The 72,089-nt window shown below is 34.5% G+C and overlaps 3 pseudogenes; 1 reads left to right on the forward strand and 2 right to left on the reverse strand.

Annotated features, from left to right (window-relative positions):
- Positions 1 to 13,182: 13,182 nt before the first annotated feature.
- On the reverse strand, positions 13,183 to 13,856 carry LOC111739875 (annotated as a pseudogene).
- A 4,354-nt stretch (positions 13,857 to 18,210) lies between these two features.
- LOC111739895 lies at positions 18,211 to 18,329 on the forward strand (annotated as a pseudogene).
- A 28,469-nt stretch (positions 18,330 to 46,798) lies between these two features.
- Positions 46,799 to 46,917, reverse strand: LOC111739937 (annotated as a pseudogene).
- Between the last annotated feature and the right edge of the window lie 25,172 nt (positions 46,918 to 72,089).

Genomic DNA, 72,089 nt, shown 5'->3' on the forward strand with positions numbered 1-72,089 from the left:
TTTTATATAAATATGATATATATATATATAATTGTTGTAGAGGGAGTAACGATTTCATATTTCGATTAACTAAAGATGCCTTAGGTTGAAGTCATTAAATATTAGCAGTATTGAAAGCCACTAATTGCCATTAAACTTGGTATTTCACTTTATAAATGTGATGTGCTTAAATTAATGTGTTTAAATGAGATTATTATGAGAAAGAATATGACATATGTCCAGAAAAAAACTGGCTGACACTTTCTTTTATTTCTACTGCTGGTCAAATGCCTTCAAAAAAAAAAAAGTGCTTAAAAATACATTTAATAAAGCCTGAAAAAAAATTTAAAGATAAGAAGTCGATAAATACAGTGAAAAAAATATATATTAAATTTAAATATTCTACCAATATAAAATATTTATAAGGTGATATTTGGCTTAGGGCAATGAGATAAAGTGGGCAGGGTAGGGGAAAACTGCATACTTAGGTAGTTTCCAATTTCTTATTATATGCATTAGGCTTTTTTATTCTGTATTTAGGATTTTTTTTTAAGAACAGATAACCAGGTTTGAGTTTATTGAGTAAAAGGCTAAGAACATTTTTTAAAAATTTATTTTTTTGTGGTGACATTGGTTAATGAAATCGAGTAGGTTTTTTGACTCTTAAAAACCTATTGCTATATAGATTTCCCCAAAGATTTTCTAATTTACACTTATATCAGCCACATGTGGAAAGGTCTGTTTCATGGCAACTTCTCCATGGGCTACTAGACCCAGAAGTGAGGCAGTAAAGTTGTCCTCGGTATCTGCGGGGGAATGGTTCCAGGACTCCCGCAGATACCAAAATCTGCGGATGCTCAAGTCCCTCATGTAAAATGTTGTAGTTTGTGTATAATCCATTCACATTCTCCTGTATACTTTAGTCATCTCTAGATTACTTGTAATACCTAATACAATATAAATGCTGTGTAAATAGTTGTTACACTGTATCATTTAGGGTAGTGGTCCCCAACGTTTTTGGCATCAGAGACCAGTACTCCTATGAGTATCTAATGCCTGATGATCTGAGGCGGAGCTGAGGCAGTGATGCTAGCGCTAAGGAATGGCTGTAAATACAGATGAAGCTTTGCTTGCTCGCCGTTCACCTCCTGCTGTGCGGCCCAGTTCCTAATAGGCCACAGACTGGTACAGGTCTATGGCCGAGGAGATGGGGACCCCTGATTTAGGGGATAATGATAAGAAAAAAATGTCTATATGTGTTTAGTACAGACACAACCATCCTAGGCCTAACTGTATACTACACATCAGTAACAATGTAACATTAGTTTTTGTGGCACCTGTGGGTATGGAGGACCAAAGTATAAGGCAGACTTTTTTTTTTTTTTGCAGCCTCCATTTAATGTTTCTGTTCTTTACTTTCTTGACAAGGGCCAGCTCTGCTTGTTGATGACATTGGAGGAGCTGACGAGGCTTTCTCTTATTCATCTTCCAGTTGTATAGTTTTATTTTAGAATGCAGACTTTGGTTAGGTGTTATTGCTTTCTTTAAATCTTTTTCGATGAGTGTGAAAGTTTGTGGAAAGTTGTACATGAATGTGGTCCATATTAAATTTTTATTATTAATTTTGAGAACTGTGTATGCGTGAGGGTACATTCTTGTACAAGTATACATACACATATATGTTGAATATGTTTTTCTAAAATATTTTTTAAAAATTTGGAGAAAGAGTTTTGACTAGTCACTCTACTTTATTTTTATTGAAGTACTTATACTTAGGTTCTTAAGTGCTATCATTTTGAAAGAAAAATATATCTATTTTATTGCCATAGTCATGGGACTGAAAAACTAATAGTGTTTGCTGGTGTTTTAGACAAGTTGATAAATAACTTTTCATCGACTTTAAGTCAATTTTTTTTAATAGAGTCTAAGAGCATATCAGGCAGCTTATTTTACTTTTGGTTAATTCTGTTCTGCTTTATAAGGAGAAGAAACATGAACCTTTCTTGCTGATAGCCATTCACTGTCTGTCATTCAAAAATTTTCCTTGCTAGCTGAGAACTCTGATAATAACAACAGCAGCAGCGACAAATACTGAAATAGTGCTTTCTATGTGTTAGACACACTAATAGTCTTTACAACAATGCTATTACTATTAATAACACTAGGTACTATTACCCCCAGTTTATAGCTAATGAAACTAACTGAGGCATAGAGAGATTAAATCACTTGACTGAGGAGACGCAGCTAGTAAGTTGCTATGTCTCATACTGCCATTGCTACTCCAATATTCAAAGCACATTTTGAGACTCTTATCTGTATACTCCTTCTTAAACTTGGTCTATATAAATACTTGAAAGAGAAGAGCTTTTTACTCATTTAATAATTTGTTAAATATTTATCGGGCACGTGTCCTTTGCCAGAACTTGAGCTAAGTGGTAGGGGAAAAGAATGAATATGTAGTGCCTATTATTAAGTAAAAGACAGACTATAAATGATTATATGAGAACATATGTGTTACCATAGAAGTATTCATTTATTCAAATATTTGAGAGCTTGTGGTGCATCAGGCACTGTGCACTAGATATTTTTGGAAAATCAATGATTAAGAGGCAGTGTCTGCTCTCAAGGAGATTTTAGCTAATAGAGTCACTGGCATATGACCAGTTAAACTGTAATATAATACATGTTATAATGGTGGTATGCATAAAATTCATTGGGAATATTAAGATGGTGTCCCCAAGTCTTCTGAGAACATTTGAAGCCAATTTATTTGTGGGGATGGTGTTGAATTCTGTCCTGAAGAAGAGTTAAAATTTCTGAGTGGATAAATTAAGAAAGAGAGTTCAAAGCAGAGGCACAGAACTGTGACAACATGAGTATTACTGAGGTATGAGGGTGGAAAGGAAAATGAGGGTCAGGTTATGAAAAATCTTACATACCATGTGAAGGATTTCTGCTTGGGTCACTATTTTCTGCCATCTGATATCCTATCCTGGGATCCTGATCATATCCTCCAAATCTTTGGCCTTCGGATTTCTTCTTACCTTGTCTACACTATTTGCTTACTTCTCTTGGCCTTGCTTGAGTTTCTTGGTCCTTGTCTTTGATCTGTTTACAGCTTAGTACATTGTGTCCCTTTTCTGCTTGGAGCTCCTGAATTTGGGTTAGACATCTTGGAATTCTCCAGGAAGTAATAGAGTCACATGCATGGCAACTAGGGGAATTCTTTCCTTATGGAAAGAGTTTATTACCTGGGAATCGTCGTTTTACTGCACAATGCATTGGCTAGATCATGGGATCTTCTTGAGTGTGCACCAATTCAGTTCATTTCTTGCCCCAATTTCTGCTCTTTTGAGTAATTTCCTTGTCTCAAACTAGGCAGTAGAATTTTTTTTAAATAATTTTACAGGGTAGTAATACATACACAATTACGTCTGATAATAATTGAACAAAAACGGCCAAATATCTTTATGACAACAAAATCATGATGTCCAATTTCCCCCTAATGTTTGATAATTAGTTTTTATAATATAATCGCCTATTTCTTCTTTTCTGGATTCCTTGTCACTTACTTTTGTTAATTTTCCACTTTCATCTCCTAGAATTTTCCTTGTAAGTTCTGTATAATGTTATACTTATGTTTTTAAAGTATCATATGAGATTTTTTTGAAATGTATGCTTCTCAAATTATCCTTCTGTGTTTCTTTGCATAAAAATTAGGGCAGCATTTGCAACAATGTGAATGGACATTGAGGGTATTATGCTAAGTGAAATAAGTCAAAGAAACACAAATACTGTATGATTTTATCTATATGAGGAATTAGAAACAAACAAACAAACACAAAAAAACAAAACACGAAACTCATAGATATAGATTGATGGTTGTCAGAGACTGAGGGTAGGGGTTGGGTGAAATGGGTCAAAGTGGTCAAAGGTAAACTTTCAGTTACAAAAATAAGCCCGGAGATGTAGTGCACAGCATAGTGATTATAGTTAATAATACCGTATTGCATAGTTGAAAGTTGCTAAGAGAGTAGAGTAGATCTTAAAAGTTTCCAACACAAGAAAATAATTGTAACTGTGTGGTGATGGATGGTAACCAGGTTTATTGAGGTGATTATTTCACAATATATACATATGTCAAATTATTATTTTCTACACCTGAAACTAGTATAATATTTATGCCAATTGTATTGCATTTAATCTTTTCAGCTCTAAACACTGTTAGGCACACTATTAAATACATTTTTGTGAAATTCTGTTTTGGCATTTAAAAAGGAAGAGTTTTTGGTGAGAACTCAGAGTACAGTTTAAAAGAGATAAGTTAGCAAATTTAATAAAATGTAGCTGAGATACTGATATTTATGAGCTTAGAATTAGGGGTTTGTGGCCTAAGGATCATAGATTCTTCTTCCTTACATAATCAAAATTGTACAATCACTTAGCTTTCTGATAAAGTAAAGGTTGCTTAGATTTCTAGGTTCCGGATGGAGTTAAGGAGTAGAATATATTTGAAAAATAATACAAATAGGAATAGAATTATAAAAAAATTCTATTCCTTTTTGGTGGAAACCAAGAAAGAAAACCAAGTATCTCAGTCCATGTTCAGATACAACATTCAGTGATTAGTTCACACATAATTATTGTAGAATTCTTTTTGCCAGATCTACATAACAATGGTTAGCCTTGTTTAAAAGAGCTGGAAATTCAAATTCTATACTGAGCAGTACAGTTTGGTGTGAAGAACATTTTATTTGTAGTCAGATGTGTTAGGCTCTATTTTTGCCTGTGTAACCTATGAAAAGTCCTTTGGTATGTCTGGGCCTTTTCTTCACATCTGTGAAATAAAAAGTTACACTAGATGACTCTTACGGAACTTCCACAGAAAGATTCCGCAAGTGTATCCCAGAAGGAAAGGGGGGTGTTAGTGGTGGAAGACAGCATTCCTATGCCTCTGGCCCCCTACAGGAAACACAAAAAAGGTGAGGGCAATATTCTCCCTCACTTAAGTTTGGCATCCAAACGACATAACATTAAAACAAAGAGCTAGCCTATTGTCCTTGAGATTCAGGTGATGAAATATTTTCCTGAGGCGTAAATTCCCATTTTCTTCAAAAAGTTCCTCAAGCTTCTTAGATTTTATATTAAAAACTTAAAGTGTCTTGCACTAATTTTTATATTTATACTTTTGCTAAAAAGAAGATGCATGTTATTTACTTGCTCTTAGTACCTAACTTTTGTCAAAATGCAAATTATTAGTGTTGAGCCGCGATCATTAAAATAAACCCGTCTGCAACAAAACACCCCACTATATACCTAGATTAAATTATTATGTAATGAGAAGAATGACCATGGGATGATTCCCACAGTGATATCATCAAAATAATTTAAGCCTATAAATACCTGGCTATCAAGGGGGCAAGTAGTTAAATAAATATAAATATATTTATGCATTTGCTGGGATGATATCATGCTGGTACATCATTTTTTTTTTTTACTGGCTTAACGTTTTCTAATTTAAGATGAAGGCCAAGTAAGAATATTGCTGCAATGTCACAGTGTATAATTATTGGACAGCCAGAAGCAATTTTTAAAGCAAATTTCACACTATCTCTGAGACTAGCGTCATACATTGCTAGTTTGAATTAGTTTGTGAAAGTTATTTATATATCAGACACTTTAAATTAATGAGAGATAGCATTCCATTAATAAATTAGGCCTGGAAATTTATGTTTGCAAAGGTGATATAGCTACAAATAGATATGTTGAACAAAGATAACAATTTAGATTTTTATTTTCTTTTGTGACAATTTACTTATAAATTATTTTCGCCTTTTGTGTGTTGGTTTCTTTCTTTCTTTTTTTTTCATTAAGACCTGAAGATTAGCTTTAAATATCCACTGGAAGACAATTAACATGATTGGACTTAACTTCCCACAGGATCTTCTCTATTATCTCTTGCTTCCCACACCAATTCAAGTCAATTCCATTTGTGCCCCCTATGCCAGTTCTTCTCTTATCATCCTTGACTCCATTTCCTATAACAACTTTTAAGTAACTCTTGGCTGGGGGCTTGGTAATTATAAGAGGGGAACCTCCATATTCCTAAGCAATGTAAGGAGCAATAAATGAAAAGGACAATCCTAACATCACTACTCTTTACTGTGTAATCTTATTTATATATTTTTTCTTATAGAGTACCTTAGACAAGACACTGGTATGCTGATTTTTCAAGAATCCAAGCAGAAAATGAAGCTATGGTGGTGGGATCATGGCAACACAGGCAGGGCTTAAACAATATGCGTGGTCAGCTGGCAGAGATCTGGAAAGAGCAAGATTGTCATAGGACTGAAGATAAATAAAGGATTGTTTAGAAGCAGGATCTACAGACAAGGAAGTCTGCGGTTTGGTTAGCAGGCAAAAACTGAGTGGAAATATAGAAAAGCAAACTCAAGCCAGGAGTTTTCAGGGAGCAACATGGACAGCTCCCAGAGCCACCTCTGAATGTAGCTGTTTGCACTAATAGCTGCCTCTGGCAGCCCAGGTATGGACAGTGGTAGTTCTTGGCTCAATAACTACAGACTTGAAGTGGATTTGAAGTTGATAATAATTAGTGAATGCTTCTTTGCATGAACTGTAGAAGTACAATAGTCAGTATATTATAACATGCATAACTTGTAGTTTTGAGGTTGAATGATTAAGCTTGGCCTCAAGGATTGGAAAGGTGTGATAGTATCTTGTAGACCTCTATGGAATTTGGGAAGCAGTAAGTCAAGATGGTTAAGAGTGCAGGCATTCCTGGCTTTGAATATCAGCTCTACTTTCTAGTTATCTGAGTTACTTATTCTTTCCAAGGCACAATGTCTACATCATGAACACATTCCATTTATAACACATGAATGATAATAACAGTAGTGATACTAGAGGGTTCTTGAGAGAATTAAGTGTTAGTATTTATTATTACAACAACAACAACAATAATAACTAATAATAATTGTAGTAGCATATGGCATTTACTATATAATGTAATCTTACTTATTCTACCAAACTGAATGGCTACACCATCACATGAGCCTGAGGATCCTGGTGAATGTCTTAAGTATGCCAGGCTTGTTTGTATAAAAGGCTTTATAAAAGTTAATGGATACTAATTCTTACATCAGAGAAATGTGGTAAAGCCTCTATACTTTGGCTTGTATGAAAACCACTATTAAAATGCTTAATACAAATTAACAATCAGAACTTCAAATCTAAAGGTATAAATGTGTCTGGTTCCTTGAGTGACCAAAGCTAAGACTGGCAGCTTCAATTTAGGGATGTGTATGGTGATCTCAGATTCACTTCTTTTAGGCTTGGTTGCTTCTTAATCTTGTAATGAAATACTTTAAACAACCTATTTAAGTCTACTGTACAGTAATACAGTCAGCATTTGAATGAACTGAGTGGGAATAGTAACAAGTTTGCTACAAAAACTCGTGATTCTAATAACTAGTTGTGTGTGACTGTGGGATGTGTGTATGTGTATGAAGGAGGGAGGGAGAGAGGGGGGAGAGAGAGAGAGAGAGAGAGAAAGAGAGAGAGAGACACACACACATACACACACACACACACACACACACACACACACACACACAGAGAATTATATAATGAAGAGTTGTCAGGATATTTTTTGAACCAGAATAGCTTAAATTTGAATTTCTGAACAGAAACTTACTTCACCTGGGCAAGTCACTGAACTTTCTCCAACCTCTGATCCTGCCTCAGCAAAATGTAGATAATATTTATTTTGAGAGTTGTTATGAAATTAGAGATGACATATAGTAAGCATTCAATAAATGGCAGCTATAATTATTTTCATTAAATTAATGTACAAATTCAACCAGTCATTTGTACCAAATTTGTTTATATTAAAAATTCTCTTCTTTTGTGGTTTTGCCAGAGGTTAAAATTATTCCTTTAAAGAGCCTTCTTTAATAATGGCCTTGATTTTTAAAGTTAAAATGTTTTTAGAGTTTAGTTTATCTGATTTAAATATGTAAGTGCACATTCCCCTACTTTTTGATGATATTTTTAACTGAAATCTTAATAGTTGCTTTTAGACATTTCCATAAACAATGTTTACACTTTATTGCTTTTTCAGGTCACATGACAGTACATATTTGTATGTCGTAATTGAAAAGTCTACATGGCTATTGAATTTAAACAGGCTGTTCTTTTCATTAACTTTTACATTTTCTGTATTATTACATTTAAATGAACTTCTCCTTTAAAAAAAGTCTTAAAAAAAAAAAAAACTTCTTTGTCCCAGGGAAAACACATTTTCCTTGGTGGGATGAATCACTGTAGACTGATTCATCTTCCTCTCAGGGCGGAAGCTTGGTCTAGTGGTTCAAGCTGTGATGTGTGAGTCAGTTGTTCTGGTTCCATTCCCCTTTGGCTCTTCAGTAGTTGGTTAATTCCCTTGTCCAATGGAGATGCCACCTCCCCTGTATACTTCACAGGGGGACTGTCAGAAGTGATTAATTTTTACCAGGGAGAGTGGGGAATGGGATGATGGGGAAAAGTGAAAAAAACATTAGTCCTCATTTAAAGCAACACATTCAGTCGTTACTTTTCCCCCTGGATCAATGTTGACTTCGGGGATTCAGTGGTAAATGAGAAGTGGTTGGATACTGGGACTTCAATTGCAGACCAGAGGAGATAATTACCTATATATATCCCTTCTCCAGTAGTGACACTGAAATGACTTAATAGGCAGTGAGGATTGATTACTAATCTGAAGCTTGGAGGCCTGCTAAAGCTTTTATTACAATGATATTTTTCTTTTAAACACCATTTAACTGAAGCTTTTCTCAGTATAGCTTTATTCTCTGACAGAAGGGGTATGCAGGGCTAATAGCAAACATATTGTTAGTACTTTATATTACTCAGTAAGCTTTCAGTTCAAAACAGGCTATAGATTTTACATTTAGCATATAGAGTAAGGTGAGTTTTAAAGAAAACTACATGTCATTACACAGGTATTTGCAAAAGAATCCATAAAAAGAAGAAATTTTCTTTAAAGGTACATCAGTAGAATTATAAACTCAGCATTAGAATAAGCTAGTTATCTATTTATTAAATAAAGATATGCCAAAGTACTCTTCATAGTTTCATGACTTGGTATGTTGTTTATTTAAACGTAGAGGCAAAGTATTAGGAGTCAGTTTATGTACATGCACAAATTATTGTTTAATTTTTCTCCAACTCTGGGCTCTTTGGATGTTAAAATGAATATATATATTTTTTCTCATAGTGTTTTCCCTATCTGTACCATTTGCAGGGGCGCTTTCATTGGAGCCTTAATTTTTATTGTGTCTTAGTTTGGATTCTTCTAGGCGACCCTAAGACAAGGACTTGAGTATAATCAGTTTATTTGGGAGATGATTCCAGACACTAGAGGAATGAGAAAGGGAGACAGAGAAGAGAAGGAAGTCAAGAGTGTTATCAATTAAGTTACTGCAGTGTGTGGCTGCAGCCCAATCTGACTGGGAATCTCTGAGATACATGCCTCAGAGTTATCCTCACAGAGGGACAAGGAAGCTGAAGTATAATCCCCATCCGGAAGTGGCTGAGGGCTATTTCCTGAGGCCTTAACTCTCTTACAGCTTGCCCATGCATAGGTAGAACATGCTCCCATGTCTGGAAAAAACTTGCAGGCAAGGAGATGCAGGTGTTCCTAAGCAGTCTTCAAAGTAGGAGGTGGTGCCAGGGGAATATGAGCAGGCATTGACACAGTCTGCCACATATTCTTTCCTTCCTAGTTACTTTTTTCTGGCAGAAATTTCTCCCAGGTCTCTGACAATACATCTGTCTCGCTTCTTCCTTTGGAAGTATTGCCAAATTAGCTTCTTATTCTATTTTTTTTTTTTTAACAAATTGTGACTAATATACATAACATAAAATTTACCATATTAATCATTTTTAAGTGTACAGTTTAGTGGCATTAAGTACATTTACAATGTTGTACAACCATCACTGCTATCAATTTCCAGAACTTTTTCATCATTTCAAACTAAAACTGTACCCATTAAACAATAACCCCCATTCCCCTCTCCTGAGCCCCTGGTAAACACTATTCTATTTTCTGTCTCTATGAATTTGACTATTCTAGGTATCTGATATAAGTGGAATTGCACAATATTTGTCCTTTTGTGTCTGGCTTATTTCATTTAGCATAATGTTTTTAAGGGTCATCCATGTTGTGGCATGAATCAGAATTTTATTCCTTTTTAATATTCCATTGTATGTACACACCACATTTTATCTGTTCATTTGTTGATGGACACTGGATTGTTTTCATCTTTGGCTATTGTGAATAATGTTGCTATGAACTCTGGTGTACAAATATATATTCAGGTCCCTACTCTCAATTCTTTTGGTTATATACGTAGGAGTAGAGCTTATGTTTAATTTTTGAGGAACTGCCATACTGTTTTCCACAGCAGCTGAACCATTTTACATTCTCATCAGTCAACAAGGATTCCAACTTCCCCACATCTTCATTAACACTTGTTATTTTATGTATTTTTTTATAAGAGCCATTTTAATAGGTGTGAAGTGTTATTCTATCTCATAAGTTATGTTAACCTTACTTTATCTCTATTCTTTGAACATCTTTGGTACAGAGAAAAGCACACTTTAAAATCTTTATATAAAATTTAGTTGACCTAAAATGTTCTTTTAGCTAAACTTTTACTTTTTCTGTCATAAATTGATAAAGTACCATTACTGACAATTTGGAAAATAAAAAAATATATAGAACAGATAACAAAATTCACCTCTAGGCTTATGAAGTAAATATAATTGATGAAAAAGATAATTTATTTAATAAATTACTAAAAAATTTATTTTTAAATAATTTTTAATAATTTGGTGATTTTTAAAGCTTGGACCTCAAAGCAGACAGTCTTAGAGTTAATCCTGACCCAATATCTGTTTGATTTTGGGAAAGTTACATGAACTCTCAAAACCTCAATTTACCTACCTATAAATATGGAATTAATAATAATAACTTAGGGTTGTTGTGGGATTAAGTGTAATGGTATGTTATCAAATAAGTTATTAGAAAAATAGACCTAGGGCCTGCCACTATATAATAGTCTAGTGGGCAAAGAAATCACTAATGAATATATACAATTGCCAACCAAGAAAAGTTCTGGGAAGAAATAAAAACACAGTTCTAAGACAGTTTATAAAAAAAGGTCTGACCTAGTCAAGGGTCTCAGATCTTTCTTAGGAAGTGATGTTTGAAGGCATCTGAAGATTTGAAGAGGAGTTAACTAGCCAAATATTGGATAAGGGTAGTTGTGAGGGGACAGTTGTTTTATGATGGATGTTGATACAAAGGGAATATACAGGAAATAACACTAAATTCAAGATTGGAAACTCAGAAATGATTTATGGAAGCGGAGATATTAAGCTTTTTTTGAAGGAGGAGATTTTGCTGGGTAGAAATTGGAAGAAGGCAGACAGTACACTCCAGGTAGAAGGAGCATTTTAGGAACTTTATCCAGATTCTTTAGAAGTTGAATTATCATCTGGTGTACTGGGATACTAAAGTGTAAAGAAGGAGCAGTGGTAGGTTAAAATGGAGAAGTGAGCAGAGGCCAAATGATGAAGGGTGTTAAAGCTGTGTGGAATCTAGATTTTTATCTGTGAGCAGTGGGGAGCTATCAAAGGAGTTATGGAGGAATATGACCAGATTTGCATTTTTAAAATAATACTCTGCAGGAAATATGAGAAATGAATTGAAAGTTGGGTGAAATTGGAAGCAGGGAAACCAATTAAGGGCATAAGGCAATTATTTTGATAGTTCTTTCAGGAGATGATGAGGACCTGGATTAAAGCTGTAATTGTGGGGGTGATAAGGATGGAGAATTTCAAGAGATTAAGTGTTAGAATAGCACTTAGTGACTCTTGGGATACTGAAAATGAGGGAGAGACATATAGAATAATGTGAGATTTCTGGCTTGCGTGATTGGAAGGAATGGAAATATAGAGTAAGTGTGCCCTGTCCCTTTTTGAATGTAGAGGAAGAAATGGAGACAAAGGATTTCAGTTTGGACATGTTGACTGTAAAGTGGTTGAAGGCCATATATTAGCTTGAAAGTAATGAAAATTTTCTGAACTAGAAATGCAAATCTTAGAGACATTAGTTCATAAATGGGAATTGAAGCCAATGAAATGTCCTCCCAGCCCCCACTAATTTCTACCTCATCTATTCTTCTCAAGGGTAACTCCTTATACTTTGTGTTTCAGCTTAAAGTTACTTCTGACAAGGGGCTTTCCCTCTTACTCAAGTAGGAGGCACCATGTCCTGAGTCTCTTGACCCTCAGCAATCATCTCCTTAAATGCTTGTCCTCCCAGCAAGATCACTGAGGGCAGGTACTATGCTCTTATCATTCCCTTCAGTGTACCCAGTGTCTAGCAGGATGCTTGGCACATGGGAGATACTTAAGCAATACACGTTGATTGAGTGATTGAATAAATGAATAAAGAAAATTGTTTAGGAAAAATGAGTACCATGAGAAGAAAACCTCAGGGTCAAATTGAGAGAGGGAGAGAGAGAGATCAAATAAGATGAACATTTAAAGTGTCCTTTAAGAGCCAATTATTGATCTTGGCCATTGTATGTTGTATTTCCTTCTGTTTCTTTCTTTCTTTTTGGTATGTAGTTAAAAAATTTAACATAGTTATTATTCCATATACACAAAATTGGTTTTTTCCCACTTAATAGTTCAACACAACTATTTTCTTATATTTGAAATGTCTTTATTTTTTACTTAGACTTTATTTAATTTTTTAGGTTAGACACTAAGTTCATAGGCACTCCTTTGCTATATAGCAGTGCATTTTATTTATACAGGGATGGTTTCAGAATTTCTATCAGTTCATCTTTAAGCAATTGGTCATTCACATGTGCATACAGTCATTTAAAAATGTGAGGTTATATATAGGATTTGAATGTCGACCTCACAGAACTCATTGTAGGATGGAGGAGACAGTCATGAACACAATTAACTATCAAAAGATGAGTACTCTAATAGAGGTCTATGCTAAGTACCATACACCTACAATGAGTGAGGGAGCACCCTACAAATGTTCACTTAAGTAAATGCCTGCTTCAGGGTGATATTTTATTTTTTATTTTTATTTTTTATTGTGTCTTTAAAATATCACAGGTAAGTCTGAGGAATCATCTGACATCTTGGCATTTTTGTAGCTGGACAACTTTGACCTTATTAATCAGCCTGCTGAACTGTTCTTTTTTCAGAAACATAAATACCATCCAAATTTTTTCTGATATCCTTGTTTTTAGCTGTTGCAACATGTTGAATCAAAAGGAGCTGATTTTGATACATGTTCAATGTCATTTCTTTCAAGAATTAACTCATCTTTCTGGGTTTGAGATACTGAACAGGCAACACCTGACCTCATCCAAACCCTGCAGATGTATTTCTCACCCAAGAACTTTCGAATTTCAACAAGAGAACCATTCTCTTGAAAAATGATGTTGATCGGGAAGTGAGCATACACAGACCTCATCTTGTAATGGAAGCCCAGTGTAATATCCTCGATCATGTTCCCTTGATCATGTTCTGTACACAACTATGGATAGTGCGAACAGTAGCCACTTCCTTTCTGTTTCTCCACTATTTGTCAATCTGGAGCCTCTCCTTTTTCTTTTCAATGAGACTGAATTCTACACTGATGTGACTGAAGTCTCTCCACAGGGTGCTTCTGGGGCCCTTCACAGTAACTGAGCCTCCCTTCAGAGAGATGTCCACATTTTCTGGAATGTCGACAGTCTGATTGCTAAGATTGGTCTTCATCCTTGCAGTAGATGCAGCAAAAGTTGTGTTCTCTTCTTAATTTTGTATAATTAAATACAAATACAGTTGTGTTCTCTTCTTAATTTTGTATAATGTACAATTCTAGTTTTGAATATTTCTCTTTTTAAACTTTAGAACATATGTTTGCTTACTTCTCTACTTAGAGGGAAGGAAAAATGGCATTTATCAATTACTTGCTATGTACTTGGCACTGTATAAGGTGAAATTATTCATATCATTTATTTAAATCTTCATTATTTCCTTTAAAACAGCTGTAGTTATCCTTGTTTGACAGAAGAGGAAATTAAGGCTCAGAAAAGTTAAATTATCTGCCCTTGATTATGTGAATCATAAGTAAGGAATTCAGGGAAAGAGTATTCAAATCAAGGTCTGCCTAATACAAAGGACCTTGTGCTTTTATTATATTCTAAATATGTAACTCAGTCTGATTCTTAAAGAACATTAAGATCTTGAAAAGAGACTTTTGTATATGTAGAACATCTATATAGCTATACCACATTTCACATACAATGTTTTAATATGTTATCGTGCCCAATAAAGCTATTATTTGGTTTTCCATGCTAATATGGAAATGTTATGACACAGAAAATGACATTTGTAGGTAACCTCATACTTTCTTTCTGTCAATAGTTTTACCCTCTTCCCTTCCTCCCCTATGAAGACTCTTCCCAGATCTATTAAATAGAAGAAAAACGACAAGCTCATTTGAGTCTCAATTGTCTTAAATGCCTTGTGGTAGCAGTAATGATAGACAATAAATCTCCCTAACAAATTATTGGTCAAAGGAAGAACACAGCAATACTTGAGTAGTGATCTTCAGTTGTTTTCTGTATGTACATTGCATTTTCCCGACCAGAACAGCATTCCTCAGGCAATGCCCTTTCCATTTCCTTCTCCTCCTCCACCTCCCCCTCCCCTTACATTTCTCTTCTTGTCCCTCTCCCTTTCTTTTTCTCCTTTTCTCCCTTTTTCTCTTCTGCAGCTTCTCACCAGAGTACAGGATATAGAGTAAGTCCTTTATAAATATATGTTCAGTTGACAGGAGCGGGAGCCAGCTGAGCTGATCTCATACTATGTCAGCTGCTGAATAATAGAGAGTGGTCTGTGTGATTAATGTATTTATGTATTCAACTTATATTAGCAATATCCTCCTTGCCATCTTTCTACCCCGTGTCCTCATCCCTCAGCCATGCATTTGTAGAAAGGCACTCTATAAAGTGTGCTTATTAATAAAACAAGCAAGAGGAGGCATGCACTGTAATAAAGGTGTTAGGGAGTTATTTATCTGAAAATATATAAACAATTCATGTAAATGTTCTGCTTCACACGTATACACAGATTGTAGATGTAGCCAATCAACAGTTCCTCAGCAAAAGCTGAGATTGAAAAGGACATATTAATAAGAAGTTGATGTTACTACCCCAGCTAAGTGTAGTTTTATTTTCTTTAATGTTTCTTAGGAATGTTACACACAATGTAGTTAAAAATGTCTCTATTCAAAGTCATATCTGATATTTGATTTCATAGAAATGCATTGTGTAAAGCAATAAGCAATGATTCCTTTTAATTAAAATAACCCAAGCTGAAAAACAACCTTAGAAAAAATTATAAGTAACTGTTCTTTAGTTACCAGGAAGAGAGACAAAACATTTTCTGGATGATGCTCCTATCTTTTCTTTTTAAAAACTACTTTATTGAGATATGATTGACATGTAAAAAGTTGTACGTATTTAATATATACAACTTGATGAGTTTGGGATAAATATACGAAACCATCACCACCATTAAGGCCATAGACATATCCAAAGTCTTTCAGTTTCTTCCGGCTTCCTATGTTATTATCATTTTTTGGTGTGTGTAGTAAGAACACTTACATAAGATCTGCTTTCTAAGCAAATTTTAATCTTCTATCTTTTCAAGCAGAGATAGAACCAGTTAGGATTATTCAGTTTTTACATGCACACCAATACAGAAAGGATATTGTAGGTCAGGTCTACTTAGATTTAGTTGTATTAGGTACAACAATGCTTAAATTACTTAAGGTAGTACCTTTTAGCAAAAGGGATTTTATGAGACTCACTTGATTCATACAATTTATGAAGGGTTATAACTAATATTTACAAAGTAGACATAGCTATCTACATGTTTTTTTGGTTACGCTATAAATTTTTTAGACCATCAAAATCTTTTTTTTTTTTTCATATGGAAAATTGGCATCTCTCCACTGGCCAGGAGTAGCTAGTCATCCTTAATGAAGCACACGCTGTTTTGTTGGCTCAATTCTCTGGGGTCTGCCTGTGTCTTGATTTCTGGATCTATCCCACAATGTCTTGATCTATTTCTTCAGAAACTCTGGCTGTTGGCCTATAGAAAATTGTTGCTTGGCAAATTGTAGGGACTTTAGTGTTCTCATTGTAGACCCTTTTGGGTTAAAGCCAAGGTTTTGACAGTGTGAAACGCTTCTGGGTTTACTGTGGGGGCCGTCCTTGTCCTTGCTGGTGGCTTTCTATATTCTATCTTTAGCTATCTGGTGTGTCCTCTGTTTCTTCACCTCGTGGAATGGGAGATGTTGGATTTAATTCTTATGGAAAACCAGCAATTTTTGTCAGGGAAAGTTTTACTGGAAGTATTATATGGAAGACTAACTCCTTTAGGAAATACTTCCTACATAGCCTGGTACCTGGGAACAGAGATTCATAGGTTTCTTTACTTTCAAGCAATCCATAGCCATAGCTGTGCTATGCTCCTAGGATCAAAGGGCCTTTGATCATCCTTTTATTTTAAGTAATATCAGTCGATTGCTAACTAAAATATGCTAGTTATACTTTCTATTCAGATATGTTTTATTTAATCTTGGTTATTCATTCAATTTTGGGATGACAGTTCTAAAGCATTCTTTTTTTTTTGTGACTCCTAGCTCTTTTTGCAACTTTACTGTTCAGCTCAATAATGGATGGAGATGAACACCTGACCCAAAGCCACTCTGTGTTGACCTGCTAATGGATAGTCAGATTCTCTTTCTGGGAATTTGAATAATGAGGGATCCAGACCAGTCATTTGGCAGTGACCTATGGCTCTATATATGGCCATGAAGACATCAGGCTAATGGCCATGTTGGAACTTTGGCTGGACTTTGGTCAAATTCCAACTCTAATCAACCATATGAGCAAAAGGGTCTGGTACTACGATTGATACATTAAAGGAGTTGTTTCTCTACCAGAAAATAAATGGGGCATAGAAAACAATAATAAATGTCTCCTCACATTTTTTAATATTTGAGAATTTGGCATATTATTTACCTGTCTCACTATCTCATTGACTTTTCTTTTCCCTGCTAAGAGTCATGGATCTAAGAGACTAATATTATTTGGGTAAGTAATGCATGTGCTCATTGTTAGGAAAATTATAAAGAAGTCTCAAGGTAGGCTAGTTTTGCAATATACTTAAAATAATACTGGACTTGGGATGGCTACACATGACATTATAAGGTACTTTCCTAAGCTTGTCTGTTGCTCAAGAGAAATGAACTGCAAGACAATGAATAAATAGCTGGAGTCCTGGAAAGAGCAGGGAGTATTCCCATGGGAAATGTTCACCAGGCCAGTTTGGAAAAATGTCATGGGTAAATCACCATTTTTATTCCATATTTAAATAGTTGCTGGTATTGGCATCTTGTTGCTCAGAACAGAAGTTAAACTCTAGAGGAGTGGGAGGGCTCTAATCTCCTAAAAGCACAAAGACTTTATTCCTGGAGGCTCCGAACTTATCTATGATTAAGTAGAGGCAATATAACTGAAGCCAATTTGGACAGCCTCAGAGAGTAGAATTATCTGTTGTACAGGGGAAAATAATGACTGCCACTTGTTGTGTGACAACATGTGCTGAAAATGATATTAGGTAATTTATTATTTCTATACTTATAGTAAGCATGCAGCATAGGTATTATTATTTTTATTTTACATACCAGGAAATTAATGTTTAGAGAGATTGTCTCGTTATTTGCTAGTGAATGAAATGAAAACCCAGGCCTTTTGATTTCAAAGACAGTCCTAAAAGAACCCTGCTTTGTCACACTTTGGAGGATTTCTTATATTTTTCAATAAAACCCAGCACACAGAATAGATCATCTACACTTTACTTTTGGACAAATGGAAAAGTGACTGAGTCCTTAGATGTATCCTAAAACAAACAATAAAAACATCCAAAATACCACATTGTGACCAACTTTCATAACAACCAATTTCATAATGTCATCCTTCAATCAAAAACATCCAATGAATCCCCTAGAGGAGAAAGTCTATGCTATTTAGATTGACATTCAAAGCTCTTGGCCAGGTCTATAGCCATGCTACCCTGAACAAGCCCAATCCCGTCTGATCTCGGAAGCTAAGCAGGGTCGGGCCTGGTTAGTACTCGGATGGGAGACCACCTAGGAAGACCAGGTGCTGTAGGCATAAAAAATAAAAAATAAGGGATTGTAAGCTGACCAGGTCCTTGCAATCTGTGAGGTCAACCAAGGGTTGCCTTGCCTAAAAAAATTTAAAAAACAAAACAAAACAAAAACAAAAACAAAGCTCTTGGCCAGAATAGTCTCTGAAATGCTCACTATGAACTAATCTTATCTTTCTAGACTCCTCCCAGTAGAATATTAATCTTGGGCTGCATCCAAACCTGACGTTCTGCTTTTCTCTTTGCTTTTGCTTGCCACCACCAGCCACCACCACAACCTCTTCCTCTGTGTGAAACAGTCCTCATTTGCTTTATTCTTTGAATTTTTATGTTTTTAGTCTGTATTTTGTATATGGCTAAATATATTATAGCCCACTATAATTATTTAAGAATCTCTACTAGAGTCTCTTTATCTGGAAGAAGGGAGCATGTCTTAAATGTCTTTCCTTACACATGGCCAAATATTTTATTCCATGATTATTATAATCAAGTTAACAGATTCTCACTTGATACGATAATGATAATAGCTATTACTTATTGAGTATATATTATGTGCAAGATAGTGTGAGGCATTTTATATAAATTATTTATTTCTCAGTCCATGATAATGCTTTTGGGGAGGAAGGCATTGAAGTGGCTGGCCTGTGACTCTATCTTCCCTGATTACTAGGGGAACACTCCTGGGAAGAAAAAAAGTGATGGCAGGTGGCTCAATATAGTCTCCTTGGAAACATAAAAAATGGACTTCCAGTGAAAAAGATTAGTAATTTTTTCTAGTAGGATATTCCTAGTCTATGGATGCCTTCAGGAGGATGTTCCTATTTTAGGATTACTTATCGTAAGCAAACCAATTGATGGACTTATGAAGCATGGCTCCCTGGTGACTATCATGTATGAACTATCTGGGGATATAAAATGGAAGTGTCTTATAACTTGAATGCTCCTCACTATGTGGAGTTTCCTTAGAGATCTCATCTATTATTTTGGGCCAGGGAGCACATGTCTAAAGCACAAAGAAAGAACCTAGGATACCAGAGACTGTTTCAGACTTCTCTCTGCTTTGCCTCTACCTCTTAATTGTTTATATCTCCTGGAATTTGTGAATGAATATGCTGTATTACATGGGAAAGTAGACTTAAAGTTGAAGACAGAATAAAGATTGCTAATCTACTGACCTTAAAATAGGGAGATTATCCTGGATTGTCTAGGTGAGCTCAGTGTAATCACAAGGATTCTTAAATGTGGAGGACAGAGACAGCAGAATCAGTGATGCGATGTGAGAAAGACAGCCAGTCATTGCCGGCTTTGAAGACAGAAGTGGTCACAACCCAAGCAATGCAACCAATTTCTAGAAGCTGGGATAACCAAGGAAGTGGATTCTTCTTAGAACTTTCAGAAGGAATGCAACAGCCCTGACATCTTGATTTTATTCAATGAGATCTGCTGCAGACTTCTGACCTCCAGAACTGCAAGATAAATTTGTGTTATTTTAAGGCACTAATTCCATGGTAATTTGTTACAGCAGCAATAAAAACTAATACTATAGGATATATCCTACATATCTCCATTTGTAAGATTACTTGCCCAAGCTGACTGACTGTTAAGTACGTTTAAAGCCTACATTTCAAGCCAGGTCAGCTGACCTTAAGGTCTGTATTCTTCTGCTCTGTTTCACAAACTCTGCCCTTATTAAAGAATGCCCCTGTAGAATTTTCTCTTGGATGGTAGTTAGAGTTCCTGGTTTTCTGTTTTTATTTATAACACTTTCTTCTGTTGCATTCAAGTTTGCTTGCTTCCTAGTAGGGGAAATCATTTCCACTCACTGTCATACCTAGCAGAGACTTTCTTCCAGGTTTTTAAATGGGACTTAAAAAGTAGAATTAAAATTACTCTGAATATTAATTTGAGCTGTTGCAGTAAGAGTGATTCTGATTCAGAAGTCATATAAATTAAAAATATTTGCAAATCTTTGAGAAAGAAAAATTTCTTACCTGCCTAAATTAAATAAAGTTAAATTTAATTCATACGAATATACCAAGTTAGTGTGGCATGGCTTTAAATAGTATCTTATGTCAAGAACAATTTTTACTGTTTACAAGATTAGATAAGAAGTGTTTGGAGCCAGAATAACTTTTGTTTAAATTCAAGTTTCTACTTATTTGTGTGATCCTGCAATGATTATCTCTGAGCTTAATTTCTTGACTTTTAAAATGGTGATAACTAAGGTTCAACTGAGAATTCATGTGGAAAACATTGTAATCCATAAAACACTATATAAACATAAGGTGTAATAATTGATATTGTTATGAGATTTGAGAGGGAATATATGCTCATTTGCTCTAGGAAAAGTTTGGCTGATTATCATTTCCCTAAGGAATTACTACTGTCAATTTTGTTTGAACAATTACTGGCTGATCAAGGAAAAATTATGAATCGGTTTCAACAATACACATTATTATTACCTTTCCCAAACTAATTTAGCACACAGAGGTCCCTCAGTGTTCAGAACTCATAACATTTATTGTTTATAACAGTGGTTCACAAACTTGACTACATATGAAAGTCATAGGAGGAAATTTAGAAAAAATCCTGGGCCCCATGCTGAAATACTCTGATTCTATGTTTTATTTTTATTATTTTTTAAAATTTCTGATGATTCTGGTTGCTATGTAGGTTTGGATACCACTCATCTATGCCAGTCTTTTGATAATCAGTAGTCTTATTTAACTTGTTCTGGTAGGTAATTTTTCATGTTTAAAAATTTTTTCTCAGTTACCTTGTGAGCTTTGCATTTTGACAAAGGTGGTTTGCACCAAATATTATTGCTGATTATGTTTACATAAGGAAAATTACTAAATTTCTCATAGGCCACAAGTAGTGGTTTATACTGAAATTATTTGGAAAGATAATAGTGAGTTTTAATTATTCATAACATGCATAGGAAACTTAGAACTTGACAAAACCATGGAAATTATCTTCAATCTCTTTTTTCCCCTCTTCCCCAGATAAAGAAACTTAGGCCAAGAAAAGTTAAAAGGCTCATCTAAGATGTTTATACTAGCCACCAGGACTAGAATTCCCAGATCTTGCCTTTTCTTTTTATTCAAGGTATGTGTAGAAGGCATAATTGAAATTCACAAATAGTCAAATTCCTAATCGTAGCAGAAAGTCAATCTTCTTTCTTTTACTAGAATTCTTAATAAGTGGCAAAATTCATAGACTATAATTTAAAAATTTCCTCCTCGAGTAGTATATGGTGGATGTGCTCGGCAAGCATTTACAAAATTTGGGAAGTGAAGGAGAACCATCTGAATCTGCAAGAGTGTTTATACCTTCAATTGTTTTTATTTTGCTTTTCCTGTTCTCCTATACATTACCCAGCATGGAAATTACTGCAATATTAACATCATTCATGGAACTGATCCAAACTGAAGTGAATAAATTGAACATTAATGGAACTGCTCTTCCAACATCATTCATGGAACTGATCCAAACTGAAGTGAATAAATTGAACATTAAAATGCATAATAAAGATCATATACAGAAACAAAAGAAAATTTCAACCTTGCTAAATAATGAAGCATTTTTCTACCCATGGTTTCATGCAACCAGATACAGGAAGAAATTCCTCTTCTATGAGTTTTTGAAAAGTAGATTGGGAATGTTTCAAGAATTACACATTTCAGGAAGAAGGTTCCATTTATTCTAAATTTCTCTTTTGTCTGCTCCTGAAGTAGCATAAATGATCTTTTTTTGTTGTTTTTTTTTGTTTGTTTGTTTTTGTAATTCTTATTAGACTCTACATTTTTTTAAGGCATAGATTGAGTCTTATTCATCTTCGACCTTCTAGCACTTACCTCATGATTGACTGTCAAGAAATATCTGTTCAACTGAACTGATAAAGAAATAAAACAAAAAACTTGAGAGCCATAGTTAAACAAAAATTTTCCAACTTCAAAGCTATTTTCATTTCCAACAATATTCCAATGAAAACTTTTCTTGTACTAAAATTTAAATAGAAGTTGGTTTCTTTGCCCTTTTTATTAGATTAATTTTCATTTGGCTTTTGACAATGAAATTTGTAAAAATCAAGAGATGTTTATGTTTTGAGTTTTAAAGATTAGAGATTAGACCATTATTTGAAGGAGGTGTATTTAAAACCAGACTTCTAAAATAAAAGTAATAATTAGGGAAGGAAAAATTCACTCTTTTAACCAATACCAGGCACTGTCCCAGTGAACAAAAAGAGTTCTAAATCTGTATTTTCTTTAAAGAGAAGATAGAATATGGACACACATACCAGCAGGTGGTTAGTGTTAGAAAGAAAAACAGTGGAGTAAAGGGATAAAGCAGTAGTCCCCAGCCTTCTTGGCACCAAGGACCGGTGCTCCTATGAGAACTAATGCTTGATGATCTGAGGTGGAGCTGAGGTGGTGATGCTAGCACTGGGGAGCAGTTGCAAATACAGATGAAGCTTCTCTTGCTTGCCTGCCACTCACCTCCTGCTGTGTGGCCTGGTTCCTACAGGCAATCAGTCAACCAGAGGCTCAGCTGGTTCATATTATCTCAACTACACCTGTTTTGACCTTCAGGTTAGAATGTATGTGGCACACAAGAATCCATGAAAACTGACAGGATAAATCAGACATTTTCTTTTTTACCACTTTACTTTAAATTTCTTTGAATGTCATCATCAATAATAAAAATCATTAAAAGAAAAAAAATAATGTATTCTGTTTTAAATCTGTTCAGGCTGCTATAATAAAAATGCCATAGATTGGGTGGTTTATATAACAGACATTTATTTCTCACAGTTCTAGGGACTGGGAATTCCAAGATAAATATGCTGGCAGATTTGATGTCTAGTGAGGACCTTCTTTCTCGTTTATAGTCAGTTGTCTTCTCTTGTATCTTCACATAGCAGAAAGGGCAAGAGAGCTCTCTGGGTTCTCTTTTATACAGGCACTAATCCCATTTATGAGGGCCCCAACCTCGTGATTAGTTACCGCCTCAAAGGCCCCAACTTCTAATACTATCACACTGGAGATTAGGTTTCGGCATATGAATGGGGGGTGGGGGAGAGGGCACAAACATTCAGTCTACAGCACACATGAACAATTTTAGAATCTTATTTGGAAGGTTTGTTAAGTCCGTACTAATAAGATCTTGATGTTGTAGTTCTTGTCTTCTGAAGTATCTACATATATGAAAAGATGCTCAACTTCACTAGCTATTAGGGAAATGCAAATCAAGACCACAATGAGATACCATCTCACACCTGTAAGATTGGCTATTATCAATAAGATAAGCAATACGAGTGTTGAAGAGGTTGGAGGGCAAAAGAAACCCTCATACACTGCTGGTGGGAATGTAAATTGGTACAGCCACTATGGAAAACAGTATGGAGGTTCCTCAAAAATTAAGAATAGAAGTACCATATGACAAGCAATCCTCTTCTGGGTATCTACCCTGTAAATTTGAAAACATTTATCCATAGACATATGTTCCCCAGTGTTTGTTGTTGCACTATTCATGGTGGCCGGGACATGGTAACAACTGAAGTGTTCTTTGACAGATGACTAGAGAAAGAAGATGTACATATATACAATGGAATATTACTCAGCCATAAGAAAAGATGAAATACTGCCATTTGCGACAACATGGATGGATCTTGAGATTATCATGCTAAACAAAGTAAGTCAGACAGAAAAAGTTGAGAACCATATGATTTCACTCATATGTGGTATATAAAACTGAAAGCAACAAACGAACAAGACAAACAAAAACTCATAGACACAGACAACAATTTAATGGTTACCAGAAGGAAAGAGGGGAAGGGAGAGGTAGATAAGAATAAAGGGGGTCAAATATATGGTGGCAGAAGATTTGACTGTGGGTGATGAACATACAGATGATGTACTATAGAATTACACACTTGAAACCTGTATAATTTATTAACCATTGTCATCCCAATAAATTTAATAAAAAAGTAAAAAATAAAAAAATAAAATTTCCGTTGCCAAAAATAAATATATTGATTAAAAAAATAAAGTGTCTATAAAAGCATATTCTAATAACTTCACCTATTAGCTATTTTGTATCTGAGAACAATGTACTAGGAAAAAGAAGATAAGAAATTGTCTTGATGTTGCTTTTGTGCAGCAAATACATTGTTTTATTTTGCCCTGTACATTTATGTGGCTTCACACTGTGTTTGCAAAACAAGCATTTTACTTTTTAAAAAACCTAATAGTCAATAATTATTGAAAATATGGTTTCTGGTTCCAGATTATGCCTGGATTTAAATTCCAGTTCTGTACATCCTAGCGTTTCACCTTGGGTAAGTTTCTCAAGCTCTCTGTGTCTCAATTTTATCATCCATTTTTATCATCCATAAAATGGAAGGAATATTAGTACTTATTTTGTACAAGTGTTATAAAGATAAGAGGAGTTAATATATGTGAAGCATTTAGAACAGGACGAATAGAAATATGCTCAGTGAATATTGGCTATTTTTCTTATGTTTATTTGGGGTTGTTAGTGAGCTTGTGAGAGGAGAGGACTGGACTAAAGTTGCCAATTAAGTCATTTTTTTTTTTCTGGTCACTGTGTCAAAATGAAGAACAAAATCTATAGGGTGGCCTATGAGGGAAAATTTGAGACTACATATGAAAAATCAAACTATTTTGATCTAGGTAAAAGGAGGAATGGAGAATGAGGAGAAGAGAAGGTGGGAGCAAGATAAGTATAGTCTAATCTGAATTAAAGACATTACTTGAATCTTCTAGATATTCTTTAATGGTAATTGATATCAAATTACTCTGTGAATATAATTTTAAACTTTCTCGTTATTGGGAGAGCATTGCCCTCTGATGTGTGATGCATTGCATATGCCATAGTAAGAAAATCAATACTTTTTTTTGCAGAAAAAAATTGAGATTTTGCACGCTGCCAAGCCATAGGGATTTTTATGTTTAATTGAGATACGGTTATATTAAAGAGAAGTGCTATGATGGGCTTTTGGTAATGTGGTTTCAATTATTGTAAAATGTTCTTCTAATAAGACAGTTGCTTTTAAAGAAGTTTAGCTGAGTATGGAATATAAAAAGATTAATGGATATAATAGTTTTCAGAAGTGCTACAAGTTGTTGGGAAAACATTTGTGAAGTAGAATGTGTCCTTTTTTTATTTTTTATTTTTATTTTTATTTATTTTATATATTTTTTAACCTTGAAGCATAATTTAGCCAAGGTTTCCTTTATCTGACTCTCAGGGTTCTTTTCCAGTGAGGCAAATTAAAAATGTGTATTTCCTAAAAAATTATGTACTTGGCTATTTTGATCATGTATCTTTAGAAAGGTATTTAACATTCTGTGTAGGCCACTGAAACTCAGCATTTCTCTGTTCCTGACCTATCACACTTTTCCTGAATATGTCTGTCTGGTATATGGTCATAACTGTTTTTTTAACAACTCACTTTTTTTTTTTTTTTACTCTAAAACCAAATTTAAAAAAGAACCCATAAGGTATAAATATAAAAGTGAAATGTATTTTTTGAATAGCCTATTTTTGTTAATTGCACTAATGGAAAGGAGGTAAGGGCTATGTTTTCTCAATTATTTAGATTTGGGTATTAAATAGGAATGATACTTGCAAGGAAACCAATTAATACAACTATAAGAGTAATTCCATCCTATCTTCCACTTTTAATATAAATGAGACTGAGTGAACTGGGGTCAAATGAGAGACGGAAATATTTAAACTACTGTAGATAAAGGAATACAAAAGATCATTTATCTGCATATGTATTAAAAACAGGGCGTATTACCTTGATGTCACCAAGGTCTTCAGTCTTCAAGAACTAAATATAGTCCGTGATTTTCTTTTCTCCTGAGGATAGTTTCATGGAGTTGTAGATTAGAAAGGCACTTGTAAGGTATTTCATCCATCACTCATCTCAGAAGACAAGGTCTCTCTTATGGTAACGGTAGAACTTACCAAATGGGGCTTAGTAGCTTTTTCTTTTATGTTGTGATTCAAAATGTAGACAACTTTCTTTTTGTCCAGCCTTCTGTTATTGAACTATGTCTCTTTTTTCAAACTTCAGGGAAAATAGACAATAGTTTGATATCCTTTTTTAAATTCTCAAAGTTACCACTGACCTTCTGTCTTCTTAAACTCTCCAAAGATTCTGTAGTTCACTGACCCTTATGAATACTCATGCCCCTAAGGACTTTGGGATTTGGAGAAAGGCAGCTGTGTCTGGTTGTTTGATTAGAAGTAAATGCATGCACATAATATTCGGATACTCAGAGGAGTTCAGAGATGTTTATAAAAGCTCTGTTGCCACAGATTGTGGATTTTACATGCCGAATACAGACTTGAAGATATATTTCCTGAAAATATAGGCCACATATATTGCATCTAAGGAATTTCAAAATCTATGCCTTACGGCATGTGGAGAAAGAAATCAGTGTCATATCTTCAGGAACTAGAATTGTTAAAGTTAATACAACTAAGGAGTGTACAATTTGTCTGCACAGTAGCTAAGAGGTGATGTTATTTGTAGTAAATTTTTCAACATGTAGGCCATGAGGCATCACTGAATTGAGTGTTATCTCCAAGAATAACTTGGCCTAGATGGAGCAGAGATTGCGTATTATACTGATTATTGATGAAAAAAAAAAAGACTCTAAACATTCTCAGACTTTCTGTTTGCTTCTTTAGAACTCTTTTATTATAACAGAATGCACCGAAAAGAAAATTGACCAGGGTCATTGAACTCCCTTTGCTGGAGTAATAAAATAGCCCATTTTCTTTTCCTTACTCCATAAATTAGAAATCCTTTCATGTAGCATTTAAGTGAATAAATACATACAGCTTGGTAAATAAATTAATTAATTTTTAAATTGAAAGATTAATTAAATTAAAAAAATAATGGAATATTACAATGTGGGATTAATAGAATCAAAAAAAACCTGGACTAAAAATCAAGAAACACAGAATCATGTCTTGTTCTTAATACTTGCTAACTTTGACCTTGGGCAAAATAATTCAGCCACCAGGGAGCATTTTTGTTTGTCCCAATGACTTGGGATTTATTGGCATTCACTGTCCCAATGACTTGGGATTTATTGGCATTCACTAGTTGCTGATCTGGATTGGAAAACATCCTGTGATGCATAGGACCATCTTACACAGGGAAGAATTGTGCTTCCTGAAATGCCAGTAATCAAGACACTACTTTGAGGAAACTGTAGACGATTATGTAGGATCTCTTTCAGTTCCATATCGAAATTACACAATTGGTAAAAACAATAGTAGATTAAATTTAAAAAGCAAGTTTCATGAATTCAAAACCAGAAGTATAAAGAAACACTTCAAATTTTTATAAAAACTTGAGGCATAGATAGTCAATATGCTAATTTACTAGGAAGAAAATCTGCCATTTACTGATGTTTCTGTACCAGCCATTTTCCCACATGCAATTGCATACATTTTAATGTGAACAGTTCAGTTTAGGTGAGCCTGAAGCTAAGGAAAGGTGAGCAACTTGTCTAAGATCAAACTATAAATTGCAGAACCAAAGTGTTAATTTGACTCCAATCTGGCTCCAATCTGGCTCCAAACCCTTTCCCTGCATTATGCTCCCTTGAAAATAAAAATGATAAAGATTAGGGTAGAAAAGTACATGCATGTCAGGGACCAGCTATTATAGACACTGGACACTTCTCCTATTTCTTGAGTGTACGATACTCTTGCCACAAAGCCTTTGCAAAGACTGAAATCTTTTGTCTGAACTTCTCCTCCGCATGTGGCCAGCTCAACTTTTTCTCAGGTCTTGCTTGTGCTTTGCTTCCTTTGGGAAGCTTACTTGACCACAGTGAACCTAATTCAGGTGCTCTGCTTTGTACTCTAGTGGCCTCTTACACCTCCTCAATTACAGACACTGCTTGATTAACTTGCATGCTGGAGGTAATCTTCGTGAGGACAGGGGTCCCTATTTCCCTAATTCTTAGCACTGTATTTTGCAACTTACTAAATATTTGTTAAATAAGGGAATAAAAAAAGTGAACATGGCAATTTATTTCAAGAAAAGCAGTGGTGGAGAGGGGAAAAAATGATGCAAATGATAGAGGCTCTGTTCATCCCTCTGGCAACCAAATCAAAGTTGTGATAAAAGCAAAGAGCAAACAGCAAGGAAAAATTGTCTGGAAGCCATACGACTAGGGAGAAATCTGAGGAATCATCCTGCAATGGCAGAAAATAGGACAGGGTGAGGACATGAGGCTGCTCAGGCACAGCGGCTGAGTGGGACAGAGGCTGCGGCAACTGCAGATGCCTCTTAAAGGACACTGCTCATTGTGTCCACAGGAAGACTTCTACGATGATAGACCTGCTCGTTCTGAGCACCAGTGCCAGTTTGGCTGTGCAGGGACTTACAGGGTGACATTGGGTTGTCAGAGTGAGGGCCTCAGTGAGGCTCTCTCTCTCACAGACAGGTCGGCAGTATCCATTGTGTGGACTCAGTGCCTCCATAGCAGAGACATGACCAAACTGGATAACAGAGGTTACTCTGCCCAGAGGATTCCCTGAAACCCCGCCTCCTCCAACTCATGGCCCCACCAAGCCACATCCAGATGTATCCTCCTTGTGGTGCTCCTTGTTGAGCAGCGCCAAGACTCACACTGGTGGCAGCTGGCCTTGAGATCTGGTGTGATCTTTTGAGGCAACTATAAGCACAGCATCTGTGGATTGCTTGCTGAATCTTAACAGGTGGCCCCAGAGGGGTGCAGGCTTGGGCTAATCTTGGCCTGCAGCTGAATCCCTCTCAAGACTGTACCACTGGACATCTACTACACAAATCCACACTAAGACTGGGAGATTTAGGCGCTTTGCATAGTACATAGAAACAGACACAGAAAGGCAGCCAAAATGGGAAGACAAAGAAGCAGAATCATATGAGAGAATAGAACAGAGATCCAGGAATAATGGAATCACGCAATCTAACAGATACAGAGTTCAAAACACTGGTTATAAAGATGCTCAGTGAACTTATGGGAAGGGTAGAGGAATTCAGTGATGTCAGTGCCCAGCTGATCGAGAAGGGAAGGTTTTGGTGGTGAGACACCCAGATGGAAGAATGTACAAGAGGCCAACATGAGAATGAAATGGCAGGCACCAACTTTATTGTGGGGAACGCATTTCTGTTGGGGGAAGTGCAGTCTATTGCGGGGAGTGGGCTTCTGCTTCTGCTTTTCTTCTGATCCCCTTTCTTGTGCTCCCCTTCTGCTCCCCAGGGGACCACATGGCTCCACATGTATTAGAGTATGCATGTGTGATACAATAAGCTGAATTATATTTACATATTTTAGGCACAGGCACTCTACTACACTAATGTAACATTCTAAATCTGGGGTCCTATTCCTAGCCTCGACCCCGGATCACAGCCAGACTTGGGACCAGCCAGGCCTGAGATCTACAAGTGAGAACTTCAACAGAGATAAAAAAAACATAAAAATAGAAATGAGAATTATAAAAGGGAACTAGTTAGAAATGAAGACCACATTATTTGAGATGAGAAGTATATTAAATGGAATAAACAAACTGAATAAAGAAGAGGATCAAATGACCTATATAAAGGATGGGAAAGCCAAGGACACTCAATCAGAGTGGCAAGAAGAAAGAAGCCAAGATTATAATAATAATTTAAGGAGCCTATGGGACACTATTAAAGGTAAAAATATCCATGTCATTGGGATACCTGAGGGAAAACAAGATGTTGAACAGCTATTTGAAGAAATAATGATGGAAAACTTCCCCAACCAGGTGAAGGAAATGGATATAAAACCTCAGGATGCTCAGAAAGTCCCCCAAACCAGGAACCTAAAGAGGCCCACACCAAGACACATTATAATTAAAATGCCAAAGGTTAAATACAAAGAGAGAATCTTAAAAGCAGCAAGAGATAAGCAGATAGTTGCCTACAAGGGAGCACCCATAAGCCTGGCAGCCAATTTCTCAAAAGAAACTATGCAGGACAGAAGGGCTTGGCACAAAATATTCAACATGATGAAAACCCAGAATCTACAGCCAAGAATACTTTCTCTAGCAAAGCTATCATTTAGAGTTGAAGGACATATAAAGAGCTTCCCAGACAAAAATAGGTTAAAGGAATTTATAACCACCAAGCCAATATTACAGGAAATGTTGGAGGGACTTCATTAAGAAGAAAAAACCATGTATTAAAAACAGGAATAAAGAATGATAATAACTACATTTCTATCAACAAGTACCTCAAATGGAAAAGAACTAAGTGCTCTAACCAAAAGATAGAGTGGCTGAATGGATAAAAAACAAGATTCCTACATATGCTGCCTACAAGAGATTTACTTCGGATTAAAAGACACACACAGTCTAAAAGGAAGGAGATAGAAAAAGATATTGCCTTGATAGACCTAGAGGGTATTGCATTGAATGAAATGAATTAGATAGAGAAAGATAAATATTGCATAATTTCATGTACATGTGGAATCTAAAGAACAAAATCAACAACAACAAAAGCGGAAATAAACTCATAGATACAGAGAATATTTTAAGGGATACTAGATGGGAGGTGGATTGCAGGGGAAGAGGGCAAAGAGATTGAGAGGGGTGCAGGTGGATGGTTGCAGAGCAGACATAGGGATGTAGAGTATAGCATGGGGAAGATGGTTAATAATGTTGGAATGAATATGTGAAGGGGAGGAAGAGTGCTAGATTTGGTGGAGTGAGTGCTTCGCAAGCTGTGTGGATCTCTGATCAATATGCTGTATAGCTGAGGCTTGTGTGTTGTATGCTAAATATAATTGAAAGAAAGCTCATTGAATTGTACAATGTAAATGCAGGCAACTAGTTGTCTATTATATTTCAATAGAGACAAAAAAACCTCAGGGCATTAGTCAAATTAAAAAAAAAAGAAAAGCAGTGCTATTAATGACAAACATTTTCAATATTTGTTTTTTGATCATTTGTTAACATTAGGATAAAATTTATTTTATATAATTATATATTTTTATATTACATGTATTTTTGTGATTCTTTATAGTGTACAGTTCTAAAATCCATTCCTCCTACTTATGTTTTCTTTCTCTTGTGCTTTAACTATTTGATATCTTTATTTTATTTTTATATTTGTTTTGATTCTTCAGACATGTTTTATTTAAAAGTTAAATGTATGGCACTAATATCTCCTGGGGGCCAGAATCACAGAAAAGTAAGAGTACAGACTACAGAGCCAGGTAGCCTTAGCTGAGAAATTTGGTTCCACTACTTACTAGCTGCATGGCTTTTGGTAAGTCACTTGGCCTTTCTTAATATGTAAAAAATAAGGAAATAGGGCCACTTATCTTTTATGATTGTTTTGGATTATTAAGTGAGGTAGTATATGTAATATATAGCATATAAGTAAAACACTTAAGGGGCTTGAGAAAAAGTGCTATTTAGTATAAGTTCAGTTATTACTATTATCTTTTTCTTTAATTAACACTTTCTGGTATGTTTTTTGAAAATGTATGTTATGCCAAGGGGGAGATGTTTAAACTTGATTATTTCCATTCAAGAAAAGGTTAAACAGAGCAAATTTTGATTCACAAAATCCAAGGCAGTTTATGCCAATAAGTGCAAAGAAGTAAGAAATATTCTAGAATGTTTTTAGGTCATCCTAGGATGAATTTAGGAGGGGAACATTCGAGAAGAGGACACCAGCTATCTTGTGCCATTTCCTTACTCCAATACAGATTTGTTCTTACCCATTATCTTTGTGCTGTTACTGTCAAATGAAGGCTTTTTCTTTTCTTCTCATTTATTTATTTATCTATCTATCTATCTATCTATCTATCTATCTATCTATCTATCTATCTATTTATTTATTTATTTATTCATTCATTCATTTTATTAAATTTATTGGGGTGACAATGGTTAATAAAATTGTGTAGGTTTCAAGTGTACGATTTGATAATATGTCATCTGTATATTGCATTGCGTGTTCATTACCCAAAGTGAAATTTCCTTCTAACACTATATATTTGACCCCTTTTACCCTTTTCTATCTCCTCTAGCCCCTCTTCTCTTCCGATAACCACTAAACAATTGTCTGTGTCTATGAATTTTTGTTTGTCTTGTTTGGTTGTTGCTTTCAGTTTTATATTCCACATATGAGTGAAATCATATGGTTCTCAACTTTTTCTGTCTGGCTTTTTTGTTTTCCTTAATGAAATGGTGAGAATGAAGGCTAGTAAGTCTAACAATGAACAGATCCTTGGGTGATGGATTTTTGCAATATAGTTACATGTAATTTTAGTACTCTGAAGATGTTCCAAAACATTCCTAACAGTAATTTAACAAATGGCTCATACGTACCTGAAGGATTTAATACATCACCAAAGCCATTTTCTCTTCTTGGTACTGGACCTAGAATAGGTCCCGCAAAGACTACTTTGATACACAACCAGAACCAAGACTTTAATGTTTCTCACTATTGTTTTAATGCATGGATCGCTGTGCACCTCTAGATTGCAATAATTAATAAATGACAATTATACTGCTTTCCTCAAAACTATTTCCTATTAACCTTGGCTTGCCATGCAACTTTTAATCATGTTATTTTAAATCATAAATAATTCCTAGTAAGTCAAATGTGTATAAAGATTTCCTGATGCATGAAATGCTAGATTAACAATCATATATATATTTTGTATAATTCCCATCAAGTTATAGAAGGTCTGAGAGGCAAGGAATTTTAGATTGAGCGGTATCATTTTTTTTCTCACTTTTGAAAGTCTAGAGAGTTTATATTTTAGTTGTTTACTAAACCATGAATAGCCCAACTGTCAAATTATTATGCTGTAATGTTAAGAGAAAGCTAAGAAAGCCAAAATTATTCATTACACTATAGGGAACAAGTAGCGTACTGTGACAAAAAACAGAGCTTAGAAGAAAACCTACATGGTGGGACTAATGACATTCTTCACTTTAAATTGATGACATTTAATTAATGGCATTCTCCATTTTTATTTGCTTCATGGGAGAGCATCCTATATCCTTAAATGGTATGCATATGTGGAAAGAAATCAGAAGAAAATGTTATGAAAAATGAGTCATGTTGGTAACAAACACTGGTTGCAGTTTGTTTTAATGCTTACCAAATAAATGTCATTCTATGTCTATTCATTCATAATTATCTGGTAGTTATAGCTGAGTACTCTTGCTAATTAGGAATTGGGTAAATATATAATGTCTATGTTTTACATACACCTATGAATATATTTTATGTGACATATAAATACTAACATCTCTCAGATATAGTGACTGCTATGGCTGTCCCATTTGGTCATTAAATTCCAGGAATGTGTTAGAACAGCTCTTTGCTCCTCAGTGGTTTAGGAGAACCACAACTAAATTAAGGAAGCCGAAAGAAGAAAGGAGGGAAAGTATATATTTGTAAAGTTTGTTATATTAACCTTCTTATTTACCATTTATGGGTCTTTCCATTTCTTAACGCTTTGAATGACCATCTGATGTCATTTTCTTATTTTAATACAGCTTTGTTTTTGCGTACCTCTTTTGTGGTGTTATCGTCAAACGCATTTCATTTATACATGTTATAGGCCCTACAATTATATACAGTTAAATGAAGAAAGATACAATTAAACTGTCCTTTATAATTACCTGCAGAATTGTCTTTACTGGCACTTTTTTTTCATGTAGATTCAAATTGCTGTCTGATAATCTTGCTTTTAGTCCAAAAAATTTCCTCTAGTATTTCTTATAAGGCGGGTCTGCTAGCAACAGATTCTCTCAGTTTGTGTTTATCTGGGAATGTTTTTACCCCTTTTCTTCTGGTATTTTCATTATGTATATGTTGGTGCGCTTAATGGTGTCCCACTTTTCTCTGAGAGTCTGTTCATTTTACCTTATTCTTTTTTCCTTTGTTTTACAGGCTGTATAATTTTTATCAATATATCTTCAAGTTTACTGATTCTTTCTCCTGCTATCTCAAATTTACTGCTGTGTCCCTCTAGTGAATTATTCATCTTTGGTTATTACACTTTCAATTCAGAATTTTCATTTTTTTGTCATTATAATTTCTCTCTCTGTTGATAGTCTCAAGAACTAATGCCATTGCATGGCTGTGAACACTATTTGATATGGATCTTTTGCATCTCAGTGCTGGGAAGGAAGGAAACTGCTAATATTCACCAGTTGCCACATGGTCTCTGTACTAGGAAGCTGGGGGAAATGGGTGTTCCCACTTGGCTGCCAAGCCCACTGGGACAGCTCAGAGCTGTACTCTCCACCAGCTCTTCTGCTTGGTTCCATCTTAAATAGTGAGAGTTGATGTGGCAGAACAGGTAGCACAGAACTGTGGAGAATGAGATCTGTTGATGTTCACTGGCTGCTGAAACCACCAGAATAGTTCTTCCATTCCAGGGAGCTGGGGAGATGGGAACTGCCATTTGGCTGCTGATCTCACTGGGCCTGCTGAAACAGTTCTCAAGGCAGAGTTGTTAGATGACTAGAGTCCCTGGCATAAATGCCACAGCTTCACATTGTTCTTATTGTGTTTCTAAAGATTTTGTTGAATAAATGCTTCTAAATTTGTTGCAAGCCCTTTGATCAATCTCCAGAAACTTTTAAATAATTATTTTTCTGACTATTAGGTCCTTCCTTACGTTTTTAACAACATAGTTTATATAACACACATCATCAAGAAAAAGCCGAACAAGTTTTTAATTGAATCATTTTCTCCCATGGTTGGTGTGGAGCCCAAATAGTGACTTTGGGTTTTAAACATGTGCTCTTTGAAAACATAACTTTACACTCACTACGAATATGAAGATAATTTCTCTTTCCTGGAAATCTTAGGTTCTCTGGGATACAAACAAAAGGGCTTCTAGGTTGCTCAAAGCATATGCAGAAGTATGCCAAGGCAGGCTCCTGATTGGCCTAGCCTCCTGGGTCTCTGAGGTCCTCATTAATTTGATGTGCTTTGCTTCTATGACAATAGAACATTTTCCTAGTCAATTACTTGCACCTGCATTTCTGAGCTTGTCACACCCCACCCTCTCCTTTAGGGTCTGGAAATAACTGGGAAAGAAAAGCCTTGTTGGAAAAAGACACTTCCAGATTTGTTTTCCTGTTGTACCCAGGAAAAGGTGAACTTATTAATTTAAAATATAAAAATTGTTTTTTTTGCAATATATGGGAACATTCAAGTCTTTTTCTTTGGTATAATTTTCACTTATCTCTTTCTTGTTTTTTTAATGGAGGACTTTTGTTTGTTTCCACACACAAGATAAGCAATGTAGTTTGTCTATGCTAAAAGCCTTAGACCAGTAAATACCGTCAATTCCAATATTTTAAAATAGCTGTTTTTTGTAATAGTTTTATTTCAGACTGACATTATCATTCATACATTTCTTTCTTTTTAGAATCCATATTGTAACCCTTTCATTTCCCGTATAAGAAAATGGTTATAGTGAAAGTAAAGATTAATGAAAACTAGAGTTTCTATTTTTATATAATGTTACCGTAAAGTCAGAATCTCAATTTTGTCTTCTGTCTTCAAGGGTTTGAGGATCCTTTATGTGAGCATTGAAATAGGCTCTATTTTGGTAAAAGACAATTTTACTATGAAAATGTAAAGAATCTGCCGTTTACTTAGTTTTTCTACTCACATGCTATTTAAAGCTGTTTTTTTAGCCCATTATTTTTTCCTGATATTTCATAAATTCGATTCCTCTGTGTTTTTAGTTCTATTCTACCTAATCTCCTTGAATTAGTATAATAGATATTTATTGAACTCAAAGTAAACACACTCTCTCAGCAACACTATAAAAAGTTAAAATTATTTCCTTCCATTTTATGGATGAGGAATTGATCTTGAACAGGTTAAGCAGCACGAGCAAAGTCTTATAAGGAGTAAGTGACTGAGCTGAAACTTGAACCCAAGACTAACATAAAAGGCTAACTTTCTATATGTGGTGATAAACTATCAAGTCTAGTTCTTCCATCATCTCTCCATTACATTCTTTCTTCTAACTTCTGAGCATGTGCCACTGTCTCATTCCCTGAACCAATAAAAGAAATTTCTTCTCTAGGTTTTATCCCTCAGGTTCATCTTTTCTTCTCTTTCATTGTTCGATATCTTGAAAGATTAGTTTTCACACACACTTTACTTCTATGTTTGTTCCTCAGTCCACTACCACTTGGCATTTGACTCTAACATGGTATAAACCTCTTTTGATGAGAGTAATAAGATATTTAAGTGTTAAATCATATAACTTTTTTCTTTAAAACATTTTAAACTTGAAGTATAAGTGCTTAAGAGTACAGTTTAATTTTTATATGTTTATACAGCACTGTGGGTACAGGGCTCTGCCCTCCCGCAGTGATCACTTGGCAAACCTGCGTAGGTGTAAGGGAGGAGCCCTGTAGGAGTGGAGTGTGAGGAGAAAGAAAGACTGCTGTAGTGAGGATCCCTCCCGATAGACTTAGCAGCTAACTTCCCAGAGGAAGTGACTCAGCACATCTCCCATTATGTAACCATATGTCCAGTACGCATGCGCAGGCTTCCATTACCTGGTAGTGTGCCACTGTTGTTTAACCTGTGTATAAAAGGCACTGCTGCCTTGCGAGGCTGTCTGTTCCCTTGGTGGAACAGAGCTGTGTCGCAGTGGCCTAGGGCTCCCTGCATTTTCTTCCAACTGCCTTAGTGCCCTTACTTGGGAACCTTGAACCTGCAGCAACACAGCACGTAGTTCGAACTTTAAAATATCTGCAGCGTTCCAAAAGGCTCCTTTATGCTCCTTGATAGTCATAAGCTTAGCTTCACTCACAGGTGCCCCCAATTCTGACTTCTATCACCACAGATTGGATTTAGCCTAATCTTGAATTTCCTATAAATAGAATCATACAGTTGTACCCATGCTTATCTGATTTTGTTTACTCGACATTGTCTGGCAGGTTTTACAATGTGTTACATCTAGTAGTTCATTCTTTTAAATTGCTAAGTAGTGTTCAAAGTATGAATAAGTCGCAAATTACTTATTCATTTTACTCTTGATGGACATATGGGTTATTTCCACTTCTTGCTATTATAAGTAAAGCCGCTATGAGCAATCTTGTACCTGACTTTTGGTGGACATGAGCACTCTTCTCCCTTGGTTATACACATAGAAATGAAATTGTTGGTATTTATTACATTTTAATAGATACTGCCAAATCGTTTCCAAAAGTGATTTTACCAATGTACATCCCTACAAGCAATGTGTGAGGATTTTAGCTGCTTTATATCTTCACCATCGCTTGGTATTGTCAGTCTTCTATTAAATGGTATTGTTTTTTAAAATTCCATTTTCCAAATGTTCCTTGCTAGTATATAGAAATATAATTGACTTTTTAGAAAAAGCTTCATTGAAATATAATTCACACACTATACAATTCAATGGCTTCAGTATATTTACAGAACTGAGCAACCACTACCATAATCAATTTTAGAACATTTTTATTACCTGAAAAGTAACTCCACACTTCTTAGCTATAATCCCCCAGCCCTCCATTCTCCCTCTCCACCTCCTCCAGCCCTAGGAAACCACTAATATGCTTTCCATTTCTGTACATTTACCTGTTCTGACTATTTAATATAAAGGGAATCATACACTATATGATCCTTTATAACTAGCTTCTTTAACCTAGCATACTATTTTCAAGGTTCATGCATGTTGTACCATGTACCAGCACTTTGTTTTTATTGCCAAATAATATTCCATTCTATGGATATATCACATTTTATCCATTCATTCATTTAGATGATAAACATTGGATTGTTACTTACTTTTTGGTTTCATTTGTGTTTATTTAGTTCCTTAGTTCTCTGATGAGTTTTTAATAAGCCATGATTTTGTAGTTAAAATGGTTGTTCATGTTCAGGTAAAAGTGACAGTATCTTGTGATGTTTGCATTTAAACAAGAAGTGAAATACTATCTAGATTTTGAGATACTTAAATTTTTTCCCATCATAGCAGTCCTGTGAAATGTATGGTGATTTTATACTTATTTCATAGGTGAGCGAATGTATACTGTGTGGAGTTCAATGATTTGTCCAGAGCTAAATAACCAAAGAGTACGGTTTTCATTTAAAACCAGGTCTTTTTATTCAAAATCCAGTGCTCTTTCCACTCACTATATCTTTTGGAACCAAGAAGGAGGTAAGAATAATTCATACTTCAGAAATGAGTCTAGAGAACCAATGCTTGGAGTTGGGATTGTCAGGTATGCTATTACCAGGAAGGTGAAGGTTAACTGGTCTATCTTAACTTATATTGTGAAGCAGTCCATGAATTTTTTGTTTAGAATCTTGATTTTGATCCTGATTTTGCTGTTCTTTTCAGCATCTGGATAAGTAGACTTCAGAGTTTACTCCAGTCAGGTAAAGCACAGGTGTTCTGGCATACTTTCACTCCAGGACCTGCTCTCTGATGTAACTCATTAGCCTATTGGCAGATGGCTTAGCAGAATTTTTGAAGAACCTGTACTTCTCAGCCAGGGTAACTGAGACCCAGAGAGAGAATGCTTAGCTACTGATACCTGAAGCACAAGTTAACTGCAATTTTGAGGAAAAATTTCTCAGCTAGAAAAATTCAGTATAAATGTCATGATCTTCCTGAAGAATATATTCTCAAAATCCTCCAAATTTTATACTTTAAGACATCTAACATAAAATCCTTCACTAAAGTTAATAACATGAATATGTGCCTGGTTCCATTTTTGAATTTTTAAAGTGAGGTCTGATTTCCCAATTTGATGTTAATTTAAAAGAAACAAGCCGATGTGTAGAGTTAAAGGCATCATGTCACATAAAGTCAGCATTCAGTGTTCTCTTCTCCCCATCCCCTTACATAATTTCTTCCTTGTGGCTGCAACTGTACCCCCTGCTTTGGTTTTAAGTATTTCTATATTAAATACTTGAAGGGAAATATGATTTTGTCCTGCTTGACTCTTTGATAATCCTATCGTCTGTATGTTAGGAAGAAACATACTCATGGGTAAGTTCTACCTTCTCTTTCTTCTCTCCCTGTCAACTACTTTTCCCTCAGCTCTCATCTAATGAGTGTAAATGATAAAGAGGAAGGCAAAAACATATTTGTTATAATAAACATATTATAAAAAGCGTAGTAGATATAATAAATAAAAAAGTGAGATCTTTCATCTGTGGAGTTAGAATGATATTTCTAAACCACAGATAGTGCAGATTTGAATAGACAATTCATCTGCTGGCAAATGCCTCAATGGCTCTTCGTTGATGTAAGGACTCAAACTCTCTCTCTTTACTCGATATATATGGTTCTTCATGGTCTGGTGTAGCTATAGTGAGTGAGAAAAGCACTGGATTTGATATAAAAAGACCTGGTTTAAAATGAAAACTGTAGTCACTGAAACCTACACTTCAAGTCACACTCTAGTCTCCAGACTCTTTGTGCTCCTCACCTATTATGGTTTTGCTAATCATACTTGTGAAAGCACAGTTATGTATTCAATTCCTTATCCTTTAAAATTTCACTCAGCATGTAACATGAATGACCACTTTTTCCTTTTAGAAACAACTTTGTTTTCTTTGCTTCTATGGCAACTTTCTCTTATGCTGTTCTTCCTAAAACACTTGCCATTCTGCATCAATTGAAGTTTTGGACATGTTAATTTTTAAATGCATATGAGACAGCTACTGGGGAATCATAACTAGGCATTTGGATATAGCCCCCTTTTCTCGGGCTCCTCCTTCAACTGAGCTCCTGTTTCCAAGTCCTCCTCTCCCCTCTCCTCTCTCTTTTCCTTTCACATTCTCCTATCTTCCTCCCTATCCTCTCTTTCTTCTCTTTGGTGATGACTTTTGCAACTTAGGACAATTCCCACATTTTCATCTCTAGCTAGTGCTTCTCCTCTGAGCTACAGACCTTCATACTCAAGGCTGTTTAAAAATGAATTTGTTTCTTGACGAAAAAGTGAGCTCTACAGGAACAGGACCTTCTCTTGCTTATTCAGTATTGTATCTATATTACCTAGAAAGAGAGCTTGGGACTCAATAGATGCTAAAAATATTCAACCAGATAAATGTCAGACTTTACTGATCTATGATATTTTGTGCATGCAAAATCCTGTGAAACTCCTTTAACTAAAGATTAGCAAAAATTTCTCCCTTGATAGACCTGTGGCTGGGTGTGTGGATAGTGCAGTGAGAAAAGGTATATACAAGCCAAGCACTGAAGCCAATAGTAAAAGGAGAGTCATTTTGTGGAAGCTTACAAGAATAAAGTTCTAAATATATTATTAAATTTAATTCGGCTTACTAAATTGTTGTATGAATACACCACAATTTTATCTGTCCATTCTTCGTCAATGGATATTTGGGACATTTCTACCTATCTGTGATTAAGAACTTTGTTCCTATTCAAATTACTATAAAGTCAAATTAAATGAAAATTTTATAGAGAGCTATGGTCATGGAATTTGGGGAAGGGTCTGCTTTAGCAGACAAAATGTACTGATGTTCTGGAAATGTTTTCTGAACAAGTGAATGAGGTTAGAAGTAGGATAATAATTTTCTTTTACATTTTTCCTTTTATTATCTTTTAAAATCTATATAATTTATAAAAGTATACTATATTACATATGTTAATTATAAATCATAATTGCATAAAAACATTTGTGAATCTACTTCTCAATCCAAGAACTGGAATAAGAAAAACTTTGAGCTACTTATTAATTTTCTTCTCTGTACCATATGTCTCCTTATCACCTGTATCACTGTTTCGCAAAGGCAACCGCTATTCTTAAATTTAATATTTTTATTACATTTCAAAAAATATAGTTTTATCATAAGTGTGTATATGTCCAATTATACCAGTTAGCTTTATTTATTATTGAACTACATAAAATATATTATACTCTATGTAATTTGTTAGAACATGCTTTTCTTTTTCTTTTTTTTGCTAAACATTATTTTCAAGTTATACGTTGTTGCAAATTGTTGTAATTCATACCTTTCATTGTTGTATGAATATGCCATAATTTTATTTGTCTGTTCTCTGTCAATAGACATTTGCAATGTTTCTGCTTTTATGACATTAAAGAAATTTTCTCTTATAGAAATCTTTAATGACATTATCTGTTTTTTAATTTTTAATTCATTGTTTTTAAACAGATATTTAATGACATTATATTATTTTTCTTTAATAAGATTTTGCCAATGAAAACTTTACCAATGTCTACACTTTTTAGACATGAAAGGGATTAGTATTCTTGTTATTTCCTCAAAAGAACCTTATTTTCTCTTGTCCTTGGGCCTTTGCATATGCTATTCTCTCTATTTTGGATGCCTTTTGCCTCCCTCTTCACTCTAATTTTTCTGAGTACTTCCTATTCATCCTTCACTATTTGTCTTCGATGTCACCAGGAAGCCTTCCTAACCACCCCAGGTTGTGGTAGGTGCCTGTGATCCCCTTCAGACACCCCCTAACCACTTCATATTTCCCTTTCAAGACACTCATTATTCTCATATGAATTATACATTCTGTTTTACTTCCTTGTCTCTACCACTAGCATGTATGCTTGAATTGGTAGACATTTTGCCTCATTTTGTGATCCTTAGAAGCCAACCTAGAGCCTGGCAAGAGACGGATGTTCAATAAACATTTGTTAAATAAATAAATGAAAAAATTGCTAATCTCTCACCTTCTGCTCACCAAAATTACCAATAAGGACACCTTATTTTGTTGATGTCAAAGGACAACTATTTACTGGTAAATGAAATATTTAATAATGTTTTCCCATTGGACCAGGTGTTATCAATTTTAATGCTGTCAGCTGTCAAAGATGGAGATTAGCAAAGGACTAAAACTAGACCACCATTCACTTCTTGTCTCCTTTATTCCATGGAGATATATTCCATAAAGACAGCTATTGATTTCTACCATTAGACTGCCAGGAAAGCCAGCAATAATTGCTTTAGGAATTTTGTTCATGAATATTTTCTGTTAATTTCCCAGGAGCAAGACCAGCTGCTCCCCTTCTCTCAACAAAAATTAGAGAGCTGGTAGAAATTAACATACTCATAAATGCTTTTTAAGAAAAATATTATTTACTTGGCTTTGTGGTAGTGAAGAATAAAAAGCAAACTACAAAAGTAAAGTTTCTAAAGGGTTTATATATAACATAATCTGTAATATATATAAATCAAACCAAAGACAGAGGTAGAAAAATGTATCTGCTTTATGTAAACACTACTGTTCCTATTTTTAAAAAAATTGATATTTTTCAGGGTTTCGTAAACCTGGAAGCATGTTTGTCATTCTTCTTAATTAACAGCTATGGGAAGAATACTAATCATTTCCAAAAATCTTCTGTATCTTTCATCTTTAGTTTTCTCTCTCTTTCCCATTAGTATTTGAAAATTTTCTCCTTTCCCACAAATCTTTGAAAATTGAACGAGAGACATTGGAAATGGAATGAAATGGACATTTGGAAAACTGCAACCAAGGATCTACTTTGCCTAGGATAATATAGAAGTAGCCATTGCCATCTCTCCAGAATCCTCCTCCTTAATTATATTTTAAACAGATTATTCATTCAGTAAGAATTTTTTTTTGCACGCAGAGTTAAGGACATTGTTTTCTTAAATTGGACACAGGTTGATAAAAGCTGTTGATAATATGCATATATTAAAGTTCTCATGCTGCCTTTCCTTGGAGATTCATGCCCTTATAATTTTTCTTTTTCCAGAAACTTTCTGTTATGTTTACTATAGCCCTACATAAACTTGATAATTTTGTATGTATCTGAACTTATTAGGAATAATAATTAGGAATACTAATTCCTATTTTAAACACCTCCAGTTACTTAGTGCAAAATTTTTTCATGTTAGAGCAATTTTAAATGTCTTTCCCCAAGCTATATATCTTTGTTAAAGTTACATTGGTCATATCACAAAATAATTCTTGGTACCTAGAAATAATGTAAGCAGAAATTATATATTTTATTTTGAAAACAATACAGTAAAAGTGTGATGATTTCATCTCTCATTTTTAGGGCGATTTTAGGTTGCTGTGGCATCTCCTTAGGTGTTGTTTAAGGAAAATGCATTATTTGTTGAATCTTATGACAGAATCTTATGACAGGATTTTTTTAAAAAATTTGGAAAATATTTACTTTTCAGAGAGTTTTCTGTTTACTTATGTGCTTTTGAGTTTTAGTCTAAAATTTATGTACATAAAAATATAGTGTTTATCTTAAAAAAATCCCTTTATTTTTTATCATCTCCCATTCAAAAGACAAATAAATCTATAATCTCAGGTTTATACAGAAACAAGATATCACTGAAGTTTTTGGTTAGTTGAAACTTATTAAGTCTTGAAAGGTAAATCAACTCTTTGTCTTTATGCATTCATGTTCTAGTAATCCACATCAAGGCAACAGAGAATAACAATTTTATAGACCAAACTACTTCCAATGATTTTTTTTTTAACAAAAATGTGATTCATTAGTTGTTTGACTTTTCATCAGATATTAAAAATGTTACATTGTGATCCTTTGCTCACATATTTCACTGACCTCCTTTCTTACTCCATATATTAACAATAATTATCTTTTTAAAATCAATTTTTTGAATGTAGTTATATACAATAAATTCGCTGACTTTAAATGTTTAGTTTGAAACATTTTGACAAAACTCTATACCTGCATAACCACTACCAATTAAAGATTGTGTGTTTGTCTATTTTTATGTTAATATCATATTGTCTTGATTACTGGTCATTGGAATTTCTATATTATTTCTATATCAGTGGTTCGATCCTCTTCTTAATTCACTCTGTTTATTCCCTCTAATATACTCTTCATCTCAGATAATGTGTTCTTCATTTCTGACTGGTTCCCTTTTATAATTTCCACTTTCATTTATATATATATATTTTTTTATCTCTTTGTTAAAGTTCTCACTGAGTTCATCTACTCTTCCCCTAAGTTCATTGAACATCTTAATAACCAGTGTTTTGAACTCTGCATCTGTTAGATTGCCTGACTCCATTATTCTTGGATCTCTGTTCTGTTCTCTCATATAATTTCTGCTTCTTTGTCTTCCCATTTTGGCTGTCTTTCTGTGTCTGTTTCTATGTACTAAGCAAAGTGCCTAAGTCTCACGGTCTTACTAGCACAGCTTTGTGTAGTAGGTGTCCAGTGGTCCAGGCTTGAGAGGGGTTCAGTTGCAGGCCAAGTTTAATCCCAGCCTGTGACCCTTCAGGACCACTTGTTAAGATTCAGCAAGCAATCCACAGATGCTGTGTTTATAGTTGCCTCAAGAGGCCACACCAGAAACCAAGGCTAGCTGCCGCCAGTGTGAGTCTTGGAGTTGGCTCAACAAGGAACACTGAACTTGGAGGACATAATTGGATGTGGCTTGAATGGGGCCCCAAGTTTAGGGAAGCAGAGTTTCAGGGAATCTTCTGGGTGGAGTGACCTCTGTTATCTAGTTCAATTACATTTCAGCTATGGCGGCACTGAGTCCGCACACTGGGAGTGGGGAGGCTTAATAGAGGGAACAATGGATACCGCCAATACTTCTGTCTGGGAGAGAGCCATACCTCTGACTTTTCTCTGACAACTCAGTGTCTGCCCGTAAGTCCCTGGTGCCCTCTGAGTGGCCTACCTAGCACTGGTGCTCAGAGTGAGCAGGCCTGTCACTGCAAAAGTCCAGTAGCAAACATGGCCCCTTTAAGAGGAGTCTGCAGCTGCCACCTGCAGCTGCAGCAGCCTCTGTCCCACTCGGCAGTTGGGGACAGGGCAGCCTTATGTTTTTGCCCCCTCCTACCTTCTACCATTGCAGGTTTATTTTTTATTTCTCTCCCTAGTTATGCTTCTGTTCATCTAGATCCCAGGTGACTTTGCTTGCTCTTTGTTCCTTGTTTCTGTCACAACTTTGATTTGATCACAAGAAGAATGAACAAAGCCTCTATCATCTATGCCATTTTTTTTTGCTCACATTCATTCTCAGTTCATGTGTTTCGATGATACTGTAAATGATATTTTAAAAACTTTTATTTCCCAATTATTCATTACTAGTAAATAAAAATATAATAGTTGTATGTTGATCCTGAATCTTGTGACTTTTGTATTTAATTAACTGATTATCATAAATTTTTGGTATACTTTTTAGGATTCATATGTACACAATCATATTATCTGTGAATAATGACCATTTTATTTCTAATTTACATATCTTTAATTTCTAATTTACATATCTTCCTAATTTACATATCTTTAATTTCTCTTATTTTATTCTCTTTCTTTCCCTCTCTCTCCCTTATTAAACATTCCTGGAATCTCTAGTACAATGTTAAATGGTAATGGGAAGAGTTAATATGTTTTTCTTGATTTGAAATTTGGAAGATAGTGGTCAGTCTTTCATTATTAAGGATGACCTTACCTGAAGGCTTTTCATAGGTATCCTTTACCAGGCTGAGATAGGTTTCTTCTATTTCTAATTTGCTTCGATTAAAAAAAATTATGCATGAGTGTGGATTTAGTCAAATGTTTTTTCTGCATCTATTAAAAGGATTATATGATTTTTATCTTTTATTCTGTGAATGTGGTAAATTACAGTATTTGATATTGCAAATATTAAATTAAGCTTGTATTACTGGTACTATGTCAGAGCCTTTCAACAGTTGACTTCCATTTCCTGCTTCAAATCTTTGTTACTATTGTCATATATTTTACTTACAAATGTTATAAACCTATAAAACATATTTTTATTTTATAATGCCAAGTAAGTGTCTTTTAAAAGAAAGTTTAAGTCCTTTATATTTACTCCTTTATTATTTGTCATTTCTGGCATTCTTGTGTAGATCCTATCTTCCATCTGGTGTCATTTTCCTCTAGCCTGAAGAACATCCTTTAAGATTTCTTGTAATGAAAGTCTGCTGGTAATGAACTCTTTTATCTTTTATTTTATGAAAATGTGTTTATTGTACCTTTATTTTTGAAAAATATTTTTAGTGGATATAGAATTCTAGGTTGATAGATTCCTCCTCAGCCCCAGCTCTGTAAACATGTGGTTCCAATATTTATTGGCTCATATCGTTTCTGATGAAAGTGAATTATGATTCATATATTTGTTCCCCTGCTACGTAATGAATATTTTTTCTGCTTTGGCTGATTTCAAGTTGTTCTCTTTATTACTAGTTTTTAAAATATTTTTTTAATTTTATGGTTGGCATACAATATTATATTAGCTTCAAGTGTGCGACATAGTGATTAGACATTTAACTTACAAAGTGATCACCCCAGTAAGTCTAGTACCCATCTGACACCATCCACAGTTAATACAATATTATTAACTATATTCCTTAGGCTATACTTTATAAGCCCCTGATTATTTTTTTTAAGCCTACAGCCCATGGTATTCTTAGGTGGTTTCTCATCCAAGTACTAACCAGACCCGACCCTGCTTAGCTTTCGAGATCAGACGAGATCGGGCGTGTTCAGAGTGGCATGGCTGTAGACCCCCTGACTATTTTGTAGCTACCAGTTTGTTCTTCTTAATCCCTTACCCTTTATCACCCACTCCTAAAACTCCCTCCCATCTGCTAAACCTCAAAATACTCTCTGTAACTTGAGTTTATTTCTTTTATGTTTATTTTGTTTTTTAGATTTGTTTATTTTGTTTTTTAGATTCCACATGTAAGTGATATTATATGGTGTTTGTCTTTCTCTGTCTGACTTACTCTACTCAACACAACACCTTCCATGTCCATCCTTGTTGTTGCAGGTTGCAAGATTTCATTCTTTTTTACGGCCTAGTAATATTCCATTGTATGCATGTACCACCTCTTTTTTATCCATTCATCCATTGAGGACATTCAGGTGTTGGCTGTTGTAAATAATAATAAATGATACATGAGCACATGGATTCACATGTCCTTTGGAAGTAGTATTTTGGATTTCTGTGGATAAATACCCAGAAGTGGGATTACTGGGTCCTTTTTTGTCTCTTTATAGCTTTTATTTTAAAGTCTATTTTATCTGGTACAAGTATTGCTACCCCAGTTCTTGTTTGTTTCCATTTTCATGAAATATCTTATTCCATTGCTTTACTTTTAGTCTGTGTGTGTCTTTTGATCTGAAGTAAGTCTTTTGTAGGCAGCATATGTAAGAGTCTTATTTTCTTATCCATTTAGCCACCCTATCTTTTGATTGGAACATTTACTCCATTTATATTTAAAGTAATTGTTCATAGATATGTAGTTATATTGCCATTTTATTTTTCATATTTTTGATCTTTTTTTCTTTTTTCTTCTTCTTCTTAAAGAAGTCCTTCCAACATTTTCTATAATACTGGCTTGGTGGTAATGCACTCCTTTAGCTTTTTCTTGTCTGAAAAGCTCTTTATATGTCCTTCAATTCGAAATGATAGCTTTGCTGGGTAGAGTAATCTTGGTTGGAGGTCCTTGCTTTTTATCACTTTGAATATTTCATGCCAATCCCTTCTGGCCTGCAAAGTTTCTGTTGAAAAATCAGCTGGCAGTCTTATGGGAGCTCCCTTGTAGGTAAACCAGACATTTTTCTTTTGCTGCTTTTAAGATTCTCTCTGTTTTTAAGCTTTGGCATTTTAATTATGATGTGTTTTGGGTGGGCCTCTTGGGGTTCATCTTATTTGAGATTCTCTGTGCTTCCTGAGCTTGTCTGTCTGTTTCCTTCACTGGGTTGGGGAATTTTTACTTCATTATTTCTTCAAATAGGTTTTCAATTTCTTGCTCTCTCTCTTCTCCTTCTGGTATTCCTATGATATGAATTTTCGTATGTTTGGTGAAGGCCCCTTAAACTATTCTCATTTTTTTGGATTCTTTTTTTCTTGTTGCTGTTTTGATTAGGTGTTTTCTGCTACCTTATCTTCTAAATTACTGATTCAGTCCTCTGCTTGATCTAATCTACTGTTGATTTTTCCTATGGTAGTCTTCATTTATTGTATTTTCCAATTCTGACTGGTTCTTTTTTATGTTTTTTTTTTTTTAATCTCCATTTTTATATTTTCTATCTTTTGGTTAACATTCTCACTGAGCTCCTCTACTCTTCACCTAAGTTCATTGAGCACCCTTATAACCAGTGTTTTGAACTCTGCATTTTGAACTCTCCATTTTGTTTGGTTCTTTTTCTGGAGCTTTTTTCTGTTCTTTCATTTGGGACACGTTTATTTGTCTCCACATTTTGGCAGCCTCCCTGTGTTTGTTTCCCTGCATTAGGTAAGGCTGTTATGTCTCCTGGTCTTAGTAGAGTGAATTTATGTAGTAACTGTCCTGTGGAGCCCAATGGTGCAGTCTTCCCTGGTCACCTGAGCTGAGTGCTCCAAGTGTGTCTCTTGTATGGATTGTGCATGCCCTCCTGTTGTAGTTGTTCCTTAGATGCCATTTGCATGTCAGCGGGAAGGACTGATCCTCAGGCTAGTTGCTTGTGAGAACTGGCTGGTGAGGGGCTGACCCTATAGAGGAGGGTTCACTTTAGCAGGGCTCTGGTGCCTACCCAGTCTGCCTTTTGGGTGTGCTGTTCTCAGATGCAGCCCCGGCTTGTACTCTAGCTTGGTCACAGCTGACCACTGAGAATGCCATCCCCAGAGCCTCCTGGGAGGGGCCGTGCTGCAGGCCAAGTTCGGCTGCAGTGTATACCCTTCCCAGCCTATGCCGCCTGACAAGAATTACCAAGCAATTAGCAGGTGGCTGCCACCTGTGCTGGGCTTAGAGTTTTTCTTGAGAGGCTAAGCCGGGAAATGAGTCTGGCTGCTGCTATTTCTGGGCTTGGGGCTGCCCAGCAAGAGGTATGAGACACATTGAGGCCAGATGCTGCTTGTTTGGGGTTTTTGAATCTTTGAGAGATTTTAGGAAATTCTGCAGCATAAGCCAAGGTAGGCCATTTGTATGGAAAAGCCACTGGAGGTGGCATGGGTGAGCCTACAAGTTGCTAGGGGCAGGGTCTCAGGGAATCACCTGGGTGAGGTGACTTGAGTCAGCCAGGTTGATGGAGACTCAAATACATTAGCCATCTGGGTCTTTGCACTGGGAGTGGGGGAAGACTCAGCGAAGAAACAATGGATTCTGCCAGCACTTAAGTCTAGGAGAAAGCTGCCCCTTCAGTCCTTGCTCTAAAGCTTGAGAACTCAGTTCTTCCCTGTATGTTCCTGATGCCTTTCAAACTGCTGCGTCAGTGATGGAGCTCGGAGCAAGTGAGTCTGACAGTGAGTAAGTCCACGCGAGGGCCACTTAAGAAGAATATCTTTGCAGCCCTTTGTCTCACTCAGCCACAATCTTTGTTAGTTTTCACAGCCAGAGTTGTGTGGACTTTTCTTCCTGGCACTAAAATCCTAGGCTAGGGAGCCCACTGTGGGGCTGTGACCCCTCACTCCTCCAGGGGGAGCTCTGCAGCTAAGATATCCCTTCTGATTCTCAGCCACCACATGCAGTTGTGGGTACAGCCAGGTTTGTGTCATCGCTTCTCCCACCAGTCTTGAGGTAACCTCTTATGTAGGTTCCTAGTTGTAGGACTTGTGTTCAGACAGCCTTCAAGTGACTCCCAATAATGGCTGTTCTGTAGTTTAGATGTAAGTATGATGTGGTCATGAGAGGAGGTGAACACAGCATCTACTTATTACACCATCTTGACCAGGAACCTATCACTAGTTTTAAATAATTTGATTATGATGGGATTTGGTGGTTTTTTTTTTTTTTTTCCCCGTATGTGTGTATCCTGCTTGAAGTTCATTGAGATCCCTGGATCTGTAGGTTTACATTTTTCATTATATCTGGAAAAAATTTGTTAATTATGTCATCAAATATTTTTCTGCCTCTTTCCTCTTTCTGGGACTACTCATATTTATAATAGAGTTCTCATTTTTGTCCCAGTGATTATCGTGATTGTCATTTTGTTAAGCTAGTTTATTTCTGTACTTTTATTTGGAAACTTTCATTTCCCCTTTCTGTAAGGGCAAATTACCAAAAAATTGCTAATTTTTTCCTCTGTAGTTCTTGTCTGGTAATTTTAGAATATCAGTATTTTGGGGTCTGTTTCTATTGAAAAAAGCTCAGCTTCCATTTATTCCTTTGGGTTAACAGTTTGGAAAGAGCCTCCAGATAGAAAGCTGAGGTGATTGTGTGGTTTTCCTAATTTTTCCTCTTTAATTTCATGAATTATAATTCTTTACTGCCTATTTCTCAATTCTGAAAACAGTTGTTTCATATATTTTGTCCACTTATCTAGGTATTTATGGTGGGATAGTTTAGTCCATCATAACTTGTAGGGCAAATTCTGGCAATTATCTTTTAATTTTGGTTTCTTCAGAATATTTCTTTCTTTTTTGTGTGTTATATGGAAAAGTAATGGCAGTAAAGTCTAAAGTTTAATTGAGTTGGAGTTAAGCATTCATTTAAAATGGACAACCAGTTATATATGATACTCTAAAGATCTCCCTCTTCATTTGCTACCTGTATGAACTTTGCTAAAGTTCCCATTATTTTCTTTAGCTCTTATTTTAGATTGTCAGGTTATGATACCTATTTCCCATTTATCAAAGACCTCATTTGTCCTTCTCTATATTGCTTTTCTCTCTTGATTTCAACAAGACCGGGTTTCACGTTTATTTCCAAAATTACCTCAGGTTGTCTATAATTGTTTTAACTCTTCATAATTTCTTCTTCTTACCCTGGTCATTGCTGAAATTGATACCTAAGAACACTGGACTTAGATTCACAAGACCGAAGTATGTATCCCAACATCACTACAGCTGTATGACTGTGTGGGAAACTTGTATAACTTCTCCGAATTAACTCACCTATGGAATCAGAGTGAGAATACCCCTCTTATCTCACAGATTTGATAATGGTAATGTACAAATATAAGGTTCGAAGCATGTTACTATCTTTGTACTTACTTATATAACAGGATACCAAGTAATTTTGTTTTTACCATCTATGCTTTTTTATTAGAAAATTATTCTCTAATGTTTCATACATAACTTACACATTGTCTTCTGCTCCATAAAATCAATTTAAAAAAATTGAGCTAGAAGACAATTCTGAGAGGCATGTCAACCTTCTGTGACTCATTTGTAATTGAGGTGCATTTTGCTCTCTCTCTTCAGCAGATTCCCACAGATATCCCAGGCTTGCACAGTTGGTGGACTTTCAAGATCATGAAGGTTCTTAAGTTCAGAACCATTAGTTTATAGTGAATTTGTGATTCAAAGATTTTCTTTAAAATTATTTTTTTTGGGGACTTAGAACCTGTTTCCCAAGGACATGTTATTCTAGATCATAGCTAAAGACCAGATCACAGACTTTCTGCAGACATAATGTAGCTGCACTGTAGAGGTTAAGTGAAACAAATAAACTAATATTCGTGTCAGAGATATTTGAGCTATGAAGATTTAATTAGTTTTAGCCTAAACATCTGAACCAGGGGTATCTCTGATAGGTGTAATTCCCCAGATCTGTTTTATTCATAGGCAATTCACTTTCAGTAGCTTGTGTTAGCTAATGAGTATTTTTCACATCTTAGTTCCTACACTCAGAACAAGGAAAATCTTTTTTTTTTTTTTGCTTTATTCAGGATATATGCTGAGGGCTGAGGATCTTTATTGGATAGTCAGTGAAGCCAGGGGCTTGCCATTGATGGCATATCTTGATTTCTTCCTTAAGTGTCCTAATATGTCGAATTATGTGTGTGTGTATTTCATAAATGGTATGGACTAAATGTGTTCCCATCAAATTCACACATTGAAGCCCTAATCCCCAATGTAATGGTATTTAGAGGTAATTACAGTTAGATTAGGTCATGAGGGTGGGGCCCTTATGATGGGATTAGTGCCCTTATAAAAAGAAGAAGAGACATGAGTCTTCTCTTTGTATACAGAATAAAGGAAAAAGACAGCCATCTGCAAACTAGAAAAAAAGGTTCTCACCAGACACCAACTCTGTTGACCTTTTAATCTTGGACTTCCCAACCTCCACAGTTGTGAGAAATTAATGTCTGCGGGTTAAGCCACTCAGTTTGTGGTTATTTTGTTATAACAATGTAATATTATTATATAGCAATATAAATATGTATATATTATTTGTATAACACTTTTATATTATATAGCAGCATAAATATGCCATATATTAAGCATAAGTTGAATATTTAAGTGAACATATATAATATTCCCATCCTCCCACCATACATATTTCTTTCTATAACTTAATTCTTTCCTCTTCATTCACTCGTACCAGTCAAAATCCTGAAGAGTAAAGCAAGACTTATTTTTCTCTGTCCCACTGTCCTTTTTGTACTTTTTTAAATAGTATGGTGCTTGTTTTAAAAAACTGCCACTTCACATCATTGCATTTTATTCCCCACAGCCACACTTGCGAATAGGAAAACAAAACAAAACAAAATTTTTCTTGGCATTAGGTAAAATGGAGCGAGTTTGTTTTGATGGCTTTGGGGAGTTGGTTGGAGGGATAACTGAAACACTAAGCTTAAGGTGTAACTCTATGGGGACTTGATACTGATGTAGGTTATTGCTAAGTTTTAGTATTATCACTTAGGATTTTGATGGTTATTGTGAGAATTGCATTCTGATGAGTATAACAAAGAGGGTAGTAAAAACAGCTTTACTATAACATTGGTGGAGCCCCCATAGCTTTTCCTTTGTACAGTTTTGTATTTAATTCCTAGAAAGTAGAAAAGTCAATTTAAGTGAAATAGGAAAAGATTATCAGGACGGCTAGGTGTGTGTTATTCCTTAATTTTATTTGTCTTTTGTTAACCTTGAGTTTTAATTAAAATCTTGTTTGATTACTTCTGCTTTATCACATTCATGCTTAGGAAATAAAAACAAAATCTTACATAGTCACCTTGGATAGAGCTTTAAAAAAGAAAATGACACCCCTCAATGTTAAGCACTGCTGATTAGGATGATAGCTAGGTATTCCCAGGGGAAGGTAAATCTGAGCACTTGGAAGCTCACAATGATTCCTCCTCCTGTAGATGGTCTTCCCCCATTGCTACGTCAGATGATCTAGCTTAATTTTATTAAGAAACATAACTTATATGCTCTGAATATGAAAAAAAAAGTAAGCCAAGAAATAAATTATGTTCTCCTTTTCCTCTCTCCAGTTTTTAAGTTTTCATTTTTTGGAGTCATTTTAGGATGATGCTGGTTTATGTTAGGAATACTAGATCCAAGAATTCCAGAATACAAGTGTTACAAAGTGCTATGATGTTCTATAAAATATGGAAATAACTCTCTTTCACAATTTTAGTAGATATCATTTGTAGAACTGAATTTTTTAAAGAAAACTGATGGTTCCATTTAACTTTTGTTTCCACAACAAGGTTTTATAAACTTATTGGAGTTCATTAGCTCACATAAAACATACTTTTGTTGCTTTCTTCAAACTTGAGTCTTAACATGGTTCTTTTTGTATCTTGACTTAGCTTCAAGATTATCAATGCCTAGGAAAAAAGTAGATCTACTATTTGTTTTACTGATAAGATTTGTCTGCTTTGCTTCAGTTTTCTTTATCTCCTAATCATTTAACTATCCCATGCATCCCCATCTGCTGTTTCCTAGATAGAGCGCTAACTTGATCTATGAAAATGTGCTTTCGTCCTTCTGGACTAACTTGCTCTGAATTGTAGTTTATGCCATTTGAAATACTGTTAAAAATATGCACTTTATTTTATTAGATTCTATCATTTGGAGAACTTTTTCCAAAGTTAATATCCTGACAAAACTCCTCAAGAACAGAATAAGAACAAGAGATTAGAATTCTAGAGCCAGTAAAGATTGCTGTTAAATTACAGACTCAATACATATAAAATAGTTCAATAATAAAATATGTGATACTGTGACTTACCAAATTAATAGATAAAATGAAAAAACACACATAATTATCTCTTTATAGCTGAAAAAGCATTTATGTATTTCTTCTCTCATTTTTGATAAGAACTCTTAATGCAATGCAATATAGTAACACAAAATATACATAATGTAATAAAAATATAATTATTGTTCCATGTCTAAAAAAACAACAGCACTTAGAGCATCTAAAAAAATCTAAAAACTATTTTTTTTACCTTTAGGAACAAGAGAAAGACATTGTTCTTTAATGAAGTCCAGCTAATGTAATACAATTAGAGAAAGAAATGAGGGGTATAAAAGTTATAAAATAGAAGATGAAATAAGTATTTGTAGATATATGGCTATATGCATTAAAAATCCAAGTAAGTTACCTGAAAAATCTATTAGAACAATAAGAAAATTCAGTGAGATGGCTGAGTACATTTGGAAAAAACAATAACCTTCCTATATACAAAATAAAACAAGATAGAAAATTATAATTGAAGGAAAGCACCTATTTATTACCCATAGCCAAAAGATTAAATACTTAGGAACAAACTTAATAAGTAATATAAAACATGTAAATGAACAAAAATTTAAAATACTACTGGGGAATCCAAGAAGAATTAAATAAGTAGAAGTCATTTTCTCTTCTTAGATATGGAAACTCAGTATCATTATGTTTATTCGTCTCCAGTAAATTTATATGTTTAGTATTCTCCTCAATACCTGCGCTAGGAAATTTTTTAAATAAACTACACAAACCAATTCTAATTTTCTTATAAACTTGTACATACTAGTTTTTAGGAAAATTCTGAAAAGAAGAGGTACAAACTTATTGCTTTTTAAATGTACTCACTGAGACAATAGGTAGTTAGTCCTACAGGATATTAAACATATTACAATGATATAGTAATTTAAAAGTTGGTTCTGATACTTGTATAAGTAATGTATAGATCAATAAAACAAAGTAAAATGTACAGAAATGGGTTTAATATATTTGAGAATTTGTTATGTGTTAAATGTGGTACTGAAAAATCAGTAGAGAAAAGATGAATTATTCAATAAATGATGCTGGGAAAACTTCATAGCCATCTGGAATAAAATAAAATTGGCTTCCATCCTGATTTCATATGAAACAAAGGTTTTAGTGTAAAAAATTAATCCGTGAAAATACTAGGACAAAACAGCAGAAATTAAAAAAAAAATTTTGGAAAAAGAAACACTTCCAAATGTCATATAAAACCCAGAAATCATAAAATAAATAATTCATAAATTTAAAAATAACATTTGCATGGCAGAAATAACCATGAATAAAATGAAAATAAGAAATTTAGGAAAAAATATTTGTAACTTTTATCATAGGCAAAAAACTAATTTCCTTAATATACAAAGACTTTCTATTATTAATAAGGAAATAATGAATAAGTCAATAGAAATAAGAACTAAAGTCATAAACATATAGTTAACAGAAAGAAATTATAAGTGACTCCAACTTATGAAAACATACATAAGTACTTTCAAAATAGAAGATAAATATAAATTAAAACCACAGTAGTTAGGTGAATATTCTCTTAGAGAGACAAAGGAACAAATTAGATAATACAAATTTGTGTTTGTGTGTGATATGGGTTAATCATAAAACTAATAATAATAATTAACATTTTTTGAGTGCTTCCTTTGTGTCAGGAACTTTCTAAGGGTTTTACATGTATTTATAACCAATTTTTCACAATGATCCTATAAAGCAAGCAAGTACAATGATTACTTCTATTTTAAATGGCAAAATTGAGGTCTAGAAAGATAAGCAACTTTCCTGGTCATGAAGAAAGTAAGTGACAGAAGTAGAAATTGAACCCAGGAGATCTGGCTAAAAGATGTTTAGAGGACAGCTGTTGTTGTCCTCTCAATCAGTGGTACCCAACCTTTTTGGCACAAGAGACCAGTGCTTCTATGAGAATCTAATGCCTGATGATCTGAGGTGGAGTTGAGGCAGTGACGCTGTGCAGCGTCAGCAAATACAGATGAAGCTTCTCTTACTGGCAACTCACCTCCTGCTGATTCCCTACAGGCCACAGACAGACTAGTACTGGTCTGTGGCCTGGGCAGGGGGGTTGGGGGGGGCGGGCGGGGGAGGCGTTGGGGACTCCTATTTTAAATGGTGTTACAAATGCCCAGTTTCTTTAACCCTAAAATTCCACTGTCAGAGTTTTATCCTATAGGTTTATTCACATGTGTACAAAATGAAGAATGGACACAGATATTCTCTTCAGCCTTGTCTGTAATAGCAGCAGATTAGAAACAGAAGTTCTCAGTAGGAACTCATTATATATACTATGGTACAGCCATGCAGTTGAATCCTAGGATGCTAAAAGCAAAATGACAAAGCTTTTAAATTTCCTCATCTATACCATTTGCATAAAAAGTATATTATTATTTGCATAAAAAGTATATGTCTATAATTTTTGTGTATGTCCTCATATTATAATAGAAAACCTCTGGAAAGATGCACAGGAAATTAGTCATTGTAGGTGCTTTGGGAAAAGAAATTGGGGATTTGGATAGGAGAAAGACTCATTTTTCATTGCATATCCTTTGGTGTTGTTTAAAGTTTGTACCATGTGAGTGTATTATCCATTAAAAATAAAATACATTGATACAATTTATTTTATTTTTTAAATTTTAAAAAACATTTATTTATTTATTTATTTAATTGAAGAAATGTTTTAAATTCTCCCCTCCATATACCTCCCCCTACTCCAATGGCTTTACCATATTCCAAAACACCAAGAGGTGTCGGAGGGGTGATTGGCATGCACCCTGTTGGGAATAGCTGCCTCTAATGAGAACAGGTGAGATGGGAATGAGTTGTGTTTCAGATGGTGTTGAGGCGGATCTAAGGTTGACATCTATTGAACTAGTAGGCTTCCTCTCTGCTTAAAGAGACATTTTCTTTTTTCTTAAATTAAAATTTTTTCAATTACAATTGATGTTTAATATTATTTTATACTAATTTTAGGTATAAGACATAGTGGTTAAATATTTATATAATTTATGAAGTGATCCCCCCAATTAGTCTAGTACTCACCTGGCACTATACATAATTATTGTAATATTATGGACTATATTCCCTATGCTGTACTTCGCACCCCTGTGACTATTTTATAACTTCTTAATCTCTTCATCTTTTTCAACCAGTCCCTCCAACCCCCTTTCAACTGGCAACCATAAGTTTGTTCATAGAAACATTTTCTATATCCTTATAAAGGATATTCAGGCAATGTTGAGGTTTGCTCTCCCTGTTCTCACCTGTCTCCATTGCCCATATAAACACCAGATGCTTGAACCATCTGCACACCTGGTATTATGCCTGGGCCTCCTAGAGACACATTTTCCACTCTCTCTGCTCAATTTTGCACTCCATCATTCATTAGTTTGTTTTTATAGCCCAGAATCTTTGTTGTTTTTTCTCCACTACCATAGTCCACGAATGTGGAACCTTAGAATGCTTAGAGATAATCTAAATTTAAGTGTTTCTTCTATAGGGAAGGTTGTAAAGGTCAGAGTGGTGAAGGGATTCACCTTCTCAATCTCTCTCCCTTGCCCAATAATAGTGGTTTCCTCTCTGTACGCCCAGCTACTGCTGAGATGCCTCTGGTCTGCCTCTTTTCTAGATGGCTTTGCTCTGTTAGATGGAACTGAGAGTGGCTCCCTACAATTCTAGACAGATATTTAAAAAATATTCTACCATATAGAGATGTGATGGATTGGATGATAAATTAGGATATAGCTATTGATGATACAAATAAATGTTTATTTTCTCATTGAGTCTAAGTTTGGTTTTAGGCACTTTTCTGGTCAGTGTTTGAGTTTGTTAGCTTTGAGCAGAGGTGTTCTGGAGAAACAACTTCCCTTTGTCATCTTGCTATAAGTGTCTTCATCATGGTTATTTTAGTATTTGTGATGCAGCGAGGACGATGTGCTTGAGAAAAAGATAAAGATTCTGGGCTATGAAAACATGGGATTGGACATTGGCTTTGATAAATAATTTGTAAAGGTGTTCATTTTCCAGTAAATTAAGATACATTCCAAGTAGCATGCTTCTTCTTAGTATTTAGGGCAACAAAACTCACTCAATGCACTTAAAAATTCAGATGACTTAAAAATCAATTAAATATTTTTAAATTGTCAACTCATTATTTTTAAGTTAACTTCAGATGATTGATTGTGATTAATAAGTAAGTGAATTTAAAAATTAATGAAAAAGTGACTACTTTTATTGTAACAGTGTTATGAATACTCTAGTGTAATTAATGATAAAAGTGATGTCTATAACATTAAAGTACATGAGCAAAGTGTTATTATCATTGGTTCTGACTATCAATTACTTATTCTACAAATCATCGTTGAGGCCTAGTACATGCGAGACACTGTAGGAACTGCTAAATGCTTCTTTGCTATTGCACTCACAATCATTTTATAGCATATTTTTTATAACAGACTAAGATTAATTTCAGATGAATTACAGGGTGCAAAATCTTAAAGTCAATAAAGAAGAAAATATTGCTGAAAACAATATCTCCAGATAGGAAGCCAATTAAATCATGAAAATAAATACTCAATAGTTTTAGTCAAATTAAACCTCTATACTTCAAAATCATCACTTTGAGCCAAATTAAAAAGAAAGAATAACCTGGAGAAAATAATAGAAAAAGAACAGTTAAAAGTATTTCATCAGATGTTTATATATAATGATTCTACAGCTATTATTAATAATGCTACAATCTATGTTATTTTTAAATCAAGAGTAGTAGAAAAAACCCTTGCCTTGCAGTGATTATATTTTTTTAAAATCTATCTAAGGAAAAGGAGTCAGAGTAATAATTTAAAAATAAAATTTTTATGTGTTCCTGTACATGAAACTCCAAAATGGATTCAACATAACTACCAAAATTCTTATATAGGTTTATGAGGTCTTACATATTCATACCCCTCCCCCACCTTAAAAACAAAACAAAACAACCCTATTTAGTTTCATCTCTAGTCACTGTTCCCTAGCATCTCTTCTCCAGCAGCATTAAGAAACCCAAAGTCCGTGTTCTTTGTTATCTCCTTCTTGTTTTCTGTGTCCAGGAGAATGGGAGAGATTATGTTAGGAACCCATAGTGATCATCTGGACTAAGATAATTCTGATCCCTCTCCTTGCCTTGCCCTGTGGTTGCAAATCCCTGAATGCTTCAACAAACTGTTTGGTTTCTTTATTCTGCTCATACCTCTTTTAGTACTCCTTTCATTAAAGTTTCTTCAAATTCCAGGGGATGTTGCCATGTTCCTTCATATCACCCTGAATGATACAGCATTCAAAATTCAAAATTAAGAGGTGTTAATATTTTTCATATTTTATTAAATTAAAAAAATCAACTATATTTAAGTATGATTTATATATAATAAAATGCACCCATTTTGATCACATAGTTTGATGAATTTTGGTGGTTGTATATACTTATGTTACCACAAACACAAACAAGAAAAGGTGCAAGTCTAATACTCTCCAAAAATTTCCTGTGCCCTTTCTTGATCAAATCTCTTCCCCACTTTTCCCCTAGCCTGCACCCCTCTCCCCACCCCTCCCCACCCACCAAGGCAACCTCTAATCTGCTTTCTGTATCTATAGATTAGAAGTGTGTTCTAGAGTCAGTTAGATGTTTATTTATATTCACTTTGCTCAGCATAATATTTTTGAGATTTATTCATGTTGTTGCATTTATCAATAAATCATTTCTTGGATATATTATAACTTGTTTATCCATTCTCCTGTTGATGGGTATTTGGGTTGATTTCAGGTTTTGACTATTATAAATAAGGCTACTATGAACATTCATCTACAAATCTTTGCGTGGACATATTTATTTTGGGGGGGGGTAAATAATTAGGAGGAGAAATTCAGAAACGTATAGTGTTTGTACAACTTTAAAAGTAGCTGCCATATATTTCTCCAAAATGGTTGTACCAGCTTGCATTCCTACAGGCAATGTATCAGAGTTCCAGTTGCTCCATATCTTCACCTAGCACTTGTTATTTTCAGTCTTTTAAATTGTAGTCTGACTAATTAATGGTCAGTAGTATTTCATTGTATTTTTAATTTGCATTTCCCTGATGACTGATGATATAGAGCATCTTATCATTATCCATTTGCCCATTTAAAAAAGTGAGATTATTTGTCTTCTTATTATTGAAAATATATATTCTGGATATGTCTTTTGTCAGATAACTGCCTTGCAAATATTTTCTCCCAATTTCCCTTGGCCTTGTTAGATTTCTCTTAAAAATGCACACTCTTCTATACTCTCCACTCTGGTGGGGGTTGGGAGTGTTCGTTAAATGCCTTTGGTTATGTGCACATAAATTTAATTTGACTAACTTAAACAAAGGACATGATATTATTAAGAGGCGAATGAGTTCACTGAATTGAATAGAAGTTGGAGGTGAACAATTCTTCCTCTGAAAGGGCAGGGAGCTGAGAAGACTTAGATCGTCAACAGCAGGAACTGTGGAATTTCTCCCTGGAAGCATTGAGTAACATGGCATCTCTGAAATTTCTGCTCTAGATTCAGATACCTGGGACAGAGAATCCAGTCAGTTTAGCATAGACCATGGGCCTACCTTAGTGCCTAGGAAGGAAGATGTTCTGTGATTAGCAGCCTGACCAGGCACATATGGAAAGGAGAAAGTGAAATTCTTTTAACCTATTTCCCGTTTGTCCCTAGAGTATTTGCCGGTGGTGTTTGCAGCTGCAGCATTTACCCCAAGATAACTCATGGAATACAGTCCTAACCTTACTCTTAAATTTTGCCATACGTCTCCTATGTTTTTCAGAGAATTGCATCAAAACAGAACTAATGCAGTTGGACAGCTCATTTGAACAGAAAACAGATGCCAAACAATCTGGGGAAAAAAAAAAAAAAAGACTGCAAAGGGAATGACTATAGCCAGATTCTATGGTGAATTTATGGCACTGGAATGACGTGACAAGAAGGAGGTGACAATGTTGTCAACATTCTACAATGCAATTGTGATTGAAGTAGTCAATAGAAATGGAAAGAAAACTAAGAAGCCATGTTACATTGTGAATTATAACGAGAATATGGGAGCAGATGACTCGGCTGATTAGATGCTCATTTCTTATTCAACAGAGCACAAAAGGCACACATTTTGGTATAAGAAATTCTTTCTCCATCTTCTCAACATTACAGTGCTGAACTCCTACATCCTGTACAAGAAGGACAATCCCTCTGAGCACATGATCAGCCATGTAAGCTTTGGACTGATACTGATTGAAAGAAAGCTGGAAAAGCATCTTAAGCCAGGGCAGCGACGTCTTCGAGGTTGTCTGTGCTCTGATGATGTCACACCATTTTGCTTATCTAGAAGACATTTCCCTAAGAGCATACCACCAACATCAGGGAAACAATTATGCTGCTTGTGTAATGACAAGAATGGCAAGACTATCCAGAGAAACACCATGTTTTTTGTGTGGAATGTGATTTTCCGCTTTGCATTGTCCTGTGCTTTGAAATTTACCACATGAAAAAAATTATTAAATACCGATCATTATATACATTTCTGTTACATTAGGATAAGAGACAAGTTCTGTTTAGAAATAACTCCAAGAACAGTTTTTATATTTTAATTTTACATTGGAAACCAGGTAAATTTGCTTCAGCCTCAAAGAGTGTGTTTATGTAAAATAAATTAACACTGGCAGCAAGCTGTACTTTTTTTTTTTCTAAACAGGGAATGGGTTAAAAAAGTGAAGATGTTTAGTTGGTACAAGAGGGAGAAGTGGTGCTTAGCATATTTACAACAAAATAGATCCTCTACAAAGGGGGAACTGTTGAACCATTGATACTTTGGTATAAATATATTCATTAAATTTCATCTTATACTGGTACTTGGTCAAGCAAAGGGGAATGATATTGAATGTTATCGTCCGGCCACATTCTAGGTACTTTTATGAAAATTATTCCATTTATTGGAAAATGATAGCAGTAGAGTCTGGGAGCAGAGACGATAATGAAAGAGAAGTGCTGTAAAGAAGGAAAATAAGGAAGAACTGAGGGCTATTTTAAACTAGCTTTTCTAAAGAAGCTTTGCCTAGATAGAGAGCTCATGTGACTGTTGTCCAATGAGTTCGCTATTCAATTGTCCTCATCTCTACAAAACTTGATTGTATTTAGATGTTTTATATTACTTCCCAGTAGAAACCCATCAAGGACTTTAAAAACAATCAGCTGTGGATAGAGTTCTCTTGGAATTCTGGATGATTTATTTTGTGGTAGAAGTAAATGAGAAGTACAAGTACCATGTGTCAAGAAAGGAGGGAAAAGTCATAAATCAAAAGTTACACACCATTAAATTAACTTTCAGATTTGAACAAATGGAGTTTCAGGAGAGAACAAAATAGAGAAGCAGAGATGAAGCACAAGTGCGCAGAAATTAATTTCTTAGGAAATGTGAGACTAACATCTGTTTTTGTATTTTAGAGTGGCATAAACATGAGAGGTCAGAAAACCTTTACAGGCTGTTGCTTGTAGAGCAAGTACACCTTGCTATAAATAATCTTTGCAGCTCTGACCCTGAAAGCTGATATTAGATATGTTTAGCTAGATGTCTTCTGATTCTATTCCCTATTGTATTCACTTTCTTCACTAGGACTGCCTAATAGGTCGCTAGCTCATTCACAGAAGATTTTAACTGGCTTTTGATAGCATGCTTGGAGATGAATTATGTTGGCAATTTGGTCTTTAAAGTGAGAATGGATGTTGTTCATATGCCTGAAAACTTCTAAAATATTGTATCCCTCATGTCCCCCCAAATAAAACTACATTTTGAGTGAGGAAATATAACTTTGTTTCTGTTATTAAAGTACTTGAAGATGATTCTATTCCCTGCCAGATTCTCTTAGGCTATGGGATATTTATTAGCCAAGCCCTCTGTATAGGATATTTTTTATTCCAAAATAGAATAATGCCTCATATGTTCAGACTTTTTAAAAATTAAGAATTTGTGATTATTTGAAAAGGGTTGAGATTTACCTTTGTATCATGAGAAAAGAATAATGTAAGCAATATTGTTAGAATATGTTTAACCTGGATAAAGGAACCAAATCCTTCAGTCATATTCAAAGTACTTATTTAGTGGTTATGGATAGATTGGACTTATCTATTGTTTGCCTAGTGGAATGTCAAGTGTCATCCCAGCACAGTTACCTCTGAGGTGCTATTGATGCTTATTGCTCTTATATCAGAGGGAAAACTATTCAGAGAATATTTTTTGAGAGGCATGAGGTTTAAAGTGCTTCTGAATCTTACAATAAGAATAAAATGGTAATTGATGATGTTCCATTTAGAATATCTCAGAGCTATATTAAAGCCATGTGTATGCCTACATGAGCATAGTAAAAAAACAATACCTAGGGAATACAAACCGTCTTTAGCAACAAGACTGGAATGACATGCTGAGATAACAAGGTAGTATCTTGTTTTCTTGGGTACCAAAGGAGAGTGTTAAAGCACTGAGTTATTGCCAGGACTGTAAGGGATCAATAATGCCTCTATCACTATATGAATAATTAGTGAGAGGAAGTAGTTTTCCCTTAGGTAGATAATATCTAAACAATTTCATAGGTCACAGTAAGTAAAATTATACCTTTCAATTTGCAGAATTTTCATTCTTTGTTATTACTAATGTATATTTATATAGGAAGTGTGGTATAAGACCTGAAATTAATATTATGTGTTGCCTTAACATCTGGTGAAATTGGAAGAGCCTTGAATGGCCTAATCACAAGTGCCCTGTCCCACTTTGTTTCTTCAGATACATCTTATAGCCAAACAATCTTCCAATCAAAGGGACCAAATGAAATTCATGCTTATTTCTGAGTATTGGGTTTCATTTTTCTGCCAGCCTGGGTCATGGATATATGTGACTAATAACTATTGTTGATCTCATCTGTCTAGTGTCAGATGTCATGTGGATATCTGTGTAACCTTGCTGTAGGAATCCTTCCCTCACCAATGGGGAGAGAGGCATTAAAACAGTAAAATATCAATGTAGAAAACTAAAGATCCCAATATCTATGTAATCACAAGATTATTAAAAATTATGTCATTATTTTGAGAGAAGAGAAGAAAGTATATCAAAAATATAGTAAAAAAGAATGTATACTCAAAAGGGTTAAATGGTAAAATCCATGAATTGCTTCAGTTGGTGAAAATGTTATTGTTATGACACAGACAATACTCAACTATGATGTTTAAGCTCACTGAAGAATTAAGTTTGGACTCAGAACCCAATCTAGAAGTTAGAATTTCTGCCACTGTAAATTAAATCTTAATCTACTTCATTATGACAGTGTAAAGTAAAAGACAAAGGGCCAGAATAGGGGAAATCTCATAATGCTTCATAAACTAAGCAGATATAGACTATTCATGGGAAAATAAATAATGAGCAACATGTGTTTTAAAAGATCATTTTTTGAAAGTTTTCCTAAATATATAACAAACGAATCCTAGATATTTAAGACTAATTTTGAACAATTGTGGATTTATAAATGGAATGATTTTAATAAATAATAATAACAAAGAATCTGGCATAAGAAAGTCCTGTATCAACATGGAATATTTTGGTAGACACACAGAAAAGGAATAGGAGAAAGTAGATAGTGAACCAAAAGGAAAATCTAGAGAACCAGAATAGATCCTGTTCTCTTAGTTTTGATTGGCCTATTTAAAACAAAGTGATTGTGAGAAATTAATATTTCAAACTACCTTTAGCATTCATAATTTTAATATACACATTTGCTTATTTGGTAATTTAACCTCCATTTTTTTCTTGTTTCATGGAAGTCATTTAATTGTTATCAATGCCTCTTTTGTTGACTTTACATGGTATTATTATTTTTACAGATCTCTTCTAACTACCTTTTGTAGCCAAGATTCTTGTGCTCAGAGGGACAAGTCAGGGGATTGGTCTATCCCTTACATAATGTTGTCTCAGAAAGTTTATTTTTCTAAGTGTTTATCATGTGTTTTGAAAAATTAACTATAAGGTATTAATAAAAAAGTCAGGTCAGAATTAATGAGTATTACTACATGAGTTTACCAGGTATATAATATAATCCACAACTGCTTAGTTTTCTTTATTCATCTGTGTGGTAACTCCTGTAGAAATTTTTGTAAATTCTCCAAAATAACTATTTTTCAGTAAATACTCCATTTTCATGGAATACTCCTTGATAGCATAGCCCCTTTATTAATGTCTGAGAAAAATCTAAATTTATGTTAAGGCATTTAGTTGAAAGAAAGTCCTTTGGAACCTATGTCCAACATTTTGTTTATATATTGTGTTTAGACTCTGAATATTCAGCAGAATTCAAAACCTATTCACCTCACCCACATGAAAAACCTGGAAGTACCCACTGGACAAGTGCTATTTCATAAGTTTGGATTACCCCAGTCCTATTTCATAAGTTTGGATTACCCCAGTCCTATCATTGCTTATATTATTTGTTTATTTTAAAAATTCAATTACCATTTATTATTATTTTGAATTACAGCTGGCATTCAATATTATTTTATATTAGTTTTAAGTGTACAGCATAGTAGTTAGACATTTATATAATTTCCGAAGTGATCCTCCCAATTGGTCTAGTACCCAACTGGCACTATACATAGTTATGTCAATATTATTGATTATATTCCCTACTCTGTACTTTATATTTCCATGACTATTTTGTAACTACCAATTTGTACTTTTTAACCCCTTCACCTTTTTCACCCTGCCGACCAACCACCTTTCCCTGAGGTACCCCTCTTTTCTTTCCTTGTATTGTCCAGAAGGTAAATTTCAGTCTCGTTTGGGTTCTCTTCTTTTTTGTTAGTTCTCTAAAGCTCCTTTCCTTTAGATCCTCAAGCTTGCAATTCTCTAGAGAACCAGAATAGATCCTGTTTTTCTCCCCCCATGATCTTGTTGCATTTGTTTTACAAGTAAATCTACATCCAGGAACTCTGAATGTGCTTGCTGTAGGGAAATATTTCGAATTAATGGAAGTGTATCATAGGGAGCGTGTTTTGAAAGCCAGGTGAATTTCAATTAAAATTTGCTACAGAATTGTTGATTTCAGGAAATGATTTTCAAAGTTGCAGATATCTATTTACGAATAACATGTAACGGCTATCAAGATTAATTCTTAATCTTTTCCCTTTAAAAGCTTTTTATCAGTCACTGAAACTTCTTCCTGTTCCTTTGCATAATGGATTGCACAAAGCATATTAATACAGAATGGTTGATAAGCTCACACAGGCCAAGCATTGTGTTTTACCTGTGTGGTTTGGTGTTCAGCACACATTTGCACCAGGTGAGCACAGAGTCAGTGCTCTTTGAAAAGAAGTGAGAACAATAAAATCTGTATCCTACCTATACAGTTTCTGGGACTTTGATAAGCTAGAGTAGTAAATATCAATATAATAATAATAAAAAAAAGGTTTAATTTAGCTCCTATCTCAGCTAGTAAGATTTTTCCCTTTTGTATTTTATTTTATTTTAAAAAAATTGTAAGTATTTTTGGTGCAGAAAGTCACTTCAAAGAACACTGCTGTGTGAGTCTCATGGGTTCTTGGTTTGCTGTCTCTAATCTAGAAAGGGAAGCTACAAGTTCACATTCCATTTTCCTTTAATAGCATCTTTTTGCATGTCACCTGTGAATATCCTATAGCCTGCAAATCTCATTTGATGCTTGTGTTTCCTCTAGACTCTGTGCAGTCACAAAGAGAATTTCTAGAGCTTTAATAATGCCATAGCATCATTCTCTCTCTCCCTGTCTGAAGTCTACTTTATCTTCAAGGCCAAGTCCAAATCTCATCACCTTCAGCTGCAAACTCTACAATCACTTCCTTTATTTTCTGAACTGCTAACATTTGTGCCTGTGCTCTTCTTCCAGTGTTAATTCCTTATCATTTCTTATTGTAACCCATTTGTATTATTTAATTTTGACATTTTGTTGATAAAACATAGGATGCAGTAGTTCTCAACTAGATTATAAATTCCTTAAGGAGGTGGACAGTGACTTCATGTCTATTACATTTCAATTAATTAGGCACCTGTTTGAAGGCTACTCATACTAAAACCTAGAGATAAAACAAACAAACAAAAAATACATTGTTCCTGCCTTAAAAAAATCACAACCTAATGTAGATGTAGACATGCAATTTTAATGCAGAATAATAGTTGCCTCATTTTTAGCTATATACAATTTGTAGTGGGAACTCAGGAAAACAAGTTCCGGAATTTGCCTTGGGTTCATAAAGAAAATAATATTTCATAAGAGACTTTAAGGAAGAGTAGGAATTTTTAAACAGGGGGAGAAGGTGGAAGGATATTCAGGCAGAAGGATGACATTTTAGGCATGGTGAAGGAGGAACGTGTATTTTAGTATTGTTGGAAGACAAAGTATAAGGACGTCATGGGTGAATGGCTAGAGAGATATCAAATCATAGTGGAAATTTTATGTCATTAGAAGATGCTTCTATTTCTTCCAATGGGCAGTGGACTCCAACTGAAAAGTTTTATGTAAAAGAATGGATGTCATCAGCTTTATATTTTAGAAAGAGTGTTCTACCAATTGTGTAAAATCTATGTCAGAAAGAACAATTAAATTAGAGAAAATGAAGTTATTGCACTATTTTTGATGAGATATAATAAGCTAGGATAGTGGTATGGGAATGAAGAGAAGAAAAATGTCAATAGATTAATGAAAAAATTAATTCAAAGAATGATAGAAAATGATCAAGAGAAATGGGTATAACTGAGATGATCAGGAACTTTTCAATTTAAAAGGGTAAGTGCTGAACAATATTGCGTTTTTCCCTGAGGAAGAGTAAATGTTTTTGATATGTGGTCAACAAGCTATGTGGTGGCAGGAGATGCAAATTGTGGCAGAAATTGCTAGTGTCCACCAAAGTTTTTATTTTTCTTCTTGGACACTCAAACACATTTTCCTGACTCTTTTTGTGTCATGTGACTCCATGATAGTCAATGCCATTTGAACCCAGGGAATGCGTCCCACTTTTAGACACAGCATAAAACACCCCACAAGCATTTCTCTGTGCTCCTTTCTCCTATTGTTATGACTACAATAATCAAAGAATCCAGAGCTGAATGATCATGTGGATTAGAAAACTCCCCGAATCCTAACCTGGAATATTTACCTTCTGATCAAGAAATCAATTTCTATTCTTTTTGAGTCTATTTGTTATAGCAATTTACCCAATGCCAACTAATAAACAGGCAATATTGAGGCATATCTTGGTAATGTAACGAGACATCAAAAATAAAGAAAAAAATCATTTGGGAAGCTAAGCAATAAAATCAAGTTACTTAAAAAATGAAAAAAAAAAAAAAATCAGCCTGTCCTCAGATTGTTGCATTTCAGCATTTGTTAGTAATAGAATAATTCTTACTAGTCTTCAAAAAAAGGATATGTGACTCAAGCATTTTATATTCAGACAAATTGTTATTCAAGTATAGAGACAACAGATAAGTGTATTGAATATGAAAGAACTTAGGGAATATTGTTCTCATGGATTTTTCTGTTAGAAATTATGAAAGGATGAACTTAGTTTTCCAAGCGATGAGGAGAAAATTATGGCAGAATAATTAACACTGAGAATTGGATTTATTTAAATTAACACTGAAAAATTGGGTTTATTCTTTGCTATATGATATATAATATGTGGAAAAAATAAACACACCAAAAAGGTAACAATACCACTAGTGGGCACTATTTCAGTTAAATATTCAATACTTATGTGTACTAGGTTCTAAATAATATGGAATCAACATTTGTAAAAGAACTGCTAAGGAGATTATACAAAGTATAATAGGAGTAATACAAACACAGTAGTCATGAAAGAATTTCAATTACATTTCTCAGTCCATAACAAATTGAGGCAATGAAAAAAAAAATCAAGTGGACAAAAATGACTAAGGATATGAAAAATAGAAGTAAAAGATAGACTTATGAGATAGATTTATTTGCTGTGTATTGAACTTTGTACCTTAAAAATAGATAATATGCCTTCTTTTCAACTGCTAATGATATAGTCACAAAGAAAGGCCATATCATATGCCACAAAGGAAGCTTCAATAGCTATCATAAAATAAAATATTGTAGACAAAATTGTGTGATATAAATGCACTAAATTAGGACAACAAAATTAGAGAATCAAAAAGGCCTGCCATATAGAAATTTAGACATTTTCTCTTAAACAACTCATATATATGAAATAGAATAACTCATTTCACATGAAATATAAAATATTGAAAATGAAAACACTATATAACAGTATTGAGGATATACAGAGGATAAATCATTATGTATTTATATTAGTGAATAACAAAGTAATCAGAAATGAATTAAACATGTCACTAAAGGAGTTACGAAAAGATAAAGAAATCGATACATTAAAAACACTGAAATATGATAAAGCTGTATGTGCACCTAAGAGCTGAGTTTTGAAAAACAAATAATATGAGATAATGCCAGTTAATTGGCAAGAAAAAAATGAAAAAGCACAAATATACTAAACAAGAAACAAGAGAGAAAATAATCTTAGTTATCAATGAAATTAAATGAATCATAGGAGGCTGCTTTTCTAAATTCCTTGTAAAAACATTTGAAATCTTTTGAAATGAAATTTTTTCTAGGAAAATAAAATTGACCCAAACAGATTCTAGAGATGGGGAAAAAATTCAAAAGACTAATTACAATCGAAGAAATAAAGTTGTCAAAGAGTTAATACTCTAAAAAGGACTCTGTCAAGACAGTCACATAATAGATAAACCCAGTACTGTTTAAATTACTCCAGAGCTTAAATAATAAAGGAAAGCTTCTAAATCCATTCTATGAAGTCGTACGCATAACATTGTTACCAAAGTCCAATAAAAAGTAACACAAAAGACAGTACGCAATATAATATTTGTCTAAAAATCCTAAATACCTTACTAACAGATAAAGCAGTAGTCAATAAAAAGAAGTCATTCTACAAATGTGAGGATCGTTCTAATTAGAAAGAGTATCAGTAGACTTCATCTTAGTAAGAGATCTAATGTCAGTCTTATGATCATGTCCAAATGTTTTGAAAAAACAATGGAAAAATTAAATGTAAGTCGGTCATAAAAGACCGTGTATTGTATGATTCTATTTATACGAAATATTCAGAACAGGCAAATCTATAGAAATGCAAGTAGATTCGTGGTTGCCTAGGGCTGGGGGAAGGAAATAAAACGGGAAGTGACTAGTAATGGATCTGGAGTTTTGTTTTGGGGTAATGAAAATTAAATTCTAAAATTAGTCTAAAATTAGATTACGGTGATGGTTACACATCTGCGAATATACTAAAAGCATTTGAATTGAATAGTATATGAATTATACATCAATAAAGCTGTTAAAAATCAATGTACATTCTTGATTTAAAACTTTAAATAAAATATTCTTAACTTCATAAGAAAATATATCTGGCCCAACCCCAAAGCTTGCAACAATCTTGATGGGGGAAATGATAGTATTTCCCCATAAACAATTGAGACAAGGCAAGGATTTTCACTTTTAGCACTACCATTTAACACTGTACAGAGATACCAGCTGATGCAGTTTGACAATAGAAATTAGAGGCATAACATTTGAAAAAAATAAGGTGAAATCACTTTTTACAGTTGCTATTACAGTACACATGAAAAATATAAAATAGATCAAGAGAAAAAAGTACAAAGTACAAATAATAATAAAAAATCAGTAAGATGGATTGATATGGAATTAATATACATTTATCAACAGCATTATTATTTGCAAGTTAGAATATTTAGTTGAGATAAGATCATTTTATATATTTGTATCAGTCACCGGCTCTACGACCTAAGACATTACATTCTCAGCACTCAAATGCAGAAAAACAATCTCCTGGGATAGGAGATGAATGTCATCTTTAATGCTAACTTTAATACATTAATGGTGCAAGCTGGGGTTGTTATGCTGAGAATAATTGTGAGGCTACCTATGGACTAGGTGGGAAAGGAAAATCTATGATCAATTATGAGTGACCTTCTTAGAAGAGGGCATGGCTGCAGAGTTACCATGATTTTATGGGAACAGACTACACCAGAATATGTATTACAGATTTCTCCTCCATTTTCATCATCACAATTTTAGCTAAAATTCTTACATTATTAGGACCAAAAATCATAAATACTATAACATAAATGCATACTTAGTACTTATTTATGGTGTATGAATAGCAGATACTTGCTTTTTATTAAAATGACAAATCAAGATTTATTAGGAATAAAAGCAAATGTTTCTTTCTTTTTCTTTTTAAAAACAAATGTTTCAAAGGCAAAATCCAGGATAATACTTGTTATACTGAAAAATAAATCTCTCTTGATCTGCTTGCTCTTGCTCTTTATCTCTTTCTGTCCATTTCATTCTCTCTCTCAAATCATCTTCACAATTGTACTTTAAAGATAATATTTTTTTGTTTGAATTTAACTGTGTATAAAAGTCAATAAAACAATATTTATGAAATCAATAAAACAATATTGTTATTAAACAATATTGAGTATAATATTTTTGAAAAAAAACCCAAATATATTAGAACCTTTACCTTTAAAAAAGATCATCTTTCAAATTAGTTATATTAGAATGCTAACTACTTATTCCATTGATACTGTTACTGTTTAAGTCATTTTCTGAGCT

Source organism: Pteropus vampyrus, unplaced genomic scaffold (genome assembly GCF_000151845.1).
Source record: "Pteropus vampyrus isolate Shadow unplaced genomic scaffold, Pvam_2.0 Scaffold55, whole genome shotgun sequence".
In the NCBI taxonomy this organism is placed as follows: domain Eukaryota; kingdom Metazoa; phylum Chordata; class Mammalia; order Chiroptera; family Pteropodidae; genus Pteropus; species Pteropus vampyrus.